Genomic DNA, 72,089 nt, shown 5'->3' on the forward strand with positions numbered 1-72,089 from the left:
CAACGCTCCCTCGCTAAGCTGCCGCGAGCACTGTGGTCATTTATTTAAATAAAAACGGCCTTTGCCGAGCGAGCTGTGGATCCATAACACCACACCATCCCCCAATTAATTCCTATCTTAAGGTGGCAGTATGTTTTGTATCATTGCCTTGCTGCATAATAAAGCTCCTCCCGATTAGTTTGGATTTCTTTGTAAATTGGCAGACAATGTGTTCTGAGTTTATTCTGCTACTGCCATTATGAGTTACATCATCAATAGAAATGATTGAGTCTGTTCTAGAAATTGACACAACCTTCACCATCGCAGATGAGCTTGTATGTTTAGGATGACAAGCAGATCCCTTCTTCTCCATACTTTGGTGTTTCCTTTGGTAAAGGTTAATCTTTGTCTTATCACTCCATAAAACTTTGCTTCAGAACAGTTGTGGCTCTGATTTTTACTGCTGATGACTGGTTTACATCTTGCAGTATGTTCTCTATATTGTTTTTCTCAAAGTCTGCTTCAAACAGAGGACTGTGATATTTCCACCCTGCACTTTGGAGGTTGTTTATGACTGTTACTGACTGTTGTTTTAGGGTTGTTCTTTTCTGCTCTCACCATTTGTCATCAGTTGTCGTCGTTGTTTTCCTTGGGTGACTGGTATGAGGCCTGTTGCTCGGCACACCAGTGGTTTACTTCTTTTTCAGGACATTCTAAATTGTGGTACTGGCTATGCCAAAAGTTTTTAAAGTACCTCTGATGGATTTTCCCCCTTCAGAATGGCATGCTTTCCTCCCATGGACAGCTCGCTGGTTTTCATGTTGGTCTGCCCTTCTTTACTATAAGTGCAGTCTTCACAGGTGAAAGCCAAAGCTTAAACTGAGAGTAGATATCCAGGGCTACTTCATGATTAAACCATTCAAGTTTATATAACACACCTATGGAATAAGAAACACCTGTCAACTTATCATGTTATAACACTTTTGTTTATTTGAAAAACTGAATAGTTTTATTCAGTTTTATTTAGTTAGTTCAAAAGAAGTTAATTAGCAGCAAAAACAGGTCACTCATTAAGAAAAGGGTTAGAATGAAAACCTGCAGCCACTGCGGCCCTCCAGGACTGGAGTTGGGCACCTCTGACCCTGTATTCGGATTCAGCGGGTTAGAAAATGGATGGATGGATGGATTACCTTCAAGACATAAAAACACCAGTGTGAAATCACATTTCCAGTTTCCTTTTGCATGCATGTTATGCTTAAATATGTTTGTAAGTTTTCTACTTCAACCCCAAGTCAAAAAAAGTTGTGATGATATGGAAAATGCAAATTAAAAGAAAAGATACAGTGATTCTTAAATTTACTATATTTATTATATATTATACTAGCTGATTACCCAGTGCCTTTGCTCACTGAGTGCAAGGGAAAAAAATAAAATATAGTATACAAATTATTAAACAGTAAACCATTAACATTTAAGAAGTAAAGATACACTGAGCACCACTGGAGTGCTTTCGGGTAAGCTACATTTTAAAGGCGCAATAACACAACAGGCAAGTAGTGCTAACAGCAGCTTAAATGTATTTGGATTATCTCTCAGTAGCAGATCCCTTGTGAAAGGCACTACACGACCGCTGTGGTATAGAAATTACATTTTCTATGTGATCCTCCAAATTTCTGTCTGACAACGTTGCACTACGTGCCTGTGATTTAAGAGAAAAACTATTCTGAGAAATGTGGACGCTGCCCTTCTGTGCTTAACGGGCAGAAAGTCCAAACAATTCCCAAGTCCAATACTTTACATGAAGAGGTCGGTACATCTTCTTAGATGTAAACCCTCCATGTTCTTAAACGAATTCATCACAAAAGCAACCTTGAATGTTGCAGGGTTTTAGTGATCTGAACTCACCTTAAGGGACAATAAGTAGTCATGCAGCGCAATTTACAAAGAGAGTCTTGCTCAATGGCGCCGATTACACTCATTCGCAAAGATTTCCACTCTCCCAGGAACCAATGGAGCACTCGAAGTGTCACAAACAGTGCGAGAAGAGAGGACGCCGCCCGAAACTGTGAAGCTCTCAACCCGGCAGAGCAGCCCAACATTCCGTGCCTCCCAGCATCCACTTTGTTCTCACAACCCCTCGCCGTTGATGGCGGTGTTGTCTTCACATTGTTTACAGCTTAGCGCAGTTAAAAAGTAGAAAGACGCAAAGATGTTTTCCTCATCTCTTCTACTATCAAGTACTGGCAATGGAAAAAAAAAGTTACAATGTGGCAGTTTCCGTGACAGTGACGTGGACGAATTAATAAAACTTCTCTGTTAGAATGCACCTGGCGGCAGACGGCTCAGCGCTGGAGTCCAGAGAGGAGGGCTGGGAGAGGGCGATGCGGGGCACACTTCTATGGGATAGATCTTTTCAATACCAGTAAAATAACTCTCACACAAATAATAACAATTCGTAAAGACAATATCAAAATAGCATCCACAAACGAAATGATTAGTTCCTGTATTATAATATGTTCTGTGGTCATACGTAATTTCTGTTTCGCTTGGTCATACATAAAAGAATTTTATATATATAGATATATATACTATATAAATAAACTACTATTACTACTACTACTACTTTGACTTTTATTTCATTGCAGACAGTAAGAACCCAAAATAATTCAGGTTTTGTCTGGTCAACTTAAATTCATTTGTTAACACACATTCATTCCTGCACTTCAGGCCTGCAACACATTCCAAAACAGTTGGTATGAGGGCAAATAAGGGCTGTTAATGAGATAAAATAATTAAATAATAATGTGATTTTAAACAGTTGACGTCAACAGGTGGTTGTAATCATGATTTGGTACAGAAGCAATATCCATAACAGGCTCAGTCTTTGAGAGATAGATAGATAGATACTTTATTAATCCCGAGGGGAAATTCACACAATCCAGCAGCAGTACACTGACACAAAGAAACAATATTAAATTAAATAGTAATAGAAATGAAAAAATGAAAAAAATAAAAATAAAATTAATGTTAGCATTTACTCCCCTGGGTGGAATTGAAGAGTCGCATAGTGTGGGGGAGGAACGATCTCCTCAGTCTTGTCAGTGGAGCAGGACGGTGACAGCAGTCTGTCACTGAAGCTACTCCTCTGCCTGGAGATGACACTGTTCAGTGGATGCAGTGGATTCTTCATGATTGACAGGAGTAAAGAGAGGAAAAAGATCTCCAGTTTGTCAAGAAATGTGTGAGAAAATCATTGAACTGTTTAAAAACAATGTTCCTCAAAGAAAGATTGGAAGGGATTTCCATATTTTTCCCTCTAAAGTGCATAATATCATTAAAAGATTCATGAATTCTGGAGGGATTTCAGAGCATACAGGGCAAGCGTGCAATGCTAAGCTGAGCACCTGTGATCTTCAATCTGTCAGACAGCACTGCATCAAGAAGAGTTACTCATTAATAGCTCATATCACCACACATCACGGGATTACTTTGATAAACCTTTGTCAAGCACTACAATATGGAGTTTCATTCACAAATGCCAACTTTACCATGCAAAAAGGAAGTCTTATGTTAACCATGTCCAGAAGTGGCGTCAACTTCTCTGGGCTCAGAGGCATCTGGGATGGACCACCACATATTGGAAACATGCAAATCAGTATTCCAGATCTTTTTTTGCAAGAAATGGATGCCGTGTGCTCCCAATCAAAGATGAAAAGGACCATCCAGCAACAAGTCCAAAAGCCAGGATCTGTCATGGTATGGGGTTGTGTCAGTGCACTTGGCAATGGTAGTTTATACTTCTGTGATGGCTACATTAATGCAGCAAAGTACATTAAGATTTTATAGCAACATATTCTATCCTCAAGATGGGTTTTCCTGGTATGTCCATGCATTTTTCAAGAAGACAATACAAAATCACATTCTGTACACATTACAAAGGCATGGCTTCCGAAGAGGAAGGTATGGGTACTGGACTTGCCTGCCTGCAGTCCTCATCTGTCCCCAGTAGAGAATGAGTGGAGAATTGATGACCCCACACTGTTGCACACCTTAAGATGTGTTTGTGAGAAGAGTGGGACAAAATAACACCTGAAATGCTTCATCAATTGGTATGCTCAGTGCCAAGATGTCTTTTAAGTGTTGTGAGAAGGAACGGTGACATTACAAAGGGATAAATGCTTTACTGTCCCAACTTTTTTTGGAAAGTGTTGCAGGCCTGAAATGCAGGAATGGATGTGTATTAACAAATGAAATGAAGTTGACTAGACAAAACACGAAATATCTTGTGTTCATACTATCTGCAATGAAATAAAAGTCAAAATAAATTTAACAATCACTGTGCTTTTTTATGTGCATTTTCCATATCATCCCAACTCTTTCTGATTTGAAGTTGTATAATTTTATAATTTTAATTTTTGCATTTATATAGCGCTTTTCTCACTACTTAAAGCGCTCAGCAATTGCAGGTTAAGGGCCTTGCTCAAGGGCCCAACAGAGCAGAGTCCCTTTTGACATTTTACAGGATTCTAACCGACAACCTTCCGATTGCCAGTGCAGATCCTTGGGCACAGAGCCACTACTCTGCCCTGTATTGTATTTTTTATCATACCTGCAAAATATTTTTTTATAACATCCGTACTGAAAGAAGAATTTAAATCACCCACTGCTAGGATGATCTATAACTCCAAAATCAGATAGATAGATAGATAGATAGACGGAAGCCACCACATACTATAATTATAACAGGGTCAGAATACAGCTTCTGTAAAAGGCTGCCATCTGCCTGGCACCTAGATGAAAAGATGCCATTGCCATTGAGTATACTTTTTAGCTGGATTTGTATTGTTATCATAATTCACCTACTTTGTGGTTTCTGTGTCATATTTTATTACTTACACACATTTTCAAACTAACTGGAGCCTATAAAAGTATCGTTTGGTGCAAGGTAGGAAACATCATTGAACAGGATGCCAGTCACACTTGCACAGTCACTCACCTTAAGGCCATTTTCAGAGTCATTGATCAACTTAACCTGCAAATCTTGTGAAAAGACTGAGGATAACTGGGGTATTTGGAGAATGTGCAATTCACAGACGATGACCGGGCAGCTTCAGTTGAACACCTGTGTGGCCAAAATATATTTTGTTGAAAAAAAATGTATTGAAATGCTATTATGGTTCTGTTTATGAGAAGAGTGTCACTGATGCAAGTTTCTGGTTTGGCTCATTTCAGAAAGAGGACAATGAGAAGCCAGCAAGAAAAGAAAGTCAGGGGTCTGATGGGACAGGTGCGGTGAGACCTTCAGCTATCAAACAAGTCTGCTTGTGGACTGTTCATGAAATTCATGCAGTAATTAAAGACAGATTTGAACAATTTTTTGATAACATATTTTAGATTTTACATATTTTAGATTTTACCTTAACTTCTGCTATGACAGAATATGAATATCCTGCTTAAGAGCACATTAACTCTTCGCTTCTCTTTTTTAGAGAGCAATGTTCGTGCTTCATCCCCCCAGGTCCAGGAGGGTGAGAAGCAGAAAAAACCTGTAAGTACCACAGAGGTGTAAAATGACTATCCTAACCACTGTAACCTTTCTTTCTTTCTTTCTTTCTTTCTTTCTTTCTTTCTTTCTTTCTTTCTTTCTTTCTTTCTGCCCAACAATCCACATTGGAGTTATTAGTCTTGTATGCCTTATATAGCTGTTTGTTCCTTTGCAGCTTCTTTTTTAATTCTTTATTAACACACCGCACAGTTTTTAAAAAATTCCTACGAATTCCAAATTTAGGTATATACCTGTCCTGCATTACATGTTAAATATTTTTAAACCTGTTCCACTGCTCCTCAACTGTCTCCACACTTAATAGCATATCCCAGTCCTTTGATTTTGCCACATCTGCTCAAAATTTCCCTTTCTAAAGTTAAACTTAACAGTTTTAGTCTTTGCATCCGCACTCTTACAAAACACTAAAAATTGTGTTATATCATGGTCACTTGACCCTAGCGGTTCAATCACCTTTACACCCTCAATTCTATCCTGACTATAAAAAAAATACTAAATTTAGACCAGCTTCACTCCACGTTAGTACTTTAACATACTGTGCTAAAAAACAGACACTGATTACTTCTAAAAACTCCTGCTTTTGTGTGCTGTTATTAGTAATATTATCCCAGTTAATATTTGGATAGTTAAAGTCCCCCGTGACTATAATATGCCCCTGTAAACTTGCCTTTTTAATATTACTAAAAAAGATGTGTGTTGAAATTACTCTCTGCATTGAGTGGTCTGTAACACACTCCTAAATAGGCCTCTTTCTCTAATGCTTTCCAGCGAGGCCACATGTCCTCATTAAGATGGGGCTCCTCGTCCAACTGAAGAGGACTTGTGTTTAAATTTTGTTTGACGTAAACAGCAGCTCCACCTCTGTCTATCCCTCCTAAAAATTGTGTATCCCTCTATACTCCTCCCCATCTTTGTTATTTAGCCAGGTTTCCATTATAGCTGTAATATCTCACTTGCTTTATTTTTGATACTTATTTTTGACACGTTGTGAAGGAAGCCCTTTTGCATTACTTGTAGCTGCAATCTAGTTTTTTTGGTAACTGCCAAAAGCCTGTGGACATAAGTGTGGACAGGAACGTAGATCAATTAGTAAATTGAGAAAGCTTTTCCTTTTGGCCGTCTTCATCATGACTGACCAGAGCAACATCCTCATAAATGCTGACATTGCTCCAATATGCCTGTTGATCACTTGGTCCTGTCTTCCCTCACTCAGAAAATGATCCCAAGATACTCAGATTTCTCGACTTGAGGTAGCATCTCAACTCCAATAATGACCTCAGACTTGGATGTGCTGATCTTTGCACCAACCAATTAATACTTAGCCACATTTTTTTTTCTTTTGAGTTTTGCTCAGTAACAAAATACATTTAATTAGTATATTAAAACAGCACATCGATTTTACATTGGCATCATGAACAAATGTACTTATTGTCATCTTACTTACGATTTTATGTTTTGCTTTCAGCAATCTTGAAGAATGTGTTTTCGACTTGTTTCGTTTTTTCAGACTCTCTAGGTTGGTTATTTTAGATTGTAATTTTCAGTTAAGTTAATTTCAATTTCATTTCCCCCTTGAAATATTTACTCTGAAACAGGAGAATTTTTACTTATATGTCCTTTGCTAGATTAAGTACTGTCTTACAATGATTTATGATCAACCGAGTTGAAGCCATTAGTACTTGCGGCGGAAAACAATACGGCAATATAGTTCTAGAAATTGCCAGGACCAGCCACTAGAGGCTGTAAAAGTCATATGCGTTTTGTGAGTCATATATTTGTGGTAGCAGTGCCCACTATAGAATGATAGATTCTGCATAGAGGCAGTGAGAGAAAGCAGTGGTGTACCAGCACAACAAGATTGATAAACCGTGAAAAGAAAAGGTTGAATTAGTCTTTGGTTCAGATCTCAGGGACTGCATGTTTCTGCATGTTCTCCTTTATGGACTCTCCTGTCCAGCGCCAATATCACTATCTTATTTTCTCTTGCAGAGCAAGTGGACGATATTACAACAGAAAAGGAAGAAGATTCTGAAACTTGGCCAGGTGAGGTTTACTTCTGTAAGCTAGTAGTATGGGCACTCAGAGTTTTATGTGTGTATAAAAGCCCTGTGGCTACCGGCAGATTTTCTTAAAGTTCATGCTAAACGCATCCATTTATACACAACTGGGTGACAATTTGCATCACTAAAATACTAAAAATGCCAAACAAAAATTAATCAGCTAAAGCACATCAAATTAAGACAAAAGTTTACATTTTGTTGACTTAGTTAATCTAAACAAATTTAAAAGCTTGCTCAAATGGGTTTGAACTAAACACCTCTAATACTTGTCACAGTCTAGTGGCGTTCTGTAGAGAGTTCCAAAGTATGAGACTAAAATGACTAAAGGCAGGAGCTCCAGATATTTTATAACTATAGTATACACAGTGCCTTCAGAAAGTATCCTCACCCCTTCAAGTTTTAGATGTTTTGCTATGTTGAACAGCGCTCAATACCTCCAGAATGGCAAAGCAAAAACACAATTTTTGGAATAAAAATAAACCACTAAATAACATTTTGACATAATTATTCCAGTCCTTTTCTCAGTACTTAGATGTGGCAGTGATTTCATCCTGGACTCTTCTTGTGTATCTATACTAATAAACAGTGTTGGGAAGGTTACTTTAAAAATGTAATTCGTTACAGTTACAAGTTACCCTGTTCAAAATGTAATAGTAGTGTAACTATTTTAATTACTTGTTCTGAGTAACGTAACTAATTACTTTTTAATTACTTTTTGATTACTTTTCCAATTTTTGGATGGGTATTCTGTACCCGTAGCCTGCTTGTATGTATCCATTTTCAATTTCAAACCTGACAGTAATAATCTTTATGGTGAAATCAAGTGTGAATCAGTCCATAGCCCTGTTGTTCAAGGTGACTGAATGCTGCCTGTATATAGGAAGAAAAAAAATCTTTGATGCAGCATAGACCGAATAATGGACCAATATCTCTTACATCAATGAAGCAGAGAAAAAATAATCTGAAAGTTAATTATTGTGTCACATCCACTTATTGTTAGTTGCCAGACTATTACAGTCTATGTTGTACAGTATGTTGTATCAATTTTTTAAATTCTTTTCCAGCTGACAGCACTTGGGGGACATCAAACAACAGAGTTATGGGATAATTCACACCGAATTTCTTATTTAAAATAGTTAAACACTTTTGATCCTCTTTTAATACACAAAGTAACATCAGAACTTTCATAAAGACACTATAATAACCACCACAAGGTCAGACTTCAAGATACATTTTACTGTTAAACATTTTTTTTAAATCACACATTTTGATTTCTTTTTAACATTGTAGGTATCAGAAACTACTTTAATAAGCAGCTCTTTTGGAATGTGTCTCTGTTAGCTTTTTGTCTACAATGAAAATTAAAATAAGAAACAATAAGCAGTACTTTAATAAGCAGCTCTTAACTCTTTTGGAATGTGTCTTTGTTAGCTTTTTGTCTATAATAAAAACTTAAATAAAAGTGTAAAAACTGTAAAATAAATCGTAGCATTAAATGGTGGTTATTATTAATTAAAACTAAATTATGGGGTAGACATTGACTATGGTGCACCACTATTGTGTTTACACTTTAAAAAAACATGTGACTTTTTACTAGACAAAACATTTTATAGTCTATTTTTCAATCACAAATGCTGAAGTAGCCGATCGCTTGCATTCAAGACAATACATGTAAAACTTGGACAATGCGTAGTCTTTGTTAAAATCTACCATTCCAGGCACATTTTAAATTACATATAGCAAGTCAGGCACGCTAATATCAAAACTGACAAAATGGGAGGGAAAGTGCGTAATATGGCTCAACAACCTCCTTAGCTAGCTATCTAGAGTAGCTAGCTTAAAGTGAACCGAAATAGGGAGCTAAAATAGCCATAGGCTACATCTGCATTTGGGCACATTAAAAGCGTGTGGCTGTGAAAAGTGGCGTGGCGTCTGTGACTGTGTGACAATGTGAAGGCTTCATTGCTAAAAAAAAACTTTCCGTTTGCTCTTACAAGCAGCACTTACCTCTAAATGTTTCCTGAGGTTGGACATTGAGGTTTTCGATGTGGACAACATCTTGATAGCCGGCAAACAAGCATTACATTGCACAGTTAGATTTATGCCCTTTTCGCGACATATCTGAAATGTTTTCTAAATTTCCAGCTGTGAAATGCAGTTTTATTAGACATTGCTAGTAGTAGTTTGAAACTCAGATCACAACATGCCCAGGCATCTGCTATCAGACTGAGGTGATGGCGCTGGCGCTGCAATTATAGACGTGATAGGAGAGCCTATCAGAAATAATTATTGTCTGTGGGAGGGGGGGGAATGGAAAAGGACGATGTTTATAGGCCTAATGAAAACGTGCGAAACAGGCAAAAAAATATTATTTCATATTTCATAAAGGCTTTGCTGACATTTTTAATATGTAACTTAAATTGTAATTCTGAAAAATTACACAAGTAACTGTAATTGAATTACACATTTTTATACAGTAACTGTAATGTATTACCGTTACATTTATTTTGTAATTTAATTACGTAACGCCGTTACATGTATTTCGTTACTCCCCAACACTGCTAATAAAAGGCAAAGCCCTCACTCACTCACTGACTCACTCATCACTAATTCTCCAACTTCCCGTGTAGCAGTGCTTCTCAATTATTTTCTGTCATGCCCCCCTAGGAAGAAGAAAACATCTTGCCCCACGCGCGACTATAAATAGTATCATTTGTCTATAAAATTGTTATAAGTACACCTCTGCATAACACTGTATCCTTATTAACGTATAAGAGAATAAAAAAAGAAAGAAATATGGACCAATTTACAACAAAGAATAGCTTTATTAAATGTAACAGAAAAGATTTAAAGTGCATTCTAAATTAAAAAAAAATTTAAAAGAAAAATAAAAAAGCATGTTCCCTGAGGTCAAACGCGCCCCCCTTGACGGAGCCACACTATTTGAGAAACACTGCCGTGTAGGTAGAAGACTGAAATTAGGCAGGCTCATTCCTTACAGCTTACTTACAAAAGTCGGGCAGGTTTCATTTTGAAATTCTACGCGTAATGGTCATAACTGGAACCTATTTTTCTCCATATACTGTAATGGACGTTAGCTCGATGGCCGTGGGGGTCGGAGCTGCGTGTGACATCATCACGCCTCCCACGTAATCACGTGAACTGACTGTGACCACAGTACATAGAAAAGAAGGAAGAGCTCCCAAAGAGCGCTGAAGAAAAACGTGAATACTTTATTCGCGAGGTACAAGTTTAATGAGAAGACACGAGGTATAAACGAGACTTTGGATCACTTTGTAACGGAGTTAAAATTGCTGTAGCGAGAAACTTTAAAGTGCTGGGTCTTAGCTAACATTAAATAAAGCTGTGGACATCGCAACATCACAAAAGAGAGCAGCTCATGTGAACTGACTGAACACAGTACGAGTGATCACTTCCATGCATCAAACCTGTTCAAAAAAAGCATTACACAATTGACAAGGTAGGAAAAGAATATGCTCCGAGCTGAGCTCCACAGCTAACGCTGTCTTGCGGAAGCAACTTCGTCACGCTGCCACCAAATACTCACAGAAAAATCCACAAGTTAATACACACGCTGTCTCTAGAGTTTCTCCACACTCAATGTATTCCTCGCATCCCCTTTATACCCTCTGATCTCCCATTTCAATTCAGATGCCTCCAATTTCCAGTAAGGCTCTGCTGCGCGATGACAAGTAATAAGTCTCAGGGACAGACCCTACAAAAGGTTGCCATTGATTTCAGGCAAGATTGCTTTTCTCCTGGACAACTATATGTTGCATTCTCAAGAGTGAGCTCGCGCAGCTTCGTCATATTACAACCAGAGTGCAGCCAGAAACTTTTAAGTGCCGGGTCTTAGCTAACATTAAATAAAGCTGTGGACATCGCAACATCACACAAGAGAGCAGCTCACGTGAACTGACTGAACGCAGTACGAGTGATCACTTCCATGCATCAAACCTGTTCAAAAAACGCATTACACAATTGACAAGGTGATGGCTTTATATGTCGTTCGTTTATAAAACAGCGGAGAAGCTGTGTAAAGGCTGTTTCACAAAAAACCAGCGGAGCGTCTTATATGAGCAGGCAGTCAGCTAAAGAAGGGAATCAATAAATATCTATAATCGTAATAAACAAACAATAAAACAGTACAGAACCGCGAAGCAAGGAGAAACGATGGCCTTATATGGCGTTCATTTATAAAGCAGAGGAGAAGCTGTGTGAAGGCAGCTAAACAAAAAAACAGCAGAGCGCCACACTCTGAATGTATTCCTGGCATCACCGTTATACCCTCTGATCTCCTATTTCAATTGAAATGCCTCAAATTTCCAGTAAGGCTCTGCTTCGCGATGACAATTAATAAGTCTCAGGGATGGACCCTACAAAAGGTTGCCATTGATTTGAGGCAACATTGCTTTCCTCCTGGACAAAACTATACGTTGCATTCTCAAGAGTAATCTCAGTGCACAGCTTGGTCATATTACAACCGGACTGCTGAACTGACAACGTGGTACACAAAGAGATCCTTAACAGATAGTTATTGGTTTAAAAAGATTTTCTTTTCTTTTTAATAAAAATTTAAACGCAGTTCTTCGTCACTGTGAAGCGCGGGGATTTTGCAATATACAGTATATATATATATATATATATATATATATATATGTATGTAGATATGTATATATATATATATATAGCTCTGTATATATATGTATCTGTGTATGTATGTATATATATATGTGTGTGTGTATGTATGTATGTATATATATGTGTGTGTATGTATGTATGTATGTATGTATGTGTATGTATATATATGTTGTGGTAGATAGGGGGCGCTCTCGCTCCCTTGAACCCCTGTCCACGACTCCAGACACCAGGTAAAAGTCCAATTGTTAACTTTATTTAATTTCCACAGTGTACAAAGCACACTCTCCACCACAATACTCATATACTAATCACAATAATAATCACTAAGAAACAATCCTCCAGCTCCCAGACGCGTTGCCACCCTTCCACCCAGCTCAGCTCGCCGTCTGGGAGCTCCCACAGTCCTTTTATATTCCCTGACCGGGAAGTGTTCTCAATCCCCAGGCCATGTGATCCTCAATCACTTCCGGGTCAGGTAAAAGTTGTTTTCTTCACCCCGGAAGCACATAGGGCACAAAGAAGTCCTCGGTCCTCCCTGTAGCTCCCTCTTGTGTCCCCCATGGCATCCAGCAGGGCTGTGCATAAAAACCACATTGTCCATGATGCCCTGCTGGTCTTCTGGGGACCTCTATGCTACAAGGAGGGCTCCACCTGGCGGCTTGGGGGTATTGGCCGGGATAAACGGCCGGCCATCCTTCACAGTGTATATTTATCTGTATGTATGTATATATGTATATATGTGTGTATACGTATGTATATGTATGTGTGTATATATGTTGATATGTGTATATATATATGTATATGTAGATGTGTATATATATATATAGATATGTGTATGTGTAGATATGTGTATATGTAGATATGTTTATATGTATACATAGATATGTATATGTATATACAGTATGTTTATATGTGTGTGTCTCTGTGTGTGTGTATATATATATATATATATATATATATATATATATATATATATATATACAGTGGTGTGAAAAACTATTTGCCCCCTTCCTGATTTCTTATTCTTTTGCATGTTTGTCACACAAAATGTTTCTGATCATCAAACACATTTAACCATTAGTCAAATATAACACAAGTAAGCACAAACAGCAAAAAACTTTCAACTGTTTTTACTTTCAGTAAACTTAATGTGTAAATATTTTTATGAACACTAAAAGAGTCAACACCATAAGACATAAACTAAAAATGTTTCACAATGTTTCACAATGTGTCCCTGAATGAAGGGAGGCTCAAAATCAAAAGTACCAGTCAGTATCTGGTGAGACCACCAGCTGCTTGAAGTACTGCAGTGCATCTCCTCCTCATGGACTGGACTAGATTTGTCAGTTCTTGCTGTGAGATGTTACCCCACTCTTCCACCAAGGCACCTGCAAGTTTCTGGACATTTCTGGGGAATGGCCTAGCCATCGATCCAAATCGATCCCGCTCCAGGGTACAGGCCTCGGTGTAACGCTCATTCCTTCGACGATAAACACGAATCCGTCCATCATCCCTGGTGAGACAAAACCGTGACTTATTAGTGAAGAGCACTTTTTGCCACTCCTGTCTGGTCCAGCGAAGGTGGGTTTGTGCCCATAGGCAGCATTGTTGCTGGTGATGTCTGGTAAGGACCTGCCTTACAACAGGCCTACAAGCCCTCAGTCCAGCCTCTCTCAGCCTATTGCGGACAGTCTGAGCACTGATGGAGGGATTGTGTGTTCCTGGTGTGACTTGGGCAGTTGTTGTGGCCATCCTGTACCTGTCACGCAGGTGTGATATTCGGATGTTCCGATCCTGTGCAGGTGTTGTTACACGTGGTCTTCCACTGCGAGGATAATCAGCTGTCCTTCCTGTCTCCCTGTAGCGCTGTCTTAGGCGTCTCACAGTGCGGACATGGCAATTTATTGCCCTAGCCACATCAGCAGTCCTCATACCTCCCTGCAGCATGCCTAATGCACGTTCACGCAGATGAGCAGGGACCCTGGGCATCTTTCTTTGGGTGTTTTTCACAGTCGGTAGACAAGTCTCTTTAGTGTCCTGTGTTTTTAGAACTGTGACCTTAAATGCCTACTTTCTGTAAGCTGTTAAGGTCTTAACGACCATTCCACAGGTGCATGTTAATTAATTGATTATGGTTAATTGAACATGCATGGAAAACATTGTTTAAACCCTTTACAATGAAGATCTGTAAAGTTATTGGGATTTTTAAAACATCATTGTTGAAATACACAGTCCTGAAAAAGGGACGTTTCTTTTTTTGCTGAGTATATATATATATGACAGCAACACTCATAACAGTGACAAAATAATTACATTGACAGTCATGTTACGTTATTTTTAAAATGTTTTCTTTTTCATAACTTCTTTAACACACTACTTCTCCGCTGCGAAGCGCGAGTATTTTGCTAGTGATATGATAAGTTTCACACACCTGTATTTGGGGATTTTCTGACATTCTTCTCTATGGATCCTCTCAAGCTCTATCAGGTTGGACTGTCATTTTCAGGTCTCTACAGAGATGTTTCGTTGTCTGGGCCCTGGCTATGCTACTCAAGAAGATTCACAGAGTTGCCCATCTTGTGTTGTCCTTGTTTTGTGCTTAGGGTCATTGTCCTTTTGCAGGGTGAACCTCTGACCCAGTTTGAGGTCCAGAGGTCCCTGGAACAGGTTTTCAGTGAGGGATATTTTCTCTACTTTGCTCTGTTAAGCTTTTCCTCAACCCTGACTGCTCTCACAATCCCTGCCACTGAAAACCAATCACACAGATGCTACCATCACCAAACCTGCTTGCTGTTGTGATATTGCACAGCTGATAAGTAGTGCCTGGTTTTCTCCAGAAGAGACACTCAGATTTGAAGCATAACAGTTCAGTTTTAGTTTCATAAGAACAAAGAGTCCATTATGTGCCTTTTTGCCATTGTTGGTTGGTTAATTTAATTTTCTGAAACATGTTTTTCTGATGAGGGTTACAGTGGCATGGAGGGTAGACCATCTATGCATGTCTTGTTTAAGTTTTTCCATGCAGACAGCAACATTTTGTTGAAAAAGAGCTTCATGTTTATTTTGTGATGTTTACCCCTAGGTATTTAAACTGATATGCAATGATAAAAGGAAAGGTGTCCAATCTAATGTTGTGTGCTAGAGAGTTCACTGGAAAGAGTACACTTTTGTTCAAATTAATTTTGAGTCTAGATATCTTTTGAAATTCTGTTAGCACAATTAGGGCTGCAGGCATAGAATGTTGTGGGTCTTATATACAGTATACAAAACCATATCATCTGCATATATTGATCAAGTCCTTCTCTAAAAATCCATTTTATCTCATTAGCATTTCGATAGTGAACTGCCAGTGGCTCAATGGTGATTGCAAATAGCAGTGGTGACAAGGGGATTCCTTGTCTAGTACTGCGTTCTGATTTGAAGTAGCCTGAATTAATGTTGTTAATACACACCTAACACACTTTTTTAGTCTTGACCTGATGTTCTTTCTAGTTTCCTACTGTCATACTTCCCACATAGATCTTATTTGTGCAACCTTTTTCTAATGGTAGATTGTTGCACTTTTGACATCGACAGTGACAAGGCTACCTGGAGGTCCTGTGATGCAATTCTGAGCTTCTTAGAGACTTCCTTCAACATCTTGTCTTTTAATCTCTGGTTGTACTTGCTGGGACGGCCTGGCCTGGACAAGTTGACAGTTGTTTGAAATCTTCACCATTTGCAAATGACCTTCCAGACAGTGGAATGGTTGATTTCCAAATTGTTTGGAGATCTTTTGAAAACACTTCCTGGAACCCTAGACATCTCTCTCAAGTGTTCTTTGGATCTTGGCATGATGATAACACACCACACCTTAGTGATAAACATAATGACAGGTTCAGACAAATTCCCCTCTTAACGATTTTCTATTTATTTGTACTAGATTCTAATTTGAGGTGTCTGAGGTTGTGAAAAATGGAGGGGTCTACTTTCTTTTTCCCCATGCAAAATTTGCATTTACATTTATTTAAATTATACAATAGACAACAATTTGTAAATGTGGAATGGGGTTTGCTATATTATATCACCTTTATCTATAAATACTATTTAAATGAAGATCAAGTTGTGATATGTTTGTAAAGAATTTGTAAATAAATTATTTCACTTGAAAGATACTGCAAAGATGTGGCAGCATATATTGAGGTGTGATTTAACTACAGTGGAACTTTGGTCACTCAGTGGTGTGTGTGATGTAAGTCTAACATGGTACATCAGTCATTTGACGCCATCAACACTGTGGTGGGGAGCAGGGACTGGCAATCTGGTCAGGACTGATGGGAAGATGAATGAATGAAATGTAATCCAGATGGAGTCTGAATGAAAACCTGCTGCAACTGGTGAGGACATTTGTCTGTCAACAGAACAATCTACCAAAGCATGAATGGAGTTTTAAATGAACAAAAAGAAGTTCCTTGAGTAGCCCTTTCACAGTCCTGACCCTTACCCCCATTGAACATCTGTGAGACCTAAAAAATGCTGTCCACCACTGCTTCCCAACTGGGCATACCTTGAGCTATTTGACAAGGAGGAATGAGCAAATCCTGGTCCATCATGGTGTGTAATATTAATAGAGATTTAAAAAAAAAAACTTGTAATCATTGTGAGGAGAGGATCAGCCAAGTACTGAAAATGAAGTGCTAACAAAATAGTGAGAATATTTGGACTGTAATTTTTGATGGTTTTGAATTTTATTTCTTTTGTGAGCAGCACTTTGAAAAAGAGTGTTGGATGTAGAAATAGACATTCCCAGCCAAATCGATTAAAATCCCAGGTTGTGATACCACCCATGTGAAAAATGAGTTGGAGGTTAAATATGTTTCTATGGCTCTGTACATGCATGCACAACAATATTGTTTTCCATCCATCCATCCATTATCCAACCTGCTATATCCTAACTACAGGGTCACGGGGGCCTGCTGGATCCACTCCCAGCGAACACAGGGCGCAAGGCAGGAAACAAACCCCGGGCAGGGTGCCAGCCCACCGCAGAACAATATTTTTTTTATCCAATTTAAATTTTGATAGTTTTCCCTAAAATTCTCTAAATGAAAATGCACAAATGAACGGTGTGGCTTTAAACTAAGCAGATCCCAAGGTAACCCCATTGCATGCTCTGTTTCACCTTTAAATTAAATGCCAAAACTGATTTAAATATATAATGAAAGCCTAGATCAGTAAATATAATAGCAAATATAACAACATTGGCCTTAAAGTGGCATTGCACAGCACACTATGAGCAGGAAATTATTTGTCATTTTCAAGTCAGATGACCAACTTGTTTGGAGGTGGAAGGAAATAAAAACTGGCTTCAGTTGTAATGGCTGCTATGGCTGCACCACCCCCTGAATGGCCCAAATCAAATATGCTGACTGAGAGTACTGACTTGGCTCATTTCAGAATGAAGGCGTTAAGGACTCAACACAAGAGGATAACGCAGGGCCTCGTCAGACAGGTGAGTTTTCAACAATTTATTTGTGTTATTTTTAACTTATTTGCTTTTATGAAGAGTGCAGATTGGTGGTGATGGTGGTGGTGAGAGGATACAATTCCTGTTTGACAGTCATATGATATTTTCCCACTTGAAATTTATTCTTGTTATACACTTCTATATTTTGACTCATTGAATGTTTTCTTTCTTTACTAACACAAGACATTCAACACATTTATGAATCAAATACTGTTTTTTTATTCCAGAACATTTGTTTCTGTGGAATGAAAAACTTCCATTTTTTATTTCTAACAGCTATTGCTTTATCCACAGTGATTGCATTTATGATTCTTTTTGATTGTTATCTCTGTGAGCTTTGTACATTTGAATGTCTGAATTTTTGCCAATTCTTTACTGCTACCTTGTTCTACAGAAGCATACAAGATCTAGAAACATGACAGAATACCAGAGGAATGGAGGAACAGTGTGATTTTATGAGGAGAAAGGGTGATATTCAGGATTGTGGAAACTATAAAGGGATAAAGCTGATGTCACACACAATGAAACTTTGAGATAGAGTTATAAAGAGAAGGCTTAGGGAAGAGACCACCATAAAAGAGGAGCAGTTTGGTTTTATGCCAGGGGTAGGCACAACTGATGCATGAATTGAGACAACTCATAAAGAAGCATCAAGAAAAATCAAAGGTTTACATATTGTTTTAATTGATTCGGAGAAGGCTTATGAGAGTTTGCCATGTCAAGAGGTCTGGCGGTCAATGAGACAGAGAGAGAAAGGGAAGATCAGAGTATGTGAGGACTGTTCAGGATAGGTATGGGGGGGGTGAGGACTCGGGTTAAACGCAGTGTTGGGGTAACAGTCAAGATCCCATTTGAGTAAGTCTGTACCACTGAATCAACAAGCTAATCAATTAAACTAATTAGAAGGGCAGGCTCAGTTATAGGATGCACTCTGGACCCTCTGGAGGTTGTAGCAAAGAAGAGAACTAAAATAAAACAGAGTGCCATTATGAAAAATGCTGTACATCCTCTCTGTGACACACAAACACTGTGGACTTTCAGCCAATGAAATGTGTCAAGAAACACAACAAGAGCTTCTTAAAACTAACTGCGATATGCCTGTACAGTGCCTCACTGGGACAGCCAAGTCAGAACTTGTCTTTCTTTTGAATTTCCTTGTTTTATAGTATTTTATTTTAAATGTTCTTGTTTTATAGTATTTTAGTATGTGTTCAGACCAAAGTGTTTGTGCGTGCATTTATTTGTTTACCTATTTACTGTATGTATTTATAGAGCTTCTGTAAAAAACTAAACTTCACTCTGGGGGCAATCAGATCTATCTATCTATCTATCTATCTATCTATCTATCTATCTATCTATCTATCTATCTATCTATCTATCTATCTATCTATCTACAGTGGGTATGGAAAGTATTCAGACTCTCTTCAATTTTTCACTCTTTGTTATATTGCAGCCATTTGCTAAAATCATTTAAGTTAATTTTTTTCCTCATTAATGTACACACAGCACCCCATAATGACAGACAAAAAAAAAAAGAATTTTTGGAATTGTTGCAGATTTATTAAAAATGAAAAACTGAAAAATGGAGAAGTATTAAGTACTGTGAATGATGGGGGGTACTTCATGTGGACAATATGCAGCATGTCACATTTTTAAAAACATACTGAACTCCTGTGCAGTGACGTGAATGAAAGGCATAAATAGAATTGATTAAAGTGCTGTGGTAAGGATTACGTGCATTAAACAGCTGAAGAAAAGAGCACGGCTGAACATGAACAAGAGTAAACATAGCTTTATTGAGCTATATACCTTCTTTTCCCATCCGAAAGACTCTCTAGATCACCCATCAAAATTAGCTTTTAAGTGTTGTATTTGTGAAAGCAGCTTCCGAAACAAAAGTGCCAGTTTTGTAAAACTGTATGTGAATTGAAACCTGCCTGTTTCACTCATCACTTGTGGCAACCAAACAAGGAAATCTCTACTGTGATGTTCACTGCCTTAATAAGTGAGACTTTTGGCCCAGATACATACAGTACCTATTTCCCTTTTCAAATTTTCAAATAGCTCTAGAATGTTCAATCTAAAATCTGAATCTTGTAAATTAAATTTTCTTTACTTGTTTTGACAAAAAATTTTTAACATTCTTGCTTTTAGACGCAGCATGAACAGCTTTCACTTAAGCCCTGCCACAGCTGATTCACCAATTTTTTCCAATGTCTTACCACAGATAACTCAAATAAGCCGGAGACGGAGAGTACTGGTGAGCTGCAGAATTTGCAGTTTTTGGTAGGTATCATGATTTTCTGAGTTGTTTTTTTTTCATTTGAATTTGATCTATTTTGTTATTCATGTCTTCTCAGCACCATTTTCAATTTCTCTCATTCCACCACCATTTTGTGTATGTTGTGCTGTTGTGTGGCCATATTGTTTTACCACTGATGTGGCCATTACACTCTTGTGTGGTGTCGCATAGAAGCTTTTCCTGACTGTATGAAATGGTGACTCAGTAACGTCTTCATCCTACTATAGGGTTAAGTGAAACCTTGCATGGCCTATGTTTCTTTTGATACTTGGACTTTTTGAATTGCTTCTTTTCCTTTTTTGACTCTTGACTTCTGAGTTTTGAGTTATTTTTGGCTCAGATTTTAGATTTGTTTTGCCTTTGCACCTTATGGATTACTTTTTTTCCCCAAAACTGTCCTTTTTGGCAACACCCCAAGCTTTCACCTTGAGGTGCATATGGCGAGAGATGAGTGTTTTCAGGCCTGGACAAGCTGTTGTCTTGTTATTTTGCTGTGTGTGTTACATGAAACTGGAAACTCTGTCATTTTGTGTTTTGTATGCCATTCTGTATGCATGTTTAATGATCAGATTGTTAGGCCTATGAGTGTAAGTACACTGTAAAGGAAAAATGTTAATAAATTAGAAATGCTAAAATGTTTTACTTGTCATATGATGTTGGCTTCCACAGTCATGTAACTTTGGGATCTTTGGGCATTTCTCATATAAACAAATAATGAATGCTTTAATTACCTTTATATTCACTTAATATAAGCATTTTTTTATTTTTTAATTATCAAATAAGCAGACAGCTAACTGCGACTAGAGTGTTACTAAATTAACACTAAACTTACTTTACTAAATTATCTTGGGCAAAGTAGTTGAACCTGTGTCTTCTAGTTGACTCTGTTAAGGAAGGACACATTCCTGATTCTGGGTACTGCATTTATTTAACTTCATTATGTCATTGTGATTTAATGCACTTTGCTGGCTAGTTTTTGTTATGTTTATTGTTACAAGGTAGACAACTTTAGCAATATGAGTTTTATCTGGGGGTTTGAATATCTAGGACCATTTCTGGATGTATGTTTTATTCATTTGGAAACTGGGCAATTCAGTACATTTTGTTATTACTGTAGTTTTGTATTATTGTGACAGCATTTTGTTACGATTATGGGTGCCCCTACTTTTAGTTGTATGAGGCCATGGTCCCAGATGTCATCGAAACAATGCTTTATAAACCAGCATGGTGGATCTTTTAGCATCTGAGGTTGTGAATGCTAAATTTAAGTGAAAACAGAAAGTGCAGAGAAATTTAAGTGCGTTGGTGTTTCTGAATGATTTATGGTTTATGTCTACGACAATAAATTCACTTATTGTCAGGGCATCTGATGTCTTGTTCTCGTTTTTCACTTTGCCTTAAGGTATGATCCATCTTTTGATCTTTTCTTGCCCGTTTTTTTGTGGTAGAAATGTTTGATTCTTAAAAAGCAGGTGGGCTTGCTTATGCTGTGACCAAGCTGAACTGTTTATTTTTCTTAATCTAGCATTTCAAAGAAAATTTTCTTTCTGCCTTTTTCTTCCTGGTAGAGCAGTTCAAGATGCTACATGATTCTATGTTTGCCTTTGGGTTGCAGTGTTGTTTTAGAGAAATTAAACTTTTTTTCAGCTGAATCGTCAGTTCTCATCAAATATACTTGGATGTTCAATTATAAATGGTTCTGGTTGCTAGTCATCTGATTTGCCGGTGGACACTATATGTGACCTTATCATGTTCAATATGGTAACACACATTAAGTGGCTTCTGATATTTGACTCTTACAAACCTGCTAGTTAGAAATAGAAATGGCACAGACCAGGACTATAATTATTAAGACTACGTTTTTGCCTTTTGTATCCCTGCAATGTTAAAGGAATACTGGACTAAAAAATGATCATTTTTTTATCTGCTCTCCCCCTTCTTGTTTGTGGTGATCTGTGAGAAAATCTTTGGAGAACAGAAATAAGAAAGTTTCTGATAGAAGCCTATGGGAGCTTATGGAGATGAATGCTGGGCCACAGCAAAACAATATAAAAATATCTGTTACTTGCATCTCATAATCCATTTGAAAAATATCCACAGTCATATATGTTCATAATGTTTCTAACACATGTTTATTGGCTAAAATACAGTTAAAAACACTTCTGGAAATTCCTAACGTGAAAAACTTTTAGACAGAAGCCAGCTTTTGAACTGAAGTTCTACCTGTCTCCTGTTTGTTTGTCATTAAACCACAATGCATCAATTTGGGTATTTTCAAGTGGCAGTTTGTGAAACTGCACTGGTGAACTGACGAGATGGATATGCACAAATACAAGGCAGACTTTCCACATGATAATGTTTTTACTCAGTTTCCTTTCCTAATTGTTCACTTCTCTTCCATTTTGCTTCTCTTCCATTTTGCTATGATGTGAAGTGTCATAGTAGGTACTGAATGAGCTGTTACTAGGCAGAGCTTGCTTATGAGTAGTGTTATTTCTATTGACAGTTGCCATGTTATTTACTACCAAGCATGATGACCAGGAGTGTGTGACATCATCAACATGACAGAATAAAGCTCATGGTCTAGCATTTTCTAATAGTTTGAGATTTTATGCTCTTCCAAATAAAAAAACCTTTAGCAATCATTTATTTTCGTCATTATTTTTTTAATGGTTTTGTTATTTCTTTTTTTTCTTGAACTCTGGTTCACTTAGAGGTTTGGCCAGTTGCTGAGTACTACTCTAATAAAGAGTTTTTTAAACAGCTTTCACACAATGCAATTTTGTTTTATTGCCATTTTGGTCTTGGTTATGCACTGTTGCTAGCCATGTTGCTATTCTGGACAACCAGAACCATGATGGAACAGATTCAAACATGTATAGGTTAGCTAAATAACTCCTGGGACCTCATGCATAACGCCATGCATAGAATTCACACTAAAACATGGCGTACAGACAAACACAGAAATGTGCGTACACACAAAAAAATCCATTTGCATAAATCTGCGTGTATGCCAACTTCCAAGTTCTTCTGCTCCATAAATCCCGGTCAAGGTGAAAAGTAATGCACGTGCACACGCCTGCTGCCACTCCCCAGCTCCTCCCAGAATTATACCCCTTTGAAAATGCAAATCAATATAAATAGCCCTTAAGCTCAGCGTTCTCTGAAAAGACAATGGCAAAAGCATGGGGGGAAATAGAAAATTTTTCATGAATACCAAGTGGAGGCAAGGAAAAACGTGTTATTTGTTCATTTAAACAGTGGTATAAACAACAAAAGGAAGTTGATCGAGTGACGTAGAATGTGGGAGAAACTCGAAAGTTCAAGTTCACAAAGTCGCACAGTGCCTGGAATAAAAGAGAATTTGTCAGATATCATCACCGTCTGAGAGTCATATGGAGGCTTATTAGGGTACAAAGAAAAGAAAAAAAAAATAGGCACACAGTGGGAAAAAAGCACACAACTTTAATCTTGAAATTTCCACTTTAATCATGTAGTTTATTTTGTCATTGAAGTAGAACATCATAAACTTCATCTTAACATCATTTAATTTACTAGTTTCTCAAATCCCATCGTAATTAAAGTAGCATGTTAAATGCTGTGTTTTGTATTTGATCTTCTATGTGCTCTATGTATGTGAATCACTATGTGCTTCCGGGCTTTCTCTTCCTTTCGACAGGACACAGAATCCATTACATTTGTAATATTACAAATTTGTAATATTACAATATCTCAAATACTGCGATGTATACTTGATATAATTTTCATGATGATAGGAGTTAAAGGATGCTATTAAACATGGGAACACGGTGGCGCAGTCATTGTTCTTATTCTTACATTATTGTAGCAGTACTGTCTCTTTCACACGTATTAACCCCCAATTCCTGTCCTTCCTTTTCTTTCTCCAAATACCCAATCACCACACAATCAGCTCTGTAATGAACGTTAAGCCATCTGTAAGCTTAGAACGCCGATTCTTCAAAACTTTTAAGGAACATTGAAATATCTTCATAGTACATGTTTAATTATTCTATCCATCTATCCTTCCAGTGTCACGCCAGCCCAGCAAGAATACAGCGTGAGGCAGGAACAACCCCTGAACAGGGCACCAGCTCGTCACTAGTGCTGTGACACCGTGTCCTCACATGTTTAATTATTAACAATATAGATTATTTAAATGTTAACATTTTATCTGTATAATATAATAAACTAATTTTGCTGCATTTCATCTTAAAAATAATACCGTCATCATATGTAAATACACGCTTTATAAAGTGGCTCAGGTTGTGTAATATTATAACTGTAGTGCAAGTTTACAGTGAGGTGATTGTACATCTAAGTACCAACAGTTCTACAAGGAGCACTTGATGGACTGATTAATTGCGTTTATAGTTCTTGGGATGAAACTGTTTCTGAACCGCGAGGTCCGTACAGGAAAGGCTCTGAAGCATTTGCCATATGAGAGCAGTTCAATAGACAGCATGGCTGAGACAGCGTGTATTTGATGCTGTATACCGATAATTCTCTTTCCGATCAGCTGATACAGAGCTGTGATTCCACACTAAGATACAGTGATATAGATACTTGAGAGGAACAACGCTAAACAGCTATGGTATTTGGAATAGTTTGACCATTCGGTGGACCATTATATTGTTACAGGTTAACTACAATCAGATGCCTTAAACTAATAAACAATATGTGGTTAATTTCAGTGTATTTATAAAGCTGCATCAGGGATGTGGATCTAAAAAAGAAAGGGAAACCACACTGGAACAAAAGCACTGCTTTGACGCTGGGTGCCGCCAGTTTGCAAAACCGAGCGGAGTACTTGCATATGCCAAGGATTTAGCTGGTGTGAAAATGTGCGTGGCTTTACCCCAAGTTTAAGTTTTATACATAAAGATTTGAGCGTGGAAACGGGCTTACGCAACATTTTTACATGAGGCTCCTGGTCACCAAATTTTGTAGACAGAAACCTTGATTGTTACTTGTGTGTTTTTGTTAATTGTTTTCCTGTTTGAATACCCTGTGTTGTACTTTTATTCCTTTAACTTTGGAAACTACTTAGGTTTGACAATTAGATTAACTTTGACTTGTGCTTTACTAATGTTATGTGACTTTTGAAAGCTTTTCTTTTTCAGATCATTGTTCACTAAAATCTGTTTCAATTTTTGTTGTGGCAGAATAAAACTAGAATTTTCCAATTTCAAAAAATGTTTCCGTTCCTGGATTATGTTTATTGTCCGCTCCATCTGGCACTGGTTACATGCCCCCTTTATCCACTTTGATTCTTGATTCTCGTTCTGTGCTTTGTTTATTTATCTCTGCATGTCTGCATGATTATAGCCTTTGGCTTGTTATTTTGACTTGACAACTTCTCCTAATTCTCTTTCCATTTAAAACTGCTGCTGCCCAATTCAGTCATTACATGAAGGGGCAGACAGGTCTTCAATTCAAAAGTTCATTGTCATTTCAGCATACTCCTCAACTGTTCATAAGAGGATTTTCTGAAAGTGTTTCTTTAACAACATTGTAAATTCATGTGTTTTAAAATATTGTAAGCATTCAACACAACCTAATTATTCAACATGTGTAAACTAAAGCTTTTTTTATGAACATTTTAATATTGTTTCGGCATTGGTCCCCACTGAAACCTGTTACTAGAACATTAGAAACATTTAGACGAGAACAGGCCATTCAGCCCAACAAACCTCGCCAGTACTGTCTAATTACTGTCGCCTACCACACAATTAGGTAACTTTTTCCATGTGTCTATGGTTCCCTGTGTAAAGAATCTATGGTTCTTATACCTGGAACTTTCTTCTCTCCTGGTTTGTCATCAGTCCCAGCTTTGATTTATAGATTCTTTTTAAACGATGGACCTTCTCCTGCATTGTACTTATATGAAGCATGCTTGGCTCTCAGTAAATCTTCCAGTGCTTTTTTTCAGTTGTATGACATTCCTTTGCATTACAGCAAGTTGTCTTAGTGGTCACTGCTCTCTGTTCCGTAATGAAAATCGACAATCTTAGTGAAAATGTTGGGAAAGTTTAGACTTTTCACTATGAGTTAAATCTGAATTGTAGACCCTAATAAGGTGTTTTTTCATGGCTATTTATTTAGGTTACACAAATGAAAGAGCAAAATCAGGCTTTGCAAACACTCAACTTGGAGGACAGAGTAAAACGTGCAAATTCTCTACCGTTAACATCAGAAGAGAATGCTGTTATATCTGGTAAGTTTTCTGATTGTTCCTTTAAGGTGTGTGAATGTGGACCTTGAGCAGAGTTGGTATAAGGTGGCCGTGAGCATATGGTGGACCCTGCAGAGAGACCAAGTGCAGAATGTTGTGTGATGAAAAAGGGCTCTAAGGTCAGCAAACAATATTTAAAAATCAGGTCAAGACTGTTTGATTTGCCTAAAGAGGGCAACCTGACCCAAAGCTCCAGAGGTAGGCTTCAGCCTACACAACCCCAAAATTGGAAGCTGGCATTAAAGGTTCAAAAAACGCCTCTCCAGGTAGAGGAACCATGGAATTCCTGGCTAGATGAAACAAGTTTAAGCAAGTAATGTTTATTACAAAAAAAATAAGAAAAAGCAAAAGGCACAAAGCAAAAGAGAAATATGGGCAAAAAGGACTGGCATTAAAAGGCAAGCCAAGGCGAACATGTCCCAATATGTAACCCTGGAACTACCATTACAAAAACTGGAGAAAAAATATCAATAAGCCAGAAAATAAATAAATAAATAAATTAAAAGAAAGCAATACTTGTCACATTCAGCCAGGGTACCTTCTTTGGCTTTGATTCAGATCTTTGCTTTATGTCTTCTTTGTTCATATTTGATTATTTTGTTTGTTAATATTGTGAAATATGTTAGCGATTTGATATTATCTATTTATTGTATTAATTTGAGGTATTGTTTGGTTTCTTTGTGTATATACTGCCGTCGTTATGTTCCTTGTATTTTGTGGGTGGTCCCCCGGGGTGCCCTCCAACCTATATATCTGGAGTGTCTACCACAGTCTCTGGCAGTACATTTCGAATATGCTAAGGAGTTGGTGAATTTACTTGTGTTTTTTCTGTGCTAATGCTTTTGTATTTACAGGATTTTTTAACCTGAGCTCTGTTTTTTGACTTTATTTTGGTTAATTGTATTGGGACTTTGTTCACCTTGGATTTCTTTTCTGCCTTTGCCCTGTAACTTGCAGGGAATACTTGGGGGTTGGTGGCAGGATGGCACTCCAGCCACTGTAAAAAAACCTCACACTGTTCCACTCCATTGGAACTAGTGTGGTGCTGAGGTGTCATCCATTGCACGGCTGCACTCAGGTCCTAATTGGTGGATTCTGAGGTGGTTTGTCATGTGGCGGGTGTGGCAGCGCACTGTGTCTGTGTATGCTCCCATTCTCTTAATGCCTTTGCGCTCTTCAGAGCTGCAAAGTGTAACAGTAGTCTTCTACTCATCTCCATCTTTCTTACTTGCAGGTTTCTGTTATTGCTATAATATCACAATTTTGTTCGACTACACACAACTCCAACTTTTATTTTTGATACTTAATAATGCATTTTATTCTAGCATTAAGGCAAGCTATTTTTAATGTGTTACTTATATTACTTCTGCATTTAGACTTTGGCCTAGAATTTACTTTAATATACATATTTGCTTTTGCACAAATTTATTTGTCCTCTCATGTACAGTTCTAAACCTGCCCTTTCCTAAACTCCATGCTTCCCATTCACTAATTTAAACAATCCCTATCCTACCTACTCATACACCTCCCCAACATATTGGTGCCCCTCCTTTGCGAATGTAACCCTTCACAGTGGAACAGGTCCAATTTGCTCCAAAAGGAATCCCAATGCCCCCATAAAATGTATCTCCTTCTAGCATACGCCAAGATTTTAGCCACGCATTAATCACCTCAGTCTTGTCTTGCCAGGACTGGTGCATGGCACTGGCGGGACTTCGGAGGAGACTATACTCTTAAAAATCAAGGTGCCACTGTGGTTCTTTCTCTTAAAAATCAAGGTGCCACTGTGGTTCTTTCTCTTAAAAATCAAGGTGTCACTGTGGTTCTTCAGCGCGATTCCATAGGGGAATCATTTTTGCTTCCCAGAAGACCCATCCATCCACGTGAAGGTTCCGGAAAGAACCTTGTTTTTTATTTAGATCCAAAACAGGCTCCATACAGTAAAATAACCATGAATTAATGGCCACATAATTGTGAAATATGAATGGGTCATGATTTTAAAAGGTCTCTTGCTGCATACAATAACAGAAGGTATCTGTTAGTGTCCTGCTATGTAACCTACCATATAATAAAGATTTACATTATTTTTGCACATATTTGGAAGTGTTTCAAGGAAAAAATAACCAACTTCATATGCAAAGAACCTGTCTCAGAATGAAATGGTGCTTTGTCAAGAAGTGGCTCTATGAGGAACCACAAAACCCAGTAAAGAACCAGTATTTTTAAGAGGGTACCTTGTCTATTCTGCTCCCCAGCCTGGCACCCAAGTCTTAAAATTTGGATTGCAGAACTGACAGCTTTCCCATATATATGTCAATTGTTCCAACGTGGACAATGATAATCTGGGTCCAACCATGCTCTAGCCAAGAGCCTATCCACCCTACCAGGGTTGTCGCAGGCTGTTCACCTGGAAGGCAACACACTGTGAGAGATTCTCTGTCTCTGGAATAGACCTGCAGTTCAATCCCCCTAATCACTGAGTTCCCAACATCTAATACATATGTCTTTCTGGAAACTGTTTTTGAGGTGACCCATTGTGGCTCCATCGACCAGCTCCGTAAGGATCTGAAAACAGTTTGTTATTTAGTTACTCACTTGTCTGTTTCTACTGCCACCAAGCCCCTCTCTTAACCACTTTCAAGTTAGCCAGTAGCCACCTAACTAGACTTAAATAAATGTTTTCTTTATAATCCAGGTGTGAAAAACGTGTTGCATCTTTCCCAAGAAGACTCATGGCTGTATTAGCTCAAAAGGGTGCTTCTACTAAATACTGAGCAAAGGTTCTGAATACTTAGGACCATGTGATATTTCAGTTGTTCTTTTTTAATAAATCTGCAACAATTTCAAAAATTCTTTTTTTTGTCTGTCAATATGGGGTGCTGTGTGTACATTAATGAGGGAAAAATTAATTTAAATGATTTTAGCAAATGGCTGCAATATAACAAAGAGTGAAAAATTGAAGGGGGTCTGAATACTTTCCTTACCCACTGTACCTAAACTTCTTCCCATCTTGGAATTGCTGTTACTTTTAACTGTTCGTTACTATGATACCAGTTATTTACTTACATAGTGGTCAAGTTTTTAGAAGCAAATTATTATTTCAATTAACTCTCACACCACAGGAACACAAACACTCTGAACTTTTTCTTCTGATTCCACTCATAACATCAGTAAACTTTTTCTTCTGATTCCACTCATAACATCAGTACATCAGTACATCTCAGTATCCAATCTGAATTTGTAATTTACGTCACTTTGAGATTTTTTTAACCATTTAGGACTGTTTTCCTACTCTGGGAAGCTTGATTTACATTGGCAAAGGAGACAAGCAGTAAATTGCACATAATCTCTAAGATTTATCCAAATCTCAGATGAAGCAGGACTGCACAAGATGACATTTATACATTTGGGCTGATGATGTCACTGTCACACCATCCCAGTGCATCACTGAATGCATTACTGTGGTACTGGTGATGCAAAACCTTTGAAATGGTGGCACCCATTATAAGAACAAACTGGTGTTTAAAAAAAAATAAACAACTTTTAAAAAAAGTCTTCAAACAAAAATGAATGTCAAAAATGGGTTTTGGATTAAAAAGCAAACCCCAAAAAGATGCATAAATTATTTTTTGGGCTGAAGGCAAACCCAAAGAAAAATGACATAAAGACATTGATCACAAAAGGTTGATGTGCTGCAGCCTTTCAACTGCAGACTTCTGGGTTTAAATCTCAGGCCATGATATTGTCTGTGTGTTTTTTTTCCTTACCCCAAAGATGAGCATGGTAGGCTCATAAATGGATACTTCCTTGTGGTTTAGTCCTAATAGACAAATCCCCTCCTAGAAAACTCCAAAGCACTAAAAAATAATCACTAAATAAACTAAATTTAATGGGGTGATAATTAAAGAACATAACAAAGAATTATATGACAAACATGATGGACATTTACACCTCCTGCTGCCTCAGCAGAGCAAAAAAAAAATCATCAAGGACAGCTCCCACCCTGGCTCTGATCTGTTTGGCCTGTTGCCTTCAGGGAGGCACTACAGGTGCATCACAACAAGGACAAACAGACTCAAGAACAGTTTTTTTTCCCCAAAGCCATAACCATTCTAAACTCACACATGCACTGACTACACAGTCTAACACACCTCCCCTGGACTTGCTTCTAGCCATCAACTGTGCAATTTCCAATATCTAAATTGTACTGATAATAACTGTGCAATATCTGTATACTGTACAATATCATTATTCTCAGGGTCCAACATTCACTACTCACTGCACATGACCATCATTATTGTGCAATATTTAAATAATGTGCAATAACCCAATAGTGCAGTAGTTATTATTCTTTCCATATGTATATGTATAGAGCGTCACAGAACTTTTTTGCAACTTTTTGCACCATTTGTTTATTTACTTGTTGTGTTCTACATATACGTCTGCATTGAAGGAGCTGCTTTTAATCTCCTTGTACATGTGTATAGTGACAAAAAAAGGCATTCTCATTCTCATTAAATAAGTAGCAAAAATTAAAACAATAAAACAAGTAGAATAGTGGACAACAACAACAGAAAAACAACTCAAAGAATAGTACCAAATAAAATTCACAGAAATTACACAGAAGAGGACAATGACGAATCAAAATGAAAATTCTGAAAACAAACAGTAAGTGAAAGAACAAAAAGACAAACACAAAACTCGCTCAGCAATCTTGAACTTTACCTTCTCTTAACTGTACAAATATTGTGATAGAGCTAACGTTACCGGCCTCAGGCCTAGGGGAACCTGGGCCAGGTATAAGCCACTGTTGCTACAGGGTGTAGTTACAGCGATATGGTGAAAAGCATAAAAGAAACAGGCAGCAGTCCCGAGTCTCAGACCATACTTCTCTGTTCTTCTTTATTCTCCTTTACCCAGAAATAAACTGCTCACAAAAATGAAAGGAACACTTTAAAGAAACATATTAGATACATCAGATCTCAATATGAAGTTGGATATCTATACAAATAACGACAGGGCAATGTCTTAGGAACAAAAGGATGCCAAGTCTTTTAATGGAAATAAAAGTTTTCTGCCTACAGAGGGCTCAATTGTGTAGACACCCTAAAATCAGAGTGAAATGAAGATGTGGCAGGCTAGTCCATTTTTTCAAAAACTTAATTTCTGCTACTCAAAATGCTTTTCAGTATCTTGTGTGGCCCCCACGAGCTTGTATGCATGCTTGACAACGTCGGGGCATGCTCCTAATGAGACGACGGATGGTGTCTTGTGGCATTTCCTCCCAGATCTGTATGAGGGCATCCCTGAGCTGTTGTACAGTCTGAGGAGCAACCTGGCGGATAGGCCAATAGGCAGAGATGTGTTGAAAACTACAACTAATTAAACCTTTCGATTCCTGGCTCCTGGGGACATTGTATTATTGGAGATGTCCTGATACTAGCCACATGACCACCAATGTCGAGACATGTGACGTTATTGTGCATTCCCTTTTTAAAGTGGCACTGTCTTCAAAACTACATCCTAATTTTAGGTTACAATTCAAAGCTTCTTGTGCTTCAAACAACATTCTGGTTAGATCAATTCCTTTTCTATTTCAGTATTTTCTGACTTTTTGAGACTTTCCTGTTTGGTTTGGGCTTAGGTGCCAGTATTTTTGTCTCCCTGGTTTGTGATCCCTGTTTGTTTACAGGCCACACATGCTTTTTTGGTCTTTATATTATCCACCTTGCATTTTTAAGGTGTTTCACTGCATTACAAAATTGGGAATATCAACACTAAACAGAAACAATAATGGAGCACAGTGAGACCTACTCACTTAACAGGGGCCTAAAGACCTCAAAGAGCTCAGGCCTCAAGGAGTGCTTTAATTTCTCTCCATTAACCTATTACAGTGGAACCTCGGTTCACGAATGTCTCGGTACACGTACAACTCGGTTTACGACCAAAAAGTTCACCAAACTGCGCACACACACACATGCAGCACGAGAGAGGCGTGCGCGCGCGCACACACACAGAGGCAGCGCGTAGACACACAGGCAGCGGCGAGAGAGAGCTGGACGCATTAAGGTAGAAAGGCAGTTAAAGAATGCACTGGGCTTGATTTCGTTTTCACTTCTGTTTCCAGCGATTGGTTCGTAGCGTGCATTGTTGCAATGTTATATTTCTTTGTCGTTTATTAAATTATGGATTTTTTCAAATGTTCATTTTTTTCTCTGTGCTTAAGACTCATTAAAAAAATGCTTTTAGCCAGTGGTTGGTAGCGCTATAGTGCAAACTATTGTAGTGTTAGTTTTCTCTGTTGTTCAAGGTTTTCTCAGTGTTATTCATTTAGTTTACTATTACTCTGTGCATTCTATGGTTTAATCTATACTAATAAAAGGCAAAGCCCTCACTCACTCACTGACTCACTCACTGATTGACTCATCACTAATTCTACAACTTCCCATGTAGGTAGAATGCTGAAATTTGGCAGGCTCATTCCTTACCGCTTACTTACAAAAGTTGGGCAGGTTTCATTTCGAAATTCTACGCGTAATGGTCATAACTAGAAGCTATTTTTCTCCATTTACTGTAATGGAGTTGAGCTCGAAAGTCGTGGAGGGTGGAGTTTCGTGTGACATCATCACACCTCCTACGTAATCACGCAGTACGTAGAAAACCAGGAAGAGCTCCAAAAACCGCTGAAGAAAACATACATTATATAATTAAGAAGGCAGCGAAACAATTAGAAGCGAGCGAGTGACATATAAAACCATATTCAGTGGCTCACGTGAACTGACGCAGTGCGCAGACAAAATGCAACAGTTCCAAAGAGTGCTGAACAAAAACCGAATTACACTGCTACGCTGAAATAGACAAACCACACGCCGTGGCGCAATAGTAGAGGCTTCGCTTTTAGTGGCGGCTTCCGAGGTTCGATTCCCGAGAGGGGATGCACTGAGTATGTACGCGTGCTTCTCGATTTATTTTAACCTCACATCCCCTTGGTTTGAGACGTATGAAAAAATATGCGGTTAACGCAGAAAGACAGATCACCAATTGAGGGCTTTATGAATAATGGATACTTTATTCGCGATGAATGATTGTTTTGGTAAAGCCATACTCAGTGTATTCATTAGATGAACGGTAAAAAATTAAGAGCGAGGGGAGGATGACTTATTGAGGCATGCAGGCTGTAGTGCGCGTCAACTCTATCTGAATTGCGTGATCACATTTAAAAAAATATATATTTTCAAGTTCTATTTAGTCCATATGTGTCAAACTCAAGGGCGGGCCACATCCGCCCGGTGTAATTATATCCGCCCGCGAGATCATTTTATATACTGTATTATTGTTATTAATGGCCCGGTATATGAAGCACTGCTAACACAATAAACTACAGATCCCATAATGCAGCGCTTCAGCTGCCTTGCCAACACTTACCGCGTTAATCAAGTCTAGCTTATGATGCTGCAAGTTATTGCGAAACTAGCTCACACGATGCTGAAGAGAAAAGTTGATTCTGAAAATAGAGCCTTTAAAAACCGATGAGAGGCTGAGTATATGTTTACTGAACCCGTGTGTCTCATTTGTGGAGCTAATGTGGCTGTAATTACAGAATTTAATCTAAGACGGCACTATGAGACAAAACATCAGGGTAACCTGAATGCAATGCAGAAGATACAGAAAGCAGAAGAATTAAATAAGAATCTGACACTTCAGCGGACGTTTTTACCCGTGCACAATCACAAAGTGATTTCAAGTGAAGCTGCTTTTATGGGAGACACAAATGCACCAGTGCAACTTGCCCCACTTTCCCTGTTGCCAAGTAATGTTGAACCAAGTCGTCACTACGGTGTTCCCAAATACGCACTTTGCTGATAAACTGAGCGCACTGAGTTTGCACGGCGCTTTGGTGACTTTGAAGAACAAAAAAAGTCCGTCTACATGCGGCTCGAACCTTGTGCATGTTTGGTAGCACATATCTGTGTGAGAAGCTCTTCTCAGTGATAATGACTAACAAAACAGCACACAGGAGTCGCCTCACTGATGAGCACCTGCAATCCATCCTGAGAATCTCCACAACACAGAACCTCACACCAAACAGAAACGAACCTGTGGCCAAAAAAAGATGCCAGGCGTCCAGCTCTAAAATGACATATGAGCAAAGACAACTGAATGATTTGATTTGTTATTGCTGAAAGGAACACATTTTATTTATATTTCTAGGTTTTGTTATGCAGCATGTTCATATTTGAATTTGTATAATTTTGACAGGATATATTTTTATGGAGAGCAAAATCTTTTGGGATATTTAAAATCTAAGTTTATTTTTATATAAAATTACATAAGAGTAAAGAAATGTGAATGTTTGTTCTTTTAACGTTTACTTTATTTCTAACTTGTATAATTTAGACAGGATATATTTTTATGGAGAGCAAAATATTATAAGTTGTTTAAGGTTTGAGTTGATTTATTCACGAATAATATTCCTGTCTGTTTTTACCATTCCTACCAAAGATATTTCTGTCGACTAAATAAAAATTCCTTCTATTTAAAATTTAAATAGAACTTGAACAAATACGATAAGTTCATAATATCCACGCAGACTTGCACGTAAGAGCGGGAGTTATCCGTTTTAACAAGCAGCGTATTGCACTGATCCGAAATAGCTGTGTGTGTATATATGTAGATATGTATGTATATGTATATATATGTTTATATATGTAGATATATATGTATGTATATATGTGTATATATGTGTATATGTATAGATATGTATGTATATATGTTTATGTGTGTGTGTGTAAATATATATATATATATTTATATATATATATTGTGAACTTGACCCCGGACACAGGCAGACAGACATCGTTTTGCTCACCACACACTCGTTTATTTACACTATCTACAGATTTTTCCCGCGCTCAAGTCCCCAGTGCCTCTTGCACCGATGCAACGATTCTAGGCCTTACAACGCCTCTGTCTCTCTTCCCAGGCCTTACAATGCCTCTTTTCTCTCTTTTCTCTCTTTTTCTCTGGCCGCCTCCAGTCCTCCCGCTAGCTCCGTCCTCTTCCACCCGACTTCCGCTCCAGACTGAAGGGAGGCGGCCCCTTATATAGTGCTCCCGGATGAGCACCAGGTGTTTCCGGCATCCACTCTTGGCCACGCCCCAGCGTGGCGGAAGTGCCGGCTGTCCTCCCGGCAGCTCTCCGGTCGCCACAATAAGTCTTCCCCCCGGCACTTCCTGGTGTGGCGGAAGTGCGGCTCCCGGATAATTAGGCACCGGGCGCCGCCTGGCGGTGGCCACGGGTCCCTACAGGGCTGGGCTTCAAAGCCCTGTACCCGAGGCCCCTGTCTAACCAGGACGGACGCCCCACTCGCGGTCTGGAGGAGGCACACGCCTCCTCCGGTCCTCTAAGCGCCCCGCCGGGCTCCACCCCCGGCCGAGGGCCACACGGGATGAACCGGCATCGGGGCGCCGCCTGGCGGTAACCACGGGCCCCTACAGGGTAGGGCTTCCATGCCCTCGACCCGTGGCTCCCAATAGAACCAGGACGGACGCCCCCTCGCGGTCTGGAGGAGGCACAAGTCCTCCTCACGTCCTCCTGGGCGTCCCGGCCGGGCTCCAGCCCCGGCCGGGGCCCAGTGCCCCACCGCTAGCGAGGACACGTGGGTCCGAACGGCACAACCCGAACGGGCAGCACGTCCCCGGCGAGGGTCCTACTATGCCCCAGGGTCCAACACGGCACCCTGGGACATCCGCTTCGGCACCCCGCCGCGCAACGCGCCCTGTGGTCTCGCCGCCTCGCCCCCGCTGTTCCCGCAGCTGGGACACTATTGGCCTCTCGGCGTGGAGCCCTCCCGCGGAGCGCCCGTTTCAGGAGGGCAGGTCCCTGACGACGTCGTCCCCAGCGCTCGTCGGGGCTTCGGGCCTGTGGAAAAAGGAAAAGAGGGCCAGAAGCACTGCCAGGACACTCACCCCGAGTGCCCTGCCGGTCTCCGCACCCGCAGTGCTCCTGCCCCCCTCCGACAGCCCCTGACTTGCCTGCTGAAGTCCTCCGTCGCAGGTTCCATGCCCGTCCGTCTGTTGTCCGCGGCACCGCTCTCGCAGGCGGCTCGCCCAGCCGCCCAGGGGATCTCCTCTGCCCGCACAGAGGACTGCCTTTTTCCGGACGCGCACCCAGCGCAGCGTCCTCCCCTGTCCGAGGAACCGCATTCACCCTCGGTTCCTCCTCTCTTCTTGGACGCGTTGGACGGTCTGGGTCTGAGCATGGCAATAGCTCAAACCCAGCCCGTCTGCGCCCTGCAGAGCGACGGGAAACAGCCGCGGGCTTGGAGCGCAGGGCGCTAGGACCCGGGGCACTTTGCAGCCCTGATCCTACCAGCCCCTGCGTGTATGACCTCCTCGCCTCGCCAGCCATCTGCACCACCGCGTCCGCTGTTGGGAAGTTGCCTACTCGGAGCCGGTCTTCCCGTAAACGGTCACGGCCATGTTCGGCGAACCCCCCTACTTGCTTTACGGGGACGGCAACACTCACCACCCCCGCAGTGCTCCGCCGGCCTCCGGTTCCAGCGCCGCGCCGATCCTCCGTCTCACCCGACGTCTCTCCCGACGCGACCGCCTTCCCCATCAGCTCCTCCAACTGAGCGGCGATAGCACTCAGCATCTGCATCATAGACGACTCGGCGGGCCGAGGGGATTCCCCCGACACGCGCCGAGCCGCTGGTGGGAACAAAGAGACAGACGCCGGTGAGCTTACCTGTCGATCAGCTGCACTCGACGCCTGCCTCCTGTGGGCCACTCCTCCTGGCCCAATCGGGTCTCTTCTCTGCACGGGACTGGCATTCCTTGGACCCGCCTCTATCCAATCATCGGCGGTACGCAAGACACACCGCCAATCCCGTGCCTGTCAGCGGGCGGGACCACCGGCCCGCGGCCATCTTGTCTCCCCTGCGCTGGGTACGGAGACGTGCCTCCTCACCGCGCTGTAGCTGCAGCGATTCCTCGAGCCGCAGCGGCTCCGATTCCGCAGCCTCCTTTGCTGCCTCCGTAGCCGCACAGCCGACAGCCCGTGGCCCGGCGCGTCCTGCCACAGACGCGGATCCGGTCTGTCCCTCCCTGTGGAAAACAAGGTATGACCGACCCGAAGGGCCGATTACTGCAGGGCAGGGTACTCACCTCCCGGATCCCGTCTTGCCGAGGCCCCCACCTCGGTGTGGCCTTTTGCGTCGCCACGCCGGCCTGGCTGTCCGTGTCGACAGCGCGACTTTCGAGCCCGCTGCGCTCCGGCGATGTCTATTCCTCCTCCGCACCCGGGGATATCCATGCCGCGGTCCGGCGGCGGTTTCCGGAGCAAAACGCACCCGCGGGGTTTTGCACGGGCCACACCTGCAACAAGCGTGTGGAGTCCCCTGCTGTGCCGGGTCATTCACAAAATATTTATAAAGACGGGGTCCCCTTTTAGCAGGGGGTTGGCCCCACGTTGGGCGCCATTGTGAACTTGACCCCGGACACAGGCAGACAGACATCGTTTTGCTCACCACACACTCGTTTATTTACACTATCTACAGATTTTTCCCGCGCTCAAGTCCCCAGTGCCTCTTGCACCGATGCAACGATTCTAGGCCTTACAACGCCTCTGTCTCTCTTCCCAGGCCTTACAATGCCTCTTTTCTCTCTTTTCTCTCTTTTCCTCTGGCCGCCTCCAGCCCTCCCGCTAGCTCCGTCCTCTTCCACCCGACTTCCGCTCCAGACTGAAGGGAGGCGGCCCCTTATATAGTGCTCCCGGATGAGCACCAGGTGTTTCCGGCATCCACTCTTGGCCACGCCCCAGCGTGGCGGAAGTGCCGGCTGTCCTCCCGGCAGCTCTCCGGTCGCCACAATAAGTCTTCCCCCCGGCACTTCCTGGTGTGGCGGAAGTGCCGGGCTCCCGGATAATTAGGCACCGGCGCCGCCTGGCGGTGGCCACGGGTCCCTACAGGGCTGGGCTTCAAAGCCCTGTACCCGAGGCCCCCTGTCTAACCAGGACGGACGCCCCCACTCGGTCTGGAGGAGGCACACGCCTCCTCCGGTCCTCTAAGCCCCGGCCGGGCTCCACCCCCGGCAGAGGGCCACACGGATGAACCGGCATCGGGGCGCCGCCCGGCGGTAACCACGGGCCCCTACAGGGTAGGGCTTCCATGCCCTCGACCCGTGGCTCCCAATAGAACCAGGACGGACGCCCCCTCGCGGTCTGGAGGAGGCACAAGTCCTCCTCACGTCCTCCTGGGCGTCCCGGGGGCCACAATATATATATGACAGCAACACTCATCACTCACAACAGTGACAAAACAATTACATTGACAATCATGTTACGTTATTTTCAAAATGTTTCCTTTTCTTTTCATTGCTTCTTTAGCACACTACTTCTCCACTCTGAAGCTGGTATTTTGCTAGTATATATATATATATATATGATGTGTATATATATGTTTATATATGTGTGTGTATATATATATATATATATATATATATATATATATATATGCCAGCAACACTCATGACAATGACAAAACAATTACATTGTCAATCATGTTACGTTATTATTAAAATGTTTCCTTTTCTTTTTCATAACTTCTTTAACACACTACTTCTCCACTGCGAAGCGCGGGTATTCTGCTAGTTAACTATATTTGTGCTTAAAAGCTTAAAAATATATATTTACATACAGTTCGTATGGTCTGGAACTGATTGATTGTATTTACATACAATCCTATGGTAGGAAATTGCTTTGGTTCAGAACAAATCTGTTTACGACCAGAGTTTTGGAACAAATTATGGTCGTGAACCAAGGTTCTACTGTATCTGCAGTATTTGAGGGCCCCAGACCAGTTGAAGATTCCAGATAATATTGAAGAGAATTAACAGAAATAGGGAATAGAAATGGGAATGTGACGGTATGGGTTAGCTCCACGCTCCCTGTAGCATTCAGGAGCCTTTTGAACCCACCACTGTTGATAACATAACAAAGATGAGTCAACGGTTGAGGTTGTAGGTGAAAAGTAATTAATGCTTTTATTAAAATCCATCCAAATCAGTGCAGTGCTCCATCATTCTAATAAATAATCCTTAAAATGGTGAATGTTAAAAACTGTTCAAATAAACATCCATTAAAATCAGAGGTTAAAAGCCAGAGACGATCCACAAAAGTTTGAGCCCCAAATACTGGACTTCGCAGAAGATGGAGACACCCACCAACAGATGCAGTCAACCTTCATTTCTTGGCTCAGGTCCCCTTTGCCCGTTCTTTGGCAATACCAGGGTACCATGCTGAGTAGCACACGTCTCCTGCCGCCTACCTCTTGTCATCTGTGGGATATATCGCATGTTGGGCTGTTCTTTCTCCCTGGCAATTGCTCAGTAGAAGTGCCCTTTCTTCATCTTCAGACTCCCTCAGCCCTGAAGCTCACTCTCGACCACCTGCCTCTCACAATTCCTGCAGCACAAGTACTCTCACTATCCCTCTGTCTCTTCCATTTAAAATCTGTCTCTCTGTATCTCTTTCACTCACTGGCCAGTGTATTTACTTCTTCTGCCTTGCACCTTTTCTTTCGCATACTGGCTATCCCTTATATGTCTCAGTGTGTGTGCAGCTCCACAATCGTATACCGCAGAAAGCAGATGAAGCAGCTGAGACAGACTGCATCCTCACGTGCAGGTGTGCCTCACCACAGAGACCTCACCAACCTCCCGCAGCTGTATGAGCACGCACACCCACAGAGATCGAGCCAGGCATTCAATTATTTATTTAAATAAGCCACGGACCCACTACGTCACAGGGAACACAACAATAATGAAAAGTGTGGAGCCAGGGTAATGGCCCCAGTGAGGCAGTCTTCACTTGGGAACCCTGAACAGGAGTCATTTTTCACACTTTTTTATTCTCACTCATTATATTTCTTGGTCAAAAACAAGGATATATTGTTTGTAGTTTTGTAAAAGAATTACCTATTTTATTTTATAAAGCTCAGTATATTTTTTCTGCAGATGATATGCCTAGACCTGTTCCTCAGGCAGAGACAAAGGTTCAAGAAGATCGTGAAAAGGTTGCATCACCGCCAAAGCAGGTACCATATTCTGCTATTTTAACATATTGAATCACGGGGAGCCTGTTAAAGTTTGTTAATACATGTATCTACAGACAAGGTCCTGCATGGGTCACTTTGATGAATGTTGATTGATTCCTGCACAAGTTTATAATTAAAAATGAGTACAAGCAACTACAGCATTAGTACAGCTATTGATTGGTAAATTTGTACTTAAAGGAACACGCCATCCAATGATGATATTTTTATATGTTACTTACCATAGATAGATAGATAGATAGATAGAGTGCTGTGTAAAAGTTTGGACACCCCTGATAAAAATCACTGAATCAATTTATAGCTTGCTAAGCTTTTAAGGCAGCAACTTCATTTTAACATATTTTATACCTTATGGAAACAGAAACATTTCAGTAGTGAAATATTTTTATTGGACCAACAGAACCAATTTTGCATTTAAACAAAAATAGGCAGATGCATAAATGTGGGTGCTCCAAAGGAGTAATCCCATCAATATTTAGTAGTGCCTCCTTTTGCTAAAATAATGGCCTGTAGACGCCTCCTGTAGCCACTGACAAGTCCTTGAATTCTGTCTGGTGGTATTTTGGACCATTCTTCCATACAAAATGTCTCCAATTCAGTCAGGTTTGATGGCTTTCGAGAGTGTACAGCCTGCTTCAAATCAATCTATACATAGGTCTGGGAACTGGGATGGCCATTCTAGAACATTGTACTTGTGCCTCTGCTTGAATTCCTTGGTAGATTTTAAATGGTGCTTTGGATCATCCAGCCTCAACATGACTTCAACTTTGTGACTGACTCTTGAACATACTTGTCAAAAATCTGCTGATACTGGGAGGACTTAATGCAGACCTCAACTTTAACAAGGTTTCCAATATACCTGTGCCAGCCACACAGCCCCATAACATGACGGACCCTCCACCGAATTTTACAGTAGGCAGTAAATTCTTCTCCCGGAATGCTGTGTGTTTTTGTCGCCATGCATAGCACCTCTGGTTGTGACCAAATAACTCTACCTTAGTCTCATCTGTCCACAGTATTTTTCCCCAAAATATTTCTGGCTTGTCCAGATGGACTTTTGCATACCTCTTGCGACACTTCTTGTGGCGAGGACTCAGAAAAGGCTTTTTGTGCATCACCCTTCCACCAAGCTTTTTTCGTTACAAAGTGTGTTGGACTGTGGAATGATATACACCATCAGCAGCCAGATGTTCTTGTAGCTCTCTGGAGGTGCTCTGTGGTTTGGCTGTGACCATTCTAACCATCCTTCTGCTGTGTCTTTCAGATATTTTTTCTTAGCCTACCACACACATCTTTCCTTCACAAGAACTATTCCTGTGGTCTTCTATTTCCTAACTACATTTCACTGTGGAGACAGACAGTTCAAAAACCTTTGTGATGATTTTTTTGTACCCTTCTCCTAATTCATAATGATGAACTATCTTAGTTTTTAGGTCAGTAGAGAGTTCTTTAGAAGTTCCTATGTTGCCACTCTCTAAGAGAGAACCAAGGACAAGCAGCAATTACCTTGGTTAAATAATCTTTGTCATGATTGGTTGCACCTGTCTTTGTAGTTTAAGGTCTTATGAGCCAATCAAAAAAAAATGTGCTGCAACCTGTCGGCATTAAATGACTACAGGTTGTCTTCAAATTAATGCAATTAAAGGGTGCCCAAACTATTGCACATCCCATTTTTTTACATTTTATTTTATTTCATAAAACTCAATAATGCTACACTGAGAATTTTGGTCTGATAAACATCCCCTTGTCTAAGACAGAGCAAATTATCATGCAACCTCAGAGGGGAGCCCAAACTTTTACATAGCACTGTAGATAGATTGTGACATCAGAGGTGTCCTAGCTGTCAATCAACCAGTGTGCAGAGGGAGAAAGCGAGAGAGGCATTAGGACACAGCAGTGCCAACCCCTGGAACAGCAGTAGAATTACAGCCACTAGGGTCTTTAGCTGTCACCTATGCATGGATGAGTGACAATAAATAAATAAATACATACATCTATATATAAACATGCTATGGTCTGAACACACACTAGAATGGCTAAAAAGGAAAACAAAAAGTAACAACAAAACATCTAACTTTGCAGTCTTGGTGAAGAATTATTCCAACATATTGTTGTTGATATAAATTAGCCCCTGTAGCATTTCTTGATGCAGTTCTGCTGAATATTTTGTTTGCAGAAAATCTGTTAGTCTGTCAGAGAGAGGATGTGTAGCATTGTTCATAATGGCACTCAGTTTTGTTTCCATTCTCTCTTTCGCTACAACCTCCAGAGTGCACGCTATTACTGAGGTTGCCCTTTTAAATAGCTTGCTAATTCGGTGGGCCTCACTTGACGTGATGTTACTAGCCCAGTGCAGCACAATGTAGAAAATTCCACTGGCCATCACACAGCTGTAGAAGATGTGAAGGACGTCACTTCCCACATTAAAGGAATGCGGCCTCCTAAGAAAAAGGAGCCTGCTCTGCTCTGCCCTGTCTTCTCCAGTTCCTCTGTGTTCCGAGACCGGTCAAACCTATCATTGTGGACCCCCAAGTACTTGTAGTAGTGGACCACCTCTACATCCACTCGTTGAATAGTAACTGGACATGAAGACTCTTTAGTGTGGTGAAAGTCAATAACCAGTTCCTTGGTTTTGCTTATGTTAAGATGCAGACAATTCTTTTTTCACTTTCCTCTGTGTCATCCTTTTAGCGATACATCCCATAAGTGCAGAATCATCTCAGAATTTCTGCAAATGACAGGATCTGATACTTTGTGCTGATGGCCTGGAAGTTAAAAAGACTCACAAGAATTTCACTTTGCTTTATCCAGAAATGTGAATAATTCTATTAGCCATTGTTCTGGTTTAAATACCATCACCCCAATTGTGCTGTGATTTTCTATAGCCGCTCCCTAGCAATCCGTTGTCATAACCGAGAAAAAAAATGGCAAAGCACATCCCAAAATAAAGTTGTCATAAATGAAAATAATAATTAAACAAATGTATTTATTCAGAAAAAAATATATATATACAAATAACTCCTTATTGTAAACCTCAGGAAGCAAAGAACACAGAAAAAAGTATAGAGCACCTAGACAAAATTGTAACCTTTCTTAACTAATTATACAAATGCTCCAATTTCACGTCAGTCTAGAATTCCTCAAATCGCCCCAGAAGTAACGGACAGGACCACTGACACACTGCAGGCAGATATGACATATGCCATCATTAACAGACTTTGTGGATTACGTTGCTCAACTTGGTTATTGTAACTAACTATCGGGACAGATGACCATCCTTAACTGGCCACACCAGTGCGGGATTAACACATCTTATAGACTGGTTTGGGTCTGCCTCCCATCCTGCTACTGAAACTGCCAGCAGATACAGTGAGCGACAGACTCCATGCTGTTGGTCTTTGGGCATTTCTACTTGTCAGAGGCCCTCTGTGCACACCGACCCCATGGCAGGCTACAAGATCACAACATCTATAGAAATGATTCTTGGCTTGTTAATACCCATCATTTTGGCTAGGCACTTCTGTGGTAATGAAAAAATACACTAAAAAACAATATATTAATAAAACATTCTAAATAGTATGTGACAACATTTACAAAGAACAATGTTGCAGAAAATCTGAATGAGGTGCTGACCCATGTTTAGTTTAGAGATAAAAGGTTGTTCTACTTATTAGTCATGGTGCCCAAAAGTTGTGATACATTGCATATTTGGCAAATGCAAATTAGAATTTCAGTATACTGAACATGTGACAATAAGGATCATATAAAACCCTATAATCTTTTTATCCATTTCTTTTAATCTCTTCTAATGCAGAGTAGGTGGATGATATTACAACAGCAGAAGAAGAAGATTCTGAAAATTGCACGGGTAAAATTTCCTTCTACATTTTGCTGCACAAGTATTCAAAAATTTGTGTAAAGAATCAGAATCCCAATGCGGGTGCTGGAGTGCATGCACTTCATCTTGGATATGTCGCTTGTTCTCATGGAAATGGCACTGCTTAGTTGTTTACAAAAAGATAACCATCAGTATTAGAAAAAGAAAAAGTACAACTGCTGTCCAGATCTACTGTGGGTCACTAAATGCTGCTCACCATAACGTACGGAAGGCAAGAGATTAAAAACAAATGTAAAAACAGTTATAATTTAGCAAATCACAAAAGAAATGTTGGCCTAATTTTTACAAAAGAAATCACTTTCCTTACTAAATTCCTTGAATCTTGTGTTAAAAGGGTTCCATCATTTTTGTGTGTTGTGACAGACAGGGGTGCTGTCGTCCCCTTGAACCCTCAGATCAGATGCCAGACACCAGATAAAAGTCCAAAGATGAATATTTATTATAATAATAAAGTGCACAAAGCACCACTACTCCACAATACTCCAATACACAACCAATAAATCACTACAATTAATCAATCCTCCAATCCACCCAACAGCTCAGTCACCCTTCCTCCCAACTCGGCCCAATCTGCTGGGGTTTCCCATCGTCCTTTTATACTTCTTGACCCGGAAGTGCTTCTGATCCCTCAGTCCATGTGATTCTTAACACTTCCAGGTCAGGTGAAAACTCCTTTTCTTCATCCCGGAAGTATGTCATTTCCTCTGTCCCCGTGACCAAGACTTACTTCCAGGTTATAAGGCAAATAAAAGTCTCTGAGCCTTCCTGCAGCGTCCCCTGGTGGCCCCCATGGTATCCATCAGGACTGTGAAGGAAAACTCCAATGTCCATGATGCCCTGCTGGAATTCGGGGCACCTTCATGTTGCCAGGAGGGCTCCATCTGGTGCCGTGGGGGTATTATTGGCCGGGATGAACGGCCGGCCATATCCCACAGTGTATTGTTCTTTGGTTGGTTACTGTCACTATTCTATGACTGTACTGTCTGGTAAGGAGAACCGTCAAACAATTGTGACAAGAACCAGGAGATAAAAAAAGACACTGAAAGTACTGTGAGCTGACTATTTTCTTGGAATATTCTTGGTGTTAATTACACATGGGAATATTAGTTTATTGTTTTATAAGGCAATTCTAGTCATTTGCTATTCTACTTAGTCCTAAACAGGGTCACGATTGGTGCTGAAGACTATGCCAGCTAGCATAGGGTGCAAGGGAGGAACAAATCTTGGACTGGGCACCAGTCCATTGCAGAGTCAACACACACACACACACATATCCACTCCAAGCATACACTACAGCTAATTTAGGATTACCAATTCTCCCAGCCTGCATGTTTTTGGACTGTGGGAGGAAACTGAAGCACCCAGAGGAAACCTACGCAGATGCAGGGAGGACATGCAAATTCCACACAGGGAGGATCCAAGATGCTACCACTGTGCTACCCATACATTTTTGGTAGTTTGTTAATTATTCCATCTTCTGGAAAAAATACAATCATTATGTCTCTGACATTTACTCTTCCACAGTACCATTTGGTTTTATTCATAGACACAATCATTTTCATGGGGTTTGTTGCTCAGATGTTGTTCTTAGTCACCATTCATGATTTGGATAAGACAACTTCAAAAACAGTTTTGTGCATGTGGGTATATTTCCTGTTCTGGATCCCTTCAGATTGTGATTCTGATCAATGTTCTGGTTTTGGTGTTTGAATTCTTTTTGACTTTCTCGGTAGCAACCTTTCTTATCTGATTCTGACTTTCTATCATTTCCAGGTCCTGTGCTTTCCTTCAATTCACGCTGTTCAGTTCTCTGAGAGTTGGAAACTTGAGTTGAAAGTTTTGCACAAACATCACTTTCTTTACACAGAGAACTATAAACACACGGAATACGCTACCAATTAGTGTGGTAGACATTAGGACTTTAGGGACTTTTAAACTTGACTCAATATTATTTTGGAAGAAAAGTTGATAGGACTGAATAGGCTGTTCCTGTTTGAATTGTTCTAATGTTCTAATGTTCCAATAAAGGCCAGGGTCAAGTACCAGGAAGTCAAAGGAGCAGAGCACCTAACCAAATCTGTTAACTAAAATCAAACTGTAAAACGGTGTGCTAGAATTTGTTTCCAATGAATCTTTGAAAATTTATATGGAAACATGAAGATGAAATGGAAGCAAATTTGAGACAGATACATCCGTGCAAGGTGGAAGATGCCAGAGAAAAGAAGTGGAAATTCAGCTGTTTCGAAATGGCACAGTGTGATGGCAATCCTTCTTGCAGCTCCAACAGGATCAATGTGTGTGCTTCGATGTTTAATGAATGATTAAGCAAATCATCAAACTCAAATTCTCACATACAAAAATATTCAATTATTGCCTATTTCTCAATACAACTGTTGCATATTCCCCATTGTAATGACACAGCAAGACACACATACCGTCTTCTGTGTCGTTGCTGCCGTCTTATTTTTTTTTTTTTGGAACCCTCGCAACAGCAACAGAATGCAAAGAGTTGTTATCTTTATCTTTCTTCCCTTACTCACAACACAGCAAAACTGGATATTGTTTTCTCACCATGATGATATCTCGTACATTCACATTGTGGAATCCTCCAGCTTTATGCCTCCAGTGCAGCGTAGCGTTAAGTATATTCCTGGCTGTTATATTCCTTATGTTTAATGGGTGTAACCCACAAAAGGCAGGGCCACCAAGACATCACTGCTGAAAGACTGTCCTCTCCCTTTATATAATATGTTAGACTTGAGATTAGATCGTTCAGAGGTTCGTGGTTTGTTCGAGCGTTAGTAGCCTTTTCTGTAAGTGTTGTTTTGCTTTTCTGGTTTTGTGGATTTGCTCTGCTCTTTTGTTTTGATTTTAGGATTTCAATTTGGAATTTTTAGCTTTAGTTTGCCAAACCTCTTGTGCCTTATTTTTGCATTCTGTTTCTTTGCCTTGCCATTTTTTTTATTTTTTTATATATAAATAAATCCTTTACACATAAAAAGTATTTGTGGGTACTTCTCCTGTTAATAGAGATTGTGTGCTTTGTCAACATTGAAGAGCATTTTTGTGCATTGTTGAGCATTTAAAGTGTTTTTTAATTCTAAATCTAGTTCCCCACTTTGAGCATGTGCAGACAAATGCCTGCCTGTTAAGTTTGGTTCTGGCTGCCTGGGGTGAGGCCTATCTTTAGTCAGGTCCTAATTTTGTGTTTTGTCACCTGCACCCCACTTTTGCCATTTTGTATGTTGCATTTTCTTACAAATTACTTTCTGTTTCTTTGTAGACTTCAGGTTTTGATATACCCTTTGGGGTGGTAATTGATTTATTTTTGGTTATTTGGTTTTGACCTATGCATTTTCTGACTATCTTTCATTTTTTGGTCCTTTTCTTAGTTAGTCTGCTCACCTTAATGTTAGCATTACAATAGTACTCTGAAACTGCACTTAGTAAATAGTGCTATACAAAAATTAATTAAATTGACTTAACATTGACATCTCATTCACTATCCATTCTGCTTCCTCTGTAACTTACCGACATGTGCCTATTTCAATGTTGGTGCATTATTTTAACTTTAATTTTAATGCTGCATGTTTTCATAACATAAATTCATTTTATCCTGCCACTTTATTGAATTTGCATAATTTTCCATTTGGGATTTGGGTTGAAAAATGAGGTCGCTTTTGCTTTGCTTCCAGGTCTGCACAAATAGCAATTATGTATTTTGCTGTGAAAATTAAAGTTGGTCTAAATATGTTAAGCAGGCATCACCATGCATCAAATACAATTCGACTATCAAAATATAATTTCACACTTACCTGGTTATCTTTTTTAAATTTTATATTATCACGACATCACAACACAATTCGGCTAACTTGGGAAGCATTCTTTTTTAGAATTGTCACATAAGACGTTTGTGGTAAATTTCATATTGGTAAACGTTTATATCTCCATGAACACAGTGTTATAAGCCGCCAACTAGAAGTACTTATGACTGGAAACTGCTTACGGTTTATACCTAAAGTGGAACTCTATTTGAGCATCGCAGAAGCTACGTTTGACAGACCCCATCATGTGTCTATGTGTCTGAGTATTACTTCAGTGTCGTAGAGCTGCATTGTTGGCTCACTGAGCAGGGCAAGGAGAATTCCAGAACATCACAATTGTAGTTTCACTTGTCATCCCAACTTCCCTTACAATCACCTAATTGAACGACCAGTCACAATAATCAGAGTTTTTGTTTTAAATCGTGAGAAGAGTGAAGTCCATTAATCAGTGAGCTTAGCAAAGGAGTCAGAGTGCAGGCTCTCACCGCGAACAGAAACAATGTGTAGCAAAAAAGTGCCTGAATTAATGAAACTGACTGGAGGTCTCTGACTTGATCTTATTGCAGAGTGAAAGCCGCAAGGAGGTGAAGCAAGATGTGGACAGCGAGTCAGGTGGGTGGTCAGTTGCTTTTGGTTTAAAATTTTCTTCATTTGCTAAGGCGCACTTCCAACAAGCTATCTTGTTAGCATTTTACCATTTATTAATTTGTTTTTGCAGTTCCTATTTGTAAAACACATTTTCATTTTGTTGTTTAAAACTTTAAAATATTTCTCAGAAAAAAATCCAAGCTTGGTTTTTAGTTTTAGTGATAGTCGTCTCTTTAGTTTGTATTCTTTACATAAGATGATCACTTGTGTTTTACTGATGCACTGCAAGTGGATTGATGGATTTTAATGTCACTGTCAACAGATCGTAGGGGATCTACTTCTTACCCGAAGAAGCAGGATGATCAAAGCAGAACAGATGTGGCACCACAGCAGAATTTGGTATGTGGGCAATGAGAACTACTGTGAATGCTAGAAATGTGATGCATACACCGGCTATCCATGTACATTGTGGATGCCAGTTTTCTTCATGTATGACAGCATCATATCAATCTAGAAACACAATTTGTGTGACCATGAGGTGACTCTTTACAATTTGGTAACACTTTAGATTAGGCTCTACCTATAACGTAACAACAACAACAACATTTATAACATTTATAGCACATTGTCATCCACAGGATGAAGCTCAAAATGCTTTAGAAAATGTCAAAGAAACGCTAACGAGAAAAGAAAACAAATGTAATTAGGAAACAGTAAAAATACATTAATAACATACACACATAGTTCACACTTGCATAAAACAAATACAGAATTTATATAAGAGTCCTTATATGTAGATTTTTTTCTAAGTCTCTAAATGATAAAATTAGATGGCCAGAAGGACAGGGAAACAAAAAACTCTGGATAAGCTACTGAAAGAAGTAAAATTTGCAGGGATTCAAGGCTGAAAGACCACCCAGTCCCCAACTGGGCATTCCACCTATACAGTGTCATATATAGGGTGGTCCAGATCTAATTATGCAATTTTCATTACACTATAACTCATTAAGTTTATTACTTAGAAAATCACCTGGTGGAATCCTCCAGATTTATACCTCCAGTGCAGCATAGCGTTAAGTGTATTCCCGGCTGTTATATTCCTTATGTTTAATGGGTGTAACCCACCAAAGGCGGGTCCATTGCTGAAGGACTGTCCTCACCCTTTATATAGCATGTTAGACTTGTTATTAGATCGTTCAGAGGTTCATGGTTTGTTTGAACGTTACCAGCATTTTCTGTAACTGCTGTTTTGCTTTTCTGGCTTTGTGGATTTGCTCTGCTCTTTTGTTTTGATTTTAGGATTTCAATTTGGAATTTGTAGCCTTGGTTTACCAAACCTCTTGTGCCTTATTTTTATATTTCTTTGCCTTGCCATTTTTCTTATTTTCTCTCTATTATAAAAAGAAATCCTGGAAAGCAAAAGCAAGGCGACGATATGTGATCTTCTCGGAAGTTCTCGACAGACATTTAAAAGACCCGCAAGACAAAAGAGACTTGCCACAGAGCATCTCGAGGGGACCGTAAACATGAGACTTTGTGCCAAGAGACTGTGCCAGGGCCATCTCGTGGGGATGTGGAACATGAGATTCTTGCAAGACACGCCCTACTTACAACAGATATCATACAGGAGCACATCCATCAAAAAACAGTCAGTCATGTAAAAGCACGTAGTTCACACAGATCTTGTACTCTCAACACAAATAAAGCGTATAAGGACAATACGGAGAATAGACACCCAAAGGCGTTGGAGAGAAAAAAAAGGCAGATAAGAGATTATGAAACCAGTAAAATTCAAAAGTATTGCATTGTCCCAGCCAGGTTGCGGCCTTTTTGATTTTATGTGACTGTTCGGTCCAAGTGAGGGAGGGCAGAGTACAGCACGGAAGACTGATAGCGGGGCATTGATTGATGCAGTAAGGGGTGCGGCAAGACACGGGGTAAGAGGGGTTGGAGAAGGTGCTAGAAAGTTGGGTTTGGGGTTACGAAGTCAGCGATTGTTCAAGTAAAACTTTTGTGATACTTTATCATGTCAGTCACTACAGTATCAAAGAAACGATAGAAAAGATTGCATTACCGCAAAACAAACTGTGATTAATCATCAGAACCAGGTGTAATTGAAAAAATAGCAGGACAAATCGAGGTCAGGAATAAAAGGCAAGGAGTAGACAACAAGGCCTTTCGAATTCGCATCATTCAATGCACAAAATGTGGATTTAAACAATAATGGACCATACGCTATGAGAATCTGTTAAAGCAATGACAAGTTGAATTTCAAAGAATACACAATTCGGTCAGGTGTATATTTATGATCACGGAGAAGTGATGCAAATTTTAACAGGCAAAAAGAAAAGTAATGTATATATTCCGCGAATAACATTACACACCAAAGGAGATCGCAATATGCCATTTGTATTAAAATGTTTACAGTTTACCGTGAGAATAGCTTTTGCTATGACATTCAATAAATAACAGGAACAAACATTAGAAAAAGGATTATTTATTAGAGAAACAGAAACAATATTCACTCACAGGCAGTTATACATTGCATTGTCACAATGTGTCTCCAAAAAATATTGTTTTTAATGAAGCTTTAAAGTAAAAATGCAAATAATGAAATTCAAACAATTCCAAAGAAAAAAAAAAAAATTTAATTGTATATCCGATTAACCAAACACAGGGGTTGGCGAGCGAAGTGAGCAGGGGCGAAGCCCCCTAGTTTATATATAAATAAATCCTTTTCGCATAAAAATTCTTTGTGGGTCTTCTGTTAATTTAGATTGTGTGCTTTATCAATATTGAAGAGCATTTTCGTGCATTGTTGAGCATTTAAAGTGTTTTTAATTTTAAATCTAGTTCCCCACTTTGAGCATGTGCAGACAAATGCCTGCCTGCTAAGTTTTGTTCTGGCTGCCTGGGGTGAGGCCTATCTTTAGTCAGGTCCTATTTTTATGTTTTGTTACCTGCACCCCACTTTTGCCATTTTGTATGTTGCATTTTCTTAAAAAATAATTTCTGTTTTTTTGTTGAGTTCAGGTTTTGATATACCCTTTGGGGTGGTAATCAATTTTTTTTTGGTTCATTAGTTTTGACCTATGCATTGTTTGACTATTTTTCATTTTTTGGTTCTTTTCTTTGTTAGTCTGCTCACCTTGATGTTAGCATTACAACAGTACCCTGAAACTGCACTTAGTAAAGAGTGCTATACAAAAATTAATTAAATTAACTTAACATTGTCGTGTCATTCACCATCCATTCTACTTCCTCTGTAACTTACCGGCATTTACCTACTGTATTTCAATGTTGATGCATTATTTTAACTTTAATTTTAATGTTGCATGTTTTCCCACGGGGCGGCACAGTGGCGCAGTGGGTAGTCATGCTGCCTTACAGTAAGGAGACCTGGGTTCGCTTCCCGGGTCCTCCCTAGGTGGAGTTTGTATGTTCTCCCAGTGTCTGCGTGGGTTTTCTCCTGGTACTCCGGTTTCATCGCACAGTCCAAAGAGATACAGGTTAGGTGCATTAGTGATCCTAAATTGTCCCTAGTGTGTGTGAGTCCTGTGGTGGACTGGCGCCCTTCCCATGGTTTGTTTCCTGCCTTGCACCCTGTGTTCTGGAGAATGTTCCAAATAAAACTCTCAGCTCAAGTAAGTAGTTTGCTAAAATGATGAAGTTCAAACCTTTATCCTTTGCCATTCTCCATTGGCTTGCTGATCTTCCTGTTCTTTTATGTGGACACTTGCAGTTCTGCCACTCTAATAGCCTTTTTTTACACATAAATTCATTTTTTCTCTTTAGTATCTCTCTTTTTTTATATCATTTATGATGCAAAAATACGTATTATGAGTGGATTTAATTTTGAGAGGATGCACAAACAATAATCAAATAGTAAAATCAAAGTAGAAGCCCCAACTACTAGTTAAGGCAGCACCCCAGCTGCCTAATCAGATAAAATAAACTGAACCATAAAATAAAGAAGAACAATTAATGAATAACACAATATTAGATATAATGTAACAGACCAAGCTAACAAAAAAATGAAAATAATAACATACATAACTATAAGAATCAAATGTAAAAACAGCAAAATATTAAATAAACCAAAAAAAAAAACTTAAGGCAGGACAATAGTCTTAATAATAATAATAATATCCATCCATCCATTTTCTAACCTGCTGAATCCGAATACAGGGTCACAGGAGTCTGCTGGAGCCAATCCCAGCCAACACAGGGCACAAGGCAGGAACCAATCCTGGGCAGGGTGCCAACCCACCTCAGGACACACACAAACACCAATTTAGAATCACCAATCCATCTAACCTGCATGTCTTTGGATTGTGGGAGGAAACCCACGCAGACACAGGGAGAACATGCAAACTCCACGCAGGGAGGACCGGGGAAGTGAACCCGGGTCTCCTAACTGCGAGGCAGCAGCGCTACCACTGCGCCACCGTACCGCCCAATAATAATAATATGTTTTATTTATATAACCTTGGTTGAAACACAACATTTTATCTATGCTGTCTTGATGCATTTTACACTAAAAATTAAGGTAAAGATTTAGGTCTTATGAGCTGACCCTTTTAAAATTTCTGCTTTTTTTTTAGGGTTTGCTTTGACATTTTCCACCCATATTGGGTATTGAAGTACTGAAGAATCCAAATCTTGAAATGGTTTTATTATTTAAAATTTATTTAAAGTTTTTTAAAATATTTTTGCCATCTATTCCCTGATTTGCAGAAATGAGGAAGGTCATAAACCATAAATTTATTGAGCTCAACTCACAAGACTAAACTTGAAAAAGGACAAGAAAGAGAATAATTAAATTAAACAGTCAGAGGTCTAAGCCAGGAAGTTAAAAGTTCAATCATTAGTGTTTAGTTTCAGAGGCAAACACTCAGAGGTTGTAAAACAAAACAGTAGCTCACATCTAGCTAAAAATCATTTCCCTAAATAGATATATGTAGACAGAGACTTGTATTTGAAAATAATCCACAGGCTTGGACAAACAAATTACTGTGTTGCCATTTTAAATAGTGGGTTGGTGATGACTATAGTGACTCTGCAGAGAGAGCAACACGATTTTAAATGATGCTTTTCATTAGGAGATTTTCAAATGTGGTTGTTGCTTCTCTCATCTCTATATATATAAAATTCAACATCTGTCTGTCTGTCTGTCCCCTTTTCACGAGAGAACTACTTAACGGATTTAGATTTTTTTTTTCTGTAATTTGCTGTAACATTCCGGTTGATTTTGCTACTTTTCTCATTTCGCTAAGTATCTTAGTTCACTTCCAGGAGCAATTTATTTGAATGAATCCGAGAGAGAGGCTGTGGGCTGAGTGGAGGGAGAAGTGTGACGTCAGGATTGGGGAGCTGGGCAGGGCCCTCCTCATTCATGTGCCAGCATCCATTCGAGTTGGTCTACCTGTCGCCACATTTTGGAGTGTACCTTGCCTCCACTTAGCCAGTGATGCCTGTTTGTTTATTGGTTTTTAAAGTTTGTCCTGTTTCACTACTACACAGGCGGAGCCATGGGGGACAGCTAGTTATACATAAACATGGTGAAAAATAAGTAACACTAAAAAAAAATCTGAAAATCTGTACATGTAATAAATTGTCTTGCAGAATACATGCTTATTATAAACTAGGTTGCTTTGTTCAACAAGGAGTGCTCTTGGATAATCCCCTAACCCTAACCGATAACTACTTGAAATTCAGTTTTGCCAACCCAAAGGATTTTATTAACAGACTTGAGGAATACATGGGGGATGCAGCAGGGTGAAAACAGTGAGATACAGTGGGGAGGATGACTGTTTTGAATTGTTTTTGTTATAGTTTGTCTATGTTTTAGAAGACTTTATTTACAAGTAGATTTTATGTATGCAATTACATTCATTTTGGGGGTTCAATAAATCCATTATTGTATTTTTTTAGTTTTCACCTTGTTCTCTAAGGATTTAAAATATGTTGTTTCTTTTCACGTGCCATTCTGTTTTTCATGGAAGCAACCATTTTGATTAGTAGGGTGATTGCCATCATAGGATGACCAAAGGTCACGATCTGTGATGTCATGTGGTCAAAATTATAAAGGTCAGCACTACTCATTTTCTGATCAGCCAAGATTGTAGATAATAAACTTACCTTGCTGGTGCATGCTTTGCTTTGTTTTTGACCTTAAATAACGGAAGTCTGAGCTTTGTTTTTCTGACTACAATTTTTGTGTAATGTTTGGGTTTTGGTGACAGATAGGACTGATTTTGGATTTAGATTTCAGCTTAACAATTTTTTTGTCTCTTCTCCTGATCCCTTCATTAATTCACTTGCCTTTGCTATCAGGCTTAACAGTAGCAAGGCCTGACTAAATAGTAGGTGTTCCTCCTAACTTTTCTGTCTTCTACTTCTCAGATTTCCTCTTCCAACCTCCTCTTCCAAGCTCTCTGGTTCAGGTTACAAAGTCCCTCATGCTGTGTTCATGCGTCATTGGATTTTAACTAACACTTGTGACATTTTATCCTGCCAATTTATTGAATTTACATAATTTTCCATTTGGGATTTGGGTTGAAACAAGAGGTTTCATTTGGTGTAAATATGTTAAGCAGGCATCACTATGCATCAAATACAATTCAACCACCAAAATATAATTTCACACTTACCTGGTTATCTTTTTTTAATTTTACATTATCACGACATCACAACACAATTTGGCTAATTTGGGAAGCATTGTTTTTTGGAATTGTCACAGCAGCACTTACCACTTATTAAGATGTTTGTGGTAAATTTCATATTAGTAAACTGTTATATCTCCATGAACAGAGTTTTATAAGCTGCCAACTAGAAGTACTTATGACTGGAAACTGCTTAGAGTTTATACCTAAAGTGGAACTCTTTTTGAGCATCGCAAAGCTACGTTTGACAGACCCCATCATGTGTCCATGTGTCTGAGTATTACTTCAATGTCGTAGAGCTGCATTGTTGGCTCACTGAGCAGGGCAAGGAGAATTCCAGAACATCACAATTGTAGTTCCACTTGTCATCCCAACTTCCCCTACAATCACCTAATTGAACGACCAGTCACAATAATCAGAGTTTTTATTTTAAATCGTAAGAAGAGTGAAGTCCATTAATCAGTGAGCTTAGCAAAGGAGTCAGAGTGCAGGCTCTCACCGCGAACAGAAACAATATGTAGCAAAAAAGTGCCTGAATTAATGAAACTGATGGGAGTCTCTAATTTGATCTTATTGCAGAGTGAAAGCCGCAAGGAGGTGAAGCAAGATGTGGACAGCAAGTCAGGTGGGTGGTCAGTTGCTTTTGGTTTAAAATTTTCTTAATTTGCTAAGGCGCACTTTTGACAAGCTATTTTGTTGGCATTTTACCATTTATTCATTTATTTTTGCAGTTCCTATTTGTAAAACACATTTTCATTTTGTTGTTTAAAATATTTCTCAGAAAAAATTCAAGCTTGGTTTTTAGTTTTAGTGATAGTTGTCTCCTTAGTTTGTATACTTTACATGAGATGATCACTTGTGTTTTACTAATGCACCGCTAGTGGATTGATGGATTTTAATGTCACTGTCAACAGATCGTAGGGGATCTACTTCTTACCCGAAGAAGCAGGATGATCAAAGCAGAACAGATGTGGCACCACAGCAGAATTTGGTATGTAGGCAATGAGAACTACTGTGAATGCTAGAAATGTGATGCATACACCGGCTAGCCATGTACATTGTGGATGCCAGTTTTCTTCATGTGTGACAGCATCATATCAATCTAGAAACACAATTTGTGTGACCATGAGGTGACTCTTTACAATTTTGGTAACACTTTAGATTAGGCTCTACCTATAACGTAACAACAACATTTATAACATTTATAGCACATTATCATACACGGGATGAAGCTCAAAATGCTTTAGAAAATGTCAAACATTAATGAGAATAGAAAAACAAATGAAATTAGGAAACAGTAAAAATACATTAATAACATACACACATAGTTCACACTTACATAAAACAAATATAGAATTGATAGAAAAACTGAGTCCTTATATGTAGAATCTTTTCTAAGTCTCTAAATGATAAAATTAGATGGCCAGAAGGACAGGGAAATAAAAAACTCTGGATAAGCTACTGAAAGAAGTAACATTTGCAGGGATTCAAGGCTGAAAGACCACTCAATCCCCAACTGGGCATTCCACCTATACAGTGTCACATATAGGGTGGTCCAGATCGAATTATGCAATTTTCATTACGCTATAACTCATTAAGTATATTACATAGAAAATCACCTGAAAAATCTTGAACCATCGAGAAGTGTGCGAACTGAAGACATGCAGAATTGTCTTTGTGCCGAACTGGAATCGTTCCCGCATAAATCAAAGTCATCCAGATGATCTGGATCTGCAGAATTAGATCTGGACCACCCTGTACAGTATTTTCCATGACATTTGAGACAAAGACACACAGTCTGTGCTCCACAGTTTAATATTGCAAATGAAACAATTTTGACGTGATTAAAGTGCACATGGCAGACTTTCATTAAAGTGGATTTGCAGACACTTCAGTCACACAATACGTTTTATACATGGTACCCCCATTTCAGAATACCATATTTTTTGGACATAACACATTCAGAGAGATACCCCATCCCAAGTAAGTTGGGCATGCAATGGGTGTCAAAAATGGGGTACATACAATACAATACACAAAACAGAAAACACAGAACTCAAGTAATCCTTTTAACAGAGAGAGAGGGCCAATCAATCATAGCTGCCTCAGGATTGTATCTCAAGAATACAATACTAATAGTATAAACTACAAAATAAATGCAACAATATATTATACCACTCACTAAATACAGAAAAATCACATATAAGGATACACATTTGTTCAGAGTCCTGGAGACTTTGGCCAACAAGCTGCCCTCACACCCCCACTGGCCATTCCACAGCTGCATCAGTGCTGAGCTGGCGAATCAGATGAAAGGACCCTTCTACTTGATGGTTCCTGTGCTCCTTTATCAGAGATGACTTTTTCATAGTGAGGCAAACAACTTGGCGGTAGAGCAGTGGCAACAAGTGCCACATGTGAGTACAGAGAAGGGAGTAGGTGAATGTTAGTAACAGATTATAAATATATTACTTTTGGTTTAGTAACAGAGAAGCAATATGCACTACTGCATTATCGTAGTATTTCCCCCTGCTTACCCTTTACCTAGGGGTAAGTGTACTCGTCAAGTTCACTATCGGGTTGGTCTACTGTTGCACTTTAAGATGAACACACACTTACATAGCTATACGCATACTCACAGACCCTAACCACAACAGTGCCCCATGAATGACACACACACACTGATTAACCTTTAGCACTTTAAACCACACAAGTGCTTTAAGAATAACACAGCCTGTCACTCTCTCAGCACTTCAAGAGACTTTCTTATTATTGGCACGAACAACATACTCTGTTTTAATGATATCTCAGTCCTAAATATTACTTTTGGTCTACAGTAATACATTTAAACATACAAAGGCTCAGCACTCTTGACTATAGGCCTTTTATCAGCCAAGAATACCTTACTTTACGTCCTGTTACCTACTATTGGGTGGAGCTCACACCCTCAGCCTTAATAAACCTCGCAGCACAGAGGAAATGGCAAATCTCCGGCTGCACCAGGTGCTCAAAGAAATCTACTTTTCATTCACTCTAGACATTAAGACAAAGCATAGAAAGTTACAGTGGTGTGAAAAACTATTTGCCCCCTTCCTGATTTCTTATTCTTTTGCATGTTTGTCACACAAAATGTTTCTGATCATCAAACACATTTAACCATTAGTCAAATATAACACAAGTAAACACAAAATGCAGCTTTTAAATGATGGTTTTTATTATTTAGGGAGAAAAAAAAATCCAAACCTACATGGCCCTGTGTGAAAATGTAATTGCCCCCTGAACCTAATAACTGGTTGGGCCAGCCTTAGCAGCAATAACTGCTATCAAGCGTCTGCGATAACTTGCAATGAGTCTTTTACAGCGCTCTGGAGCAATTTTGGCCCACTCATCTTTGCAGAATTGTTGTAATTCAGCTTTATTTGAGGGTTTTCTAGCATGAACCGCCTTTTTAAGGTCATGCCATAGCATCTCAATTGGATTCAGGTCAGGACTTTGACTAGGCCACTCCAAAGTCTTCATTTTGTTTTTCTTCAGCCATTCAGAGGTGGATTTGCTGGTGTGTTTTGGGTCATTGTCCTGTTGCAGCACCCAAGATCGCTTCAGCTTGAGTTGACGAACAGATGGCCGGACATTCTCCTTCAGGATTTTTTGGTAGACAGTAGATTTCATGGTTCCATCTATCACAGCAAGCCTTCCAGGTCCTGAAGCAGCAAAACAACCCCAGACCATCACACTACCACCACCATATTTTACTGTTGGTATGATGTTCTTTTCTGAAATGCTGTGTTCCTTTTACGCCAGATGTAACGGGACATTTGCCTTCCAAAAGTTCAACTTTTGTCTCATCAGTCCACAAGGTATTTTCCCAAAAGTCTTGGCAATCATTGAGATGTTTCTTAGCAAAATTGAGACGAGCCCTAATGTTCTTTTTGCTTAACAGTGGTTTGCGTCTTGGAAATCTGCCATGCAGGCCGTTTTTGCCCAGTCTCTTTCTTATGGTGGAGTCGTGAACACTGAACTTAATTGAGGCAAGTGAGGCCTGCAGTTCTTTAGACGTTGTCCTGGGGTCTTTTGTGACCTCTCGGATGAGTTGTCTCTGCGCTCTTGGGGTAATTTTGGTCGGCCGGCCACTCCTGGGAAGGTTCACCACTGTTCCATGTTTTTGCCATTTGTGGATAATGGCTCTCACTGTGGTTCGCTGGAGTCCCAAAGCTTTAGAAATGGCTTTATAACCTTTACCAGACTGATAGATCTCAATTACTTCTGTTCTCATTTGTTCCTGAATTTCTTTGGATCTTGGCATGATGTCTAGCTTTTGAGGTGCTTTTGGTCTACTTCTCTGTGTCAGGCAGCTCCTATTGAAGTGATTTCTTAATTGAAACAGGTGTGGCATTAATCAGGCCTGGGGTGGCTACGGAAATTGAACTCAGGTGTGATACACCACAGTTAGGTTATTTTTTAACAAGGGGACAATTACTTTTTTTACACAGGGCCATGTAGGTTTGGATTTTTTTTCTCCCTAAATAATAAAAACCATCATTTAAAAACTGCATTTTGTGTTTACTTGTGTTATATTTGACTAATAGTTAAATGTGTTTGATGATCAGAAACATTTTGTGTGACAAACATGCAAAAGAATAAGAAATCAGGAAGGGGGCAAATAGTTTTTCACACCACTGTATATGCAGCATGGTATTTATTACAGGAATAATAATAATACCACTGGAACAAAGAATAATAGAAAATAGGTACTGATAGGAAAGTCTGGAGATATATATATTGTCTTTAGAAAAAGCTTACAAAAAAAGTTGCAGATGACAAGGAATCAGAGATGTCAATGATGAATGTCCCAGGCGGCGTTTGATTTAGCAATCAATGTTCATGAAAATGCTGTCAACTGACGATTGGATGAAAACTGGTCATACGTGTCTTTGTTTTCTTCTCTGAAGTCGCTCTTCCATCATCGCTGTTTTTCTTCTTATGACGTTGCTTTCAAATAAGGCATATTTATTATAAAGTTTCATGCCATGGTTTCACAACACATGATTGTTTACATGAACCTGATTGGCTGTCTGTCAATATGATGGATGAATTTTGCTCAAACTCTTTAATCTATCTTTTCCCAGACTGTAAACCAAAAATTGTTGTCCCAGATGTCTATTTATAAAGTAATCAATATCTTGAGATTTCAGCTCAGTCTTCCTTTCCCAGGCTGTAAAACCATTTTAGTACTATGCTGTGAACAACTGTTATAAAAGTGAGGTGTAAGGGAAGAGGATATGCCTTTTTATTATAATGCCTATGTAAGTGTCCTACATCTGAATTCATCTTGTTGGGATCTGTAGCACAAAATGATACACAAGAAAATATACACAAAATAGGATGTCACCTTTAATGATGAGCAAACCCCACTGATTTTGCTTTACCTCTAGTTTGGCAAAGTCACAGAAATATTCATAAACTTTGTCAAACTCAGTTAAATGCATGGAAGTCAATGGAGAACAAGACATTGTAACTAATTCTGAGTGGATTTTTATTGTACAATGGTCTTTAAATGATCCCTAATAGCTAGGGACGTGCCTGCCTACGGCGCTGGACTGATTATTGTGGCTAAACGTGTGACAAGGCAGCCGTGCTAACCACTTGAACACTGTGCATCCCTGAGATAAAATGAATAGCATAAAATATCAAAACAGAAAAATTTCCTGCAGGCAGTGGCAGACAGGAAGCCTGAATTCATTGAGGCCTGGAGCCCACAGATTCTGTAGCAGGTACAGTTTGTTTTTCTTCTTGCTCATTCATTGCCACTGCTACCAAATAAGCACAACACTTAAGCACATGTATTCTTCACTCTTTCCTGATTGCATCAACTGCACAGCACTCTGGGTAATATTATTAAAGGTTTAGGTTCACATATTGCACACAGGCCACATACAAATCCATACAAAAAGACAAAACCTTTAAGTCATGGATACACCAACACATTTCCAGTTTCCTTCCACATGCATATTTTGTGTTTAAAAGTATTCACTAGTTTTCTGCTAATTTCCAGTCGACTACTAAAATCAGCATTATAGACTTCAGTGGCTGTCGCATCTGTTTGATGTCATGTTGGTCTCACAAAGCATCATGGGATGCTTGGAAAAATGTTCATCTAACTGGCTGCACAGTGAATTTGCAGGAAAATATTTAGAAAACAAGGTTGCCACAGCATATTCCTTGCAAAAAACACTTTGGTGAATTTTGCCAATCAATACTAGTGTCCATCACTGGTGTTCTGCCACAATAAAGAAAAGTGGCAAGAGAGATAATAGAACGGGACAAGGAGAAAATGTAGTAGAGTGATGAGCAAGGTTCATTTAATGGAGGGACATTTACTCAACCAAAGCAAAAAATAGCAAAAAGAACTAACACAGAGAATTCTTGGAAAGCTCTACGAATATGGGTCTCCAAAGGTTTATCCTGAAATTTAGGATGGAGCATATACTGTATTTTTACAAAAGTTCTAATACTGTCATAATAATGATGTAATAATGCAGTGGTTCTCAAACTGTGGGGCGGGCTCCCCTAGGGGCTTGTGAAGTAACAAGAAGGAGGGCGCGAAGATGTGAAATAAAGAAAACAAGAATTGAAAATATGAAAAATACATCTATTGAAACCAAAACAAATTAACTTAAACTGCATTCTGATACTAGAAAAATAAATAAAGAGTTAGATAAATGTCGATAAAAGTTAAGTAGGTATAATAAAATATGCATCTATGATATATTATTAATTTAAAAAGAACAAATTGGTATTTGTGGGCTCCTTTCAAAAAAACATTAGGGGGGCGCGATTAAAACTGTTATGAAAACTCGGGTCACAAATACTTAAAGGTTGAGAAACGCTGAAATAATGCATAACCTCTGAGCCCAAAAACCATAGCAATGGAAACATGTCAGTGGTCAGAGAAAAGGTGCTGAAGTATCATGTAAATTATTTGAAAACCCTTAAAATGACTTCCAGATACAAACAGAAAAAAATATTTAAATACAAATACATTTTTAAGGTAATAGGTTATGAAAAAAGGTTTATACTGTACTTGCTTATGTAGTCATTTATAGGGAGTAACCATCTTTATATACAGTGAGATCCATAAATATTTGGACAGAGACAACTTTTTTCTAATTTTTGTTCTGTACATCACCACAATGAATTTTAAATGAAACAACTCAGATGCAGTTGAAGTGCAGACTTTCAGCTTTAATTCAGTGGGATGAACAAAAAGATTACATAAAAATGTGAGGCATCTAAAGTATTTTTTTAATACAATCCCTTCATTTCAGGGGCTCAAAAGTAATTGGACAAATTAAATAACTGGAAATAAAATGTTCATTTCTAATACTTGGTTGAAAATCCTTTGCTGGCAATGACAGCCTGAAGTCTTGAACTCATGGACATCACCAGATGCTGGGTTTCCTCCTTTTTAATGCTCTGCCAGGCCTTTACTGCAGCGGCTTTACTTTCAGTTGCTGTTTGTTTGTGGGCCTTTCTGTCTGAAGTTTAGTCTTCAACAAGTGAAATTTATGCTCAGTTGGGTTAAGATCAGGTGACTGACTTGGCTATTCAAGATTTTTCCACTTCTTTGCTTTAATAAACTCCTGGGTTGCTTTGGCTGTATGTTTTGGGTCATTGTCCATCTGTATCATGAAACGCCGCCCAATCAATTTGACTGCATTTAGCTGGATTTGAGCAGACAGTATGTCTCTGAACACCTCAGAATTCATTCGGCTGCTTCTGTCCTGTGTCACATCATCAATAAACACTAGTGTCCCAGTGCCACTGGCAGCCATGCACGCCCAAGCCATCACACTGCCTGCCTCCACCGTGTTTTACAGATGATGTGGTGTACTTTGGACAATGAGCTGTTCCACGCCTTCTCCATACTTTTTTCTTGCCATCATTCTGGTAGAGGTTGATCTTGGTGTCATCTGTCCAAAGAATGTTTTTCCAGAACTGTGCTGGCTTTTTTAGATGTTCTTTAGCAAAGTCCAATCTAGCCTTTCTATTCTTGAGGCTTATGAGTGGCTTACACCTTGCAGTGCACCCTCTGTATTTACTTTCATGCAGTCTTCTCTTTATGGTAGACTTGGATATCGATACGCCTACTCCCTGGAGAGTGTTGTTCACTTGGTTGGCTGTTGTGAAGGGGTTTCTCTTCACCATGGAAATGATTCTGCGATCATCCACCACTGTTGTCTTCTGTGGACGTCCAGGTCTTTTCATGTTGATGAGTTCACCAGTGCTTGCTTTCTTTCTCAGGATGTACCAAACTGTAGATGTTGCCACTCGTAATATTGTAGCAATTTCTCGGATGGTTTTTTCTGTTTTCGCAGCTCAAGGATGGCTTCTTTCACCTGCATGGAGATCTCCTTTGACCGCATGTTGTCTGTTCACAGCAAAATCTTCCACATGCAAGCACCACACCTCAAATCAACTCCAGGCCTTTTATCTGCTTAACTGATAAGACATAACGACGGACTTGAACACACCTGCCCATGGAATAGCCTTTGAGTCAATTGGCCAATTACTTTTGAGACCCTTTGAGGGATTGTGTTAAAAAAATGCTTTAGTTGCCTCACATTTTTATGCAATCGTTTTGTTCAACCCACTGAATTAAAGCTGAAAGTCTGCACTTCAACTGCATCTGAGTTGTTTCATTTAAAATTCATTGTGGTAATGTACAGAACCAAAATTAGAAAAAAGTTGTCTCTGTCCAAATATTTATGGACCTAACTGTATAATACGCTTTAATGGCTGTTTGTCTCCTCCAGGATTTTAAATCACCCGTAGCTCATAAACCGTTTGACTTATTGACCTGAAATTTGGTACACATATACTATGTGATGTCTACTATCCGTTTTCGGTGATGATGTTTATCCCTCTTTTCATTTTTATTTTATTTTATTGTAGAATCAACTCTCGGCAACGGCCAGCAGGGCAGCACATGCGTACACGTGCTGCTCTCATTCCCTACCACCTTCACCGTCACTTCCCCTACCTCTTCATTTCTTAAGTCATTCTTGAGGCAGATTGAAGTCTTAAGTGCCAGCTTAGTAAGTAATTGCAACACAAACACTGACTTAATCAATTTTAACGCGAAAAGATGCAGGCGAAAGAATAGAAGAAGGAGGCTACTAGGGTGGAGACAAGAAGAGCTGCTCAGGAAGCAGCAAGCACATCAACCTCTGAGCAAACGAATGCTAAACGTACGGAGAAAGAGGAGGAAAACTGTAAATGCTCAAGTCATATGTATTCTGCAGTGCACAATTATTGGTCAAATGAATAAACAATGTGAAAAACACATTAAAAAGAGAGAAAAAATAATCCACTACATGTCCTCAAAGGAAGGACAATAACAGCTAAGAGTTTCACAAAGAATTGTTGTGCATCTGAACAGAACACATTTTAAAAAAAGTGAAGTCAGTTTACCATTAGATAGTGAATGTATGATACTCTAGTTTATTTAATAAATCTTGGCTTATTTCAGCAGTGCAGTGCAATCTATTGATGCAATCCTCTGCCGTCTTTAAATTGCACACACTGACGGAAAGCTTTGTTCACTCTTTCTTTCTTTCAGGGTACAGAAGACAGGAAAGCACAGCCAACAGGGCGCACTCCAATTGTAGGCTACAGCACAGGTCCTGTGTACTCACTCTCTGATTGGTCCATAAGGCAGGATGTTCGTCAGCCAGGTGGGCACTCTCTGTTTTGGCAGACTACAAGTTGAAGTCTAATGAGACATTGTGGCTGTCAATTTGTCTGTGTATCACGAGCTTTCAACCTAATGATATTTGAGTAAAAATTAGTATTTTTTTCAGTTGTTGATTGACATGATTTGCACTAATAATAACACGTCACAAACTTTAACAGTTGGAAGTTTTGTTGATAAAAATGTGCTTAAAATTATGAAAGAAATTAGTATAGTAGATAGATAGATAGATAGATAGATAGATAGATAGATACTTTATTAATCCCAAGGGGAAATTCACATAAGCAGCAAGTATACTGATACAAAAAACAATATTTAATTAAAGAGTAATAAAAATGCATGTAAAAGCAGACAATAACTTTGAGTAATGTTAGCATTTACTTTTATTTTATTTTTATTTTAGTAGACCCCCTTTGTTACCTTATAATAAATTCTTTAACAAGAACACAGGGGGACATCTGGACAAAATGTTTTTTTCTTTCACATAAAGAACCACAGATACTTGGAACAAATTAGCAAGTAGTATAGCAGACAGTAGGACTTTAAAGACCTTCAGATCTTTTGCTTCATGTTATGTCAATAGGATGGATAAGCTTTTTGGAAAGAATGGCCTATTCTTGTCACAATTGTTCTAATCATCTGAAAAAAAAGAAATAATTTGTAAAAGCTTGATGCTGTTGTAGGAAGGTACACACATTCAGTGGCCATTTTATTAGGTCCACCTTCTTATTAATACAACAACAGCAATTTATTTCTTGTACAGCCCAACATCACACAAGTGTGCTGTGAGGGGACTACAAATAGCCTGCTACTCTAAACAGCCCTGGATAGCATTATCCATCCATCCATTCTCCAACCCGTTGAATCCGAACACAGGGTCACGGGGGTCTGCTGGAGCCAATCCCAGCCAACAAAGGGCACGAGGCAGGAACCAATCCCGGGCAGGGTGCCAACCCACTGCAGGGATAGCATTATGTTGTCTTAATGATAATGTATTCAGCACCCAAAATTGTGGTCATATTTTATTCTCTCAGATTCTAAAATATTCATTTTTCTAGCTGATCTACAAAACAGTGATCATCATGCCAAATCAATTAAAAACCAATTAACAATTTCCCTGAAAAGGAAAAACCCCAAACAGTGCAATTTCATATGTCTGCCTCCCCATTGTAAATGTCAGGCTGCCATTGCTCAATGCCGTGTATTACGTGCAGAATTCTCCGAATGTGTTAGTGATCTCCACTTGGTGGCCCACCTATTCCCAATGAATTGATGAGGATAAATCTTAGGGTCCAACAGTATGGTAAAGCAAAATTAAGGCAAAATAGCACTGAAAGCTAAGCAACTTTCATAATGACAGAGAAGCGCAGTTCTAGGATAGGGGACAAGACCACCTCAAAGACACTAGACAGACCTCAGAGCCCCAGTGTAATCCATCATATATAAGTAGAAAAAATAGAAAACTACAGGGAAGCCAGGCTGCCCCTCCAAGCGTAGTCACCAAGAGAACCCTATATACAAACAGGACTGTTTCATTTGTGTTAGGTAGGATGCCCAGAGGGTGGTCCCATGGCCTGGAACTCCTGCAGTTTTTATTTTTCCTCTCCAGCCATCTGGAGTTTTTTTTGTTTTGTTTGTCCTCCCTGGCCATTGGACCTTACTCTTATTCTATGTTAATTATTGTTGTCTTATTCTAATTCTTACTTTGTCTTTTATTTCTCTTCTCTTCATCATGTAAAGCACTTTTCGCTACATTATTTGTATGAAAATGTGCAATAGAAATAAATGTTGTTGTTGTTACTGAACAAGAATGGCATATTCACACACAGACACACACAACAAAGTAGAATTTTGCAGAAAACAAACTGAAGTTTTTGAAGATCAGTTCAGCTTTCAAAATTCTTTTAAGAAATGGAAGATTCTCAAATAAAAAATAAACATTTTTTTAAATAAAAGTACAAATAAATAGTTATCCATACATTTGTGGAAGTTTTGTTTGGGTTAGATATTGTACTTTCCCTATGCATATGTGTAAGCACAATGTTTTTGTGGTCACGGTATCTAAGTTTCAGTCTTGATCTGTCAGTTTCCCTTGTTGTTTTCTTGGACTAAACATGGCCACCCCACTGTCTGCTTGCACCAAGCAATGATCTACATTTTATGGGCTGAAATCTTTGTGGGTTGATGAGAATCATGGGACAGACTTGCTTGATATTGTTGTCAACAGTGGATAGGGACGGGTGCCCTGCTTCTTCTTCGTGTTTATCACTTATCTGCTCATTTTTGAACTTCTTGATCCAAACCCACAGCTCATGGTAAAATAATGTCTCTGTATTGTACCGAAATTCTTCTATGGATATCGGCCCTTGGTATACCTTCAGCCCATAAAAAGTGGATCACTACTCTTTGGTACAAACAGTGAGAGGAACAGCTATATTTACTCTTTGTAAACAACAACAGAAACCAAATGATCAAAGTTGAAACTTTAGCACTGTGACCACAGACACACCGTGTGTCCACATGTGTGCAGGAAAAGCTATACAGCCAACCCAAACAAAAGATAATTATTGCCTCATACGAATCAAAGATTTAGGAGTTTGTAGGTGGCGATACTATCTTCTCGAAACAGATTTGTAAAAATTTAGTGTGGAACATTTGTCTGCGTGGTTTCCTCCAGGTACTCCAGTTTCCTCCCACAGTCCAAAGGCAGGCAGGTTAGGTGCATTGGCGATTCTAAATTGTCTCTAGTGGCACCCCTGTCCAGGATTTGTTCCTGCCTTATGCCCTGTGTTGGCTGGGATTGGCTCCAGCAGACCCCGTGACCCTGTAGTTAGGATATAGCAGGTTGGATGATGGATGGATGGATGTAGATGACCTCATTTTGCCTTTAAGAATGTTTTGAACTCACACAAACAGAAAATAATTAATCATCAATTGGTGGACTTCAAAAGGCGAAAGAACATAAAACTAAAAATCAAAAGGCTGAAACAACAGAGTGAAATTAAATGAAGTGTAATTACAAAGAGTGAAATTTGAAAGTGGTATTACTTATATATGCACAGTGGAGCTTCAAAAGTTTAGTAAAAAAGAATACGAGTAAATACATTTGAAAAGAGTATTATCATACAAAGTTTTTCTGGTAGCAGGGTGTCATTAAAACAGTATAAACATTGCCTTCCATAATGTTTGGGACAAAGACATATTTTTCTGTGTGCCTCAGGTTTATATTTGGCATAAAACAATTCACATGTGATTAAAGTGAACTTTCTCAGATTTTATTTAAGAGTTTTTTTATGTATTTTATTTTCACCATGTAGCAATTACATCACTTTTTTATACATATCCCCACATATGAGGCCAAATAGACACCACTGTATAAATGTATATATTTGGAAGTTTACTCACCCTGGACTTGCTTCAGGTAACATTTTGTCCAGTCTGCTTACAAAGTTGACTGAGACATTTCCCATAGTCCCATACTTCTAAAATGTATGGATTACACAAAACACAATTATCCTAAAATGTGATTCTCCATGTTGTTCTAACCTATTAAATGTCATTTTCACAGTCTACAGTGTGTCCTCTGAGGAACTGGATGCAGACAGCTCCAAGAATCTGGTAAGAGAGAAGGAGGTATGTATAGAGTAACAGAAAATAGCGGCTAGTGCATGTTTAAGCTCTGCTCCACTCCAGCTTTAAACACAAAATGAAAGGAAACAAAAACATATTTAAAAATATAAATCACAAAAGATAAAGTACAATAAAGTAACTAAATACAATTGGGATGAAACCCGATTAACACTATGACAAGTAGCACTCTTGCTTATAGGTGCTTGGCCTGTTTTTCTTCTGGTCAGCCCTTGTATAGCCTGTCATTTCCTTGTTTTGCAATCATATTACACAAAAGATTTTTCCTTCTCTTTAAGACTCCTTCTTGCACAAGCAGTTTAAATCAGTGAATCAAACTAACACACAGGGTACAACAGCTGTAAACCATCACCTGTGTTACTCAGGAGTGACGTTTACATTTTTCTTCATTAGAGGGATGTTACTCAAAGACCAACACCAGATGCAATTCAGAGTGTGGAGTCATTATCAGTAGTTGGACAGAATGCAGAACCCGTGCGCTCTGCCCGTCTGGTGAAGTCTCGTCGGTCAGGTGGGTACCCAGCCACAAAGGAGTATATCTATTATGATTTGGTTTTGTTTAAATCTTTCTCATTCTTTCTTATATTTATTGTCTTTTTCCTAATCCATTTGGGGTTTTGGAAATGTTCTCGTTTGGAAAGAATTGAGATAGTAGTTTAAAGCAGTTAGTCTAAGCAGACCATTCATCATGCCTAATCAAACTTACCAGAAATCAAAATTGATAGAAAATAAAGCCCTAAGTCAAAACCAGAAGACTGATATAAATGAAAATAATCAACCTAAAGAGGGCTGAATTCAAAGACACCCCGAAAATCAAAGGGAAAAAATGATGTAGCAGGCCAGTCCATTTTGACAAAATGTCATTGCAGCAACTCCAAATTGACTCAGTAGTTTGTATGCCCCCCCACGTGCTTGTATGCATGCCTGACAACGTCCTAATGAGATGTCGGATGGTGTCCTGGGGGATCTTCTCCCAGATCTGGACCAGGGTATCACTGATCTCCTGGACAGTCTGAGGTTCAACCTGGTGGCTTCAGAAGGACTGAAACATAATGTCCCATCCAGTGGTGTTCTATTGGATTTAGGTCAGGTGAGCATGGGGGCCAGTCAATGATATCAATTCCTTCATCATCCAGGAACTGCCTGCATACTCGCGCCACATGAGGCCGGGCATTATCATGGACCAGGAGGAACCCAGGAGCCACTGCAGCAGCACAGGGTCTGACAAGGGGGCCAAGGATTTCATCCTGATACCAAATGGCAGTCAAGGTGCTGTTGTCTAGCCTGTAGAGGTCTGTGCGTCCCTTCATGGAGATGCCTCTCCAGATATACCATCACTGACCCACCACCAAATAGACCCTTTCACGTTGGTCACATGTGCTCAGAGTGAACCTGCGCTCATCTGTGAAAAGCTCAGGGCACCAGTGGTGGACCTTCCAATTCTGGTATTCTATGGCAAATGCCAATCGAGCACCACGGTGCAAGGGCGGACAGTGAGCACAGGGCTCACTAGAGGATGTCGGGCCCTCTGACCACCCTCATGAAGTCTGTTTCTGATTGTTTGGTCAGAGACATTCACACCAGTCTTCTGCCTGCCTGCTGGAGGTCATTTTGTAGGGCTCTGGCAGTGCTCATCCTGTTCCTCCTTGCCCAAAGGAGCAGATACCAGTGGGCCCTGCTGATGGGTTAAGGACCGTCTACGAGGGGCCCTGCCCAGCTCTCCTCAAGTAACTTCCTGTCTGTCTCCTGGAATCTCCTTCATGCCCTTGAGACTGTGCTGGGAGACACAAAAAACCTTATGGCAATGGGAGGCACTTATTGATGTGCCTGCCATCCTGGAGAAGTTGGACTACCAAACTCTGTAGGGTCCAGGTATGGCCTCATTCTACCAGTAGTGACACTGACCAGTGACAAATGCAAAATGAGTGACAAAACAGATGGGGAGGGAAAAATGTCAGTGGCCTCCCTCCACCTGTGAAACCATTCATTCCTGTTTTGGGGGTCGTCTCATTGTTGCCCCTCCAGTGCACCTGTTAGTCATTTCATTAACACTAAAGCAGCTGAAACTGATTAACAAACTCCTCTGCTACTTTACTGACCAGATCAATACCCCAGACATTTCATTGACTTGATGCTATACTCTGATTAAAAAGTGTTCCTTTAATTTTTTGAGCAGTTTATATACACTCACCTAAAGGATTATTAGGAACACCTGTTCAATTTCTCATTAATGCAATTATCTAATCAAACCAATCACATGGCAGTTGCTTCAATGCATTTAGGGGTGTGGTCCTGGTCAAGACAATCTCCTGAACTCCAAACTGAATGTCAGAATGGGAAAGAAAGGTGATTTAAGCAATTTTGAGCGTGGCATGGTTGTTGGTGCCAGACGGGCCAGTCTGAGTATTTCACAATCTGCTCAGTTACTGGGATTTTCACGCACAACCATTTCTAGGGTTTACAAAGAATGGTGTGAAAAGGGAAAAACATCCAGTATGCGGCAGTTCTGTGGGCAAAAATGCCTTTTTGATGCTAGAGGTCAGAGGAGAATGGGCCGACTGATTCAAGCTGATAGAAGAGCAACTTTGACTGAAATAACCACTCATTACAACCGAGGTATGCAGCAAAGCATTTGTGAAGCCACAACACACACAACCTTGAGGCGGATGGGCTACAACAGCAGAAGACCCCACCGGGTACCACTCATCTCCACTACAGATAGGAAAAAGAGGCTACAATTTGCACAAGCTCACCAAAATTGGACAGTTGAAGACTGGAAAAATGTTGCCTGGTCTGATGAGTCTCGATTTCTGTTGAGATATTCAAATGGTAGAGTCAGAATTTGGCGTAAACAGAATGAGAACATGGATCCATCATGCCTTGTTAACACTGTGGAGGCTAGTGGTGGTGGTGTAATGGTATGGGGGATGTTTTCTTGGCACACTTTAGGCCCCTTAGTGCCAATTGGGCATCGTTTAAATGCCACGGGCTACCTGAGCATTGTTTCTGACCATGTCCATCCCTTCATGACCACCATGTACCCATCCTCTGATGGCTACTTCCAGCAGGATAATGCACCATGTCACAAAGCTCGAATCATTTCAAATTGGTTTCTTGAACATGACAATGAGTTCACTGTACTAAAATGGCCCCCACAGTCACCAGATCTCAACCCAATAGAGCATCTTTGGGATGTGGTGGAACGGGAGCTTTGTGCCCTGGATGTGCATCCCACAAATCTCCATCAACTGCAAAATGCTATCCTATCAATATGGGC

This window comes from Polypterus senegalus, chromosome 4, assembly GCF_016835505.1.
Source record: "Polypterus senegalus isolate Bchr_013 chromosome 4, ASM1683550v1, whole genome shotgun sequence".
Taxonomy (NCBI): Eukaryota; Metazoa; Chordata; class Cladistia; order Polypteriformes; family Polypteridae; genus Polypterus; species Polypterus senegalus.